Here is a 72089-nt window from a genome sequence, read left to right as displayed (position 1 = left end):
ACCGAGTTGTGAAAAGATCACGAGTCAATGGTTCGAGATATCGTGTGATGGAAGGTGATCCATAGCCCAACCTTCTTTGTGGGCCCATTTTAGTATGTTGGGGCGGTGCTTTGGGAACATAGATTGCACATCCGAATGTTTTTAAATGTGCCAGGCTAGGTTCCTTTCCAACTACTAGTTGCGTTGGAGATAACTTATGAGTTGCGCTCTGTCTTAGTCGTAGCAGAGCAGCGGCATGTATGATTGCATGTCCCCATGCAGAGGATGGGAGTCTTGATTTCATGAGTAATGGGCTAGAGACTGATTGTAATCCCTTTATTAACGATTCTACAAGGCCATTTTGTGTATGAACATGGGCTACTGGGTGTTCCACGTTTATCCCAATTGAGATACAATAGTCATTAAATGTTCAGGATGTAAATTCTCCGGCATTATCAAGCCTATTCCTTTTGACAAAATAATCCGGGAATTGAGCCCTTAGACGTGTGATTTGCGCAAGAAGTTTTGCAAATGCAACATTCCTAGTGGAGAGAAGACTAACATGTGACCAACGTGTTGAGGCATCAATTAACTCGAGGAAATTTCTGAACGGTCCACATGTCGGGTGTATTGACCTGTAAATGTCTCCTTGTATTCTTTCTAGGAATGCAAGATTTTCACCTTCAAGTTTACCTTTTGAAGGTCTAATGATCAGTTTGCCAAGTAAACAAGCTTTACAATGAAGTTTATTTGATTGTGGAATCCGTATATTATTTAATGGATGTCCATTTGAACTTTTAATGATTTTTATCATCAAGATTATTCCAGGATGACCTAAGCGGTCATGCCATATATTAAACATTTCCTGGTTGTCTACCTTGTGGTTAGACACCAAATATGTTTCAATAGGACTGATATAAGTAAAGTATAATCCTGATGAGTATGCTTCTAATTTTTCAAGAGTCTCGTTATTGCCAAATTTTCTTTTGACGAGGTACATATACTCCTTTTTATTTTCATTAACGATTTCCATGTGATAACCATTCAGACATAAATCTTTGAAGCTCAATAGATTACGTCGTGTTTTGCTACAATATATATATAATGCGTTTTTTATTGTTACTTTTGTACCTTTTGGTAATATTGCGCAAGATTTTCCCGAGCCCTTAACCATATTGACGGTGCCGTCAATTGTGTTGAGATTGGTATTTATTAGCTTGATATGAGTAAAGTATGACTTGTTGCTCAAAATGCTATGTGTGGTGCGCTATCAATCAGGCATTTTTCAGCATTTGTGTTATTATTTTCCTTTGTCTTCACTTGAATAGAGAAAGGATTAGTAAAACTATCATCTATAAAAACACGTATGAGAAAGAAAAACACATCCTTATTATAGCATATTTTACAATATTAAATAAAACACACTTGATACTAAGAAAAACATGCTTAAAGAAAACTAACGACTCTGGATGAAAAGGAAAAACAAATACAACAGACAAACAACTCGAAAATATATGACAATGTCAATGAAGCAAACACCACAGGACAAGCACATGATCGATGTAGTCTAGACATTTTCTATGTCATCAACAAGATAATCGGCTACATCGAGTTCTGGGTTAGGGGAACTTTGTGTGAAAAAATTAGTTTCCGCTTGTTTCCCTTGGCCTCCTCTTGAGGCAACATATAGGTCCACAAGGTGTTTTGCCGTACGGCAATTCCTTGGCCCAATGGCCTTGTATTCTGCATTTAAAACACTTTTCTTGTGGCCTTCCTTGGTTTTGAAAATTTCTCCTTCCTTTACCGCTTCCACCTCTCCCTCTACCTCTCAGGGTGGGAGTATTGGAAGCTAAGTATTTTGACGCCAGTTTTGACGTCCTCTCCCCCTTCCTCTACCCTTATTGTGGTACTAACCTATGCACTGAAAACCTCCTCGTTCAATATTGTTATTCCAGCGCCTGCCTATTTTTGTGGCATTTGTTTTTGATATTGCGCTGGTACCTACTGGTCTCTGATTATGATTAGACAGCAGAATTTGACTGTTTTGTTCTGCGATTAACAATATAGAAATTAAGTCACAAAACCTTTCACAACGCCTTTCTCGGTACTATTCTTGTTGTACCATATTATTTGCGCGCATTGTAGGTTGAGTTTTCTTAATCATGGCTCTTTCAGAGATTGGTTCTCCACATAATCTCAATTGTGAAGTTATGAGGAGTACATCAGAGTTATATTCACGTACTGAGCTGAAATCATGAAGTCTCAAGGTAGACCATTCATGCTGGGCCCTTGGCCCATTTATTCTCTGTAAGTGTTCGAATCTGTCTTGGAGGCAAACCCAAAGCTCTCTGGGATCCTCAATGAGAATATACTCAGTGTTTAATTTGTCATGAATGTGGTTTTTGATATACACCAAAGCTTTAGCTCGTTCTAGAGGAGTAGGATTTCCCTCTTCGGTGACAGCGTGTTCTAGGCTTTATGCCCTTAGGTAGACTTTTTTGTAACACCCCCGATTTACTAACTAATAATAAATAAGAATTAAAGGAAAAATAACAACCTTTGAATAAAATTGCAGAAGCATACACCTGAATAAGAGGTATTACCGCCACACTCGACAATCTGTCAAGTGTTAAGGCTTACAAATTCCCAATAATTACAACCCAATAAACTAGGTGAGCTATTTGTACAACTTTATAAATTAAACTTGTTATAACAAACTAATCGAAACACTTGAGCTCCTTTAGCTACGATCACTTGATCAACCTGTTTAGATAAACTTGACTGCTCACCATTAAGGACAAATTCCAAAATAGATCGTCGTAGGGCCACCATAAGAAAAAGACATGGTTGCAAACACAAGTAGCACAACAAAACAACACACACGTCAGCAAAAAGCTGAGTAATAATCACTTATCAAATATATATTGAAGTAATATAATAATTAATAATATAATTAGCTCACTAACTATGTAGTTCGAAACTACATTCACCAAAATATCAAACTAAATACGACACTCCACATAACTAACCTTGATTAAATCCCACCTCAAAAATAATAATATGATACTCTGCTCAATTAACTCATCTAACCAATAAGTGTGCCACGCTCTTTGTTTTATACCTAGCCTTGGACATGATAATTCGAATAACAAACCAATAAGTATAAAAACTTGAATACTCTCAATAACCAGAAAATACCTTGAATCAGACCACATACGGCCAATTCCCACCGTAGGGGACCATAAAAAAATAAATAATATAAAAATTGTATCTCATTCTTAAGCCATGATTGTCATCCTCTTACCAAAATACCAACATGCCAAGCACTGAGGTATATCACGTCGAGCCTCAAACCAAGAACAAAATAATCATTCTCAACCTTTTGACCTCTTACATTGATCAATTTATCATTTACAAACTAATAGACAATATCTCAATAATGGCATTGGTTCCCAATTAACATAACAATTCGATTTACAAATATCTCAACTCTTAGGGAAATAATAGAAGCACCCAAAATTAATAAATTCTCAACCCAATATAATACTCTGCATTAATAATACTAAAACTCTATAAAACAATACTGCCTATAGCAACAACGTTAAAACTCTAGAAATAATCAATTATAAACAATAAAAGTAATACGATACTCAAATCCAATCAAATCATATAATACCAATAATCAATCATATACATATACAAACTTGATCACACGAATTACAATTATAAATTTAACACATAATAATAATAATACAGAGTACAAATAATAAATCATTTCACACATAATAATACAAATTATATTACAAACATCTCCAATTTCATGTGATTATATATAATAATAAGAGTAAGCAAGCAACTCCAAAACGACGAGTGTGATTACCTTTCAAATTGAAACACCAAACTTATTACATACGGGCAAAAGACATTGTTAGATTTGAGGAACAAAAGTCACCGAGTATGCTTGATCCAAATCAGTGGCGGATCTTGAAACTCTTTCTATCAGGGGCCAAATTTTTATAGTATTAATTTAAGTATGTAACTAATAAATTCCATAACAAGAATCAAACAAATGACAAAATTTCACTAATTGATATAGAACATGACTCAACTTAAATTATTGACATAAAATTGTCCGCATTTTTAAATGAATTTGAGAATGGACACTACGGACACCCAATGACATGAATTTAATAAAAAAAAGTTAATTGTCTTTAGTATATTACTGATATTAATTCAATGAGTGTTTTTAACTACTCCCTTCGTTTTTTTATTTGCATTACTTCCCTTTTATGGGTGTTTTTTTTTAAATGCATCACTTCTATATTTGGTAACTTTATACTTCCTCCGTTTCTTTTTATTTGACACATTTCTGTAGTCACGTTTGCCAATGCACAAATCAAAACGTTAATATCTTGAGTTACCGATAAGTAAAAATTATAAAAAGTTTATAGTTTGAAAATATATACCGTGACTAATCTAACAAGACTCCACATGACTATATTTTCCATTACGTATAAATCACAAAACATGGTCAAAGGGGAGTGTGTGAATAGTGCTAAAGTCAAAAAGTGTCAACTAATAAAAAACGGAGGTAGTACTATATTTTATCATTTCTCTTTTACTTCAAATCTCTTTCAAATTATTTTTATCATCTCTCTCTTCATGGTCTCCACTTAAATAATAAAAATTATTTATCCCCTCTCAAATATTTTTTCTTTCATGGTTCCCATATTACTTTCACAATAATAATTTATTTACCAATTCACAATAGTATATTACTCTCATAAAACTCCGTGCAATCCCAAGTGATGCAAATAAAAAATTTATATTTTAAATATTTCTTAACAAGCTTTGTTCGAACAGACTAAAACTCCGTGCAATCCCAAGTGATGCAAATAAAAAATTTATATTTTTAATAGTTCGAACAAAGCTTGTTAAGAAAATTTATATTTTAAATGTGCACATTCAGATTGATTTATAAAATACGAAATGATTTTTTATGTCCTTATTAGAGCTTAGTGTTGTCACATATCTTCTATTCTTCTCCTCTTTGATAGCTTAGTTTAAGTTTAGCAAATATTTATACAAAATATGGTCAACTCAAAAAATTTTCACAAAAATGTTTTAGGGGCCATGCCCCTATGAGCCTCACAAAAGGTCCGCCTCTGATCCGAATAGTACGATAGGAAACAAGGTTACCCAATAATAGAATAACAAAAAAAAGGATAACATGAGGTTAGGTGATTGATAATTGCTTTTAGGGAAACAAAGAAGTGTGAATTAGATGAAAAATCATCTTGCTGCCAACCATGAGGACTCTCGTACGGCAAACCGAACTACATGCGCAAAGAAATAAGGTATATATATGTATATATGTATAGGCAAAGCATAGAATGACTAAAGGAAATTGCAAAGTTGCAGCCGGAAGAATAAATTTTGATGAAGATTATTCCTAAATCAAATGCTTAGGAAGGCACTTCATTAATCAATGATAATTAAGGTACACAAATTAAAGTTTATCAAGCTAGATCAAGTCATGCTTGTGAGCTTTTGGTAATTGGTAATGGCAGAAAATCAGAAACTTGTGAGGTGTTTTATGTTTAAGAAGTAAGTCCCCATAAACCTATGATTACTACTTTTTGTTAAAAACAAAAACCCAATAACTAAGGGCTTGTTTGGCATCGTTTTTTGTTTCAGTTTTCTGTTTTTTTTTAAAACAAAAAACAAAAAATTGGAAACAAGAAAAAGATGTTTCCACTTTTTTGTTGTCAGTTTTCAAATTCATCATGATTTTAATAAGTTTGACTATTTTTTAATTCATTATATGACATATATCATATAATTTTGAAAAACAAAAAACTAAAACACAGAAAACCACAGTGATGCCAAACGAACCCTAAGGGTTTGTTTGGCATCACAATAGTTTTTTATTTTATTTTTAAAAAAAAATCATATGATATATATCATATAATGAATCAAAAATTAGTCAAACTTATTAAAATCATGATTATTTGGAAAACTGACAACTAAAAAGTGAAAATACCTTTTTCTTGTTTTCTGCCTTTTGTTTTTGGTTTTCAAAAAAACTAAAAACTGAAAACAAAAATAAATGCCAAACAAGCTCTAAAGTCATTGGTTTTTGATCAATACCAAAACCCAAAGCAACAAAGATAAATGTTTGCATGCAGCCAACCAAATCCTCCAACATCAAAATCTTGTAAATTCCATTTACATGCATTGCTATATGTCTTTATTAGTGTTTTTTTTTTTTTTTTTTTTTTTTTTTTTTTTTGGTGTCAGATTGCATGTACATGCAAAATTCAAAGGACTTGTAACATGTATCAGCCATTATTTCTTGTCTTCTAATACATTTGCCACATGTAGAGTATGCATGTAATTTCATCTTTATCTCTTTATGAACTGTGAACTCTAAAGGTTGGTATCATGCATTCATGCGTCTTTTCACTATAGTCATCCTATTCCTTTTCTTCCTTCTTACTAATATCCTAATTCACTTTCTTCCTCCTTCTTAAGGAAATATTCATACAAAATAATTAGGAGAAGAAAATTGCTTATAGTAAAAAAATAAATTAGCTTCATGAAATAATAGGCAAATTAAATTTATGTAATAAACGGAAATTTATCTTCGTACTTCCAGCCATAAATTGCCTACCATTTTAGGTGGTCATGTTCTCAAAATAAAACGTAAGCTGACCATCAAGGCGACATTTTGAGAGTTGGCCTGTCCATATAGGTGGCTTAAAAGGCAAATCTCGCCCTCCATAAAGGTGGCTAATTTGCTTAATAGTGGCCAATTAGTCGCCTTGGCGACGTTTACTACGAGTAGTAGCAGTGGTGGCGCTATCTGTTTCATCTCTTTCTCTCTTATTAGTATCTGGGGGAGGGGGTTCGGTTTCGGTTGGTGGTACTGGATTTTCATTGAGGTTAGGGACAACTTGTGGAATTTCGATGGCTTCGACAGCGTTGGTGTTTCGGGCTTGATTTGTACTTCATCGTGGTTGTATTGTACCAAAAGGTATGAAATTACGCTCTATTGCGAAATATAAATGCGAAAGTGATATATTATTCAAAATTGTATTGACGTCATTATATTGGTGTTCCATTTTTTAGTAATGAATAATTTGATAGTTAAATTTAATCTTTGAAAATGCAAAACTAACTTTTGATTAATTTGAGCAAATTGTTGCTGATAACGTGTTTTATAACAAAGGATTTCAAAGAGATCAAAAGAAAGCTTTTAGATACTCCGATAATTGTTGTGTATAATTCCTTCAGATTATGCGGGGATTTATAATACCATTGCTTGCATGAACAGTGTTTACTCGATATATTAAACATGCAGTAAAATGTCTAATCGAGCATGAGGTTCTGAGCGGCAGCATGAGGTTCTGAGCGGCGATATTTACTTTGCATGGGAAGCTAAACGGTGATGTTTGGCGGTATCCTTAATCCGTTCATATTACGCAATACGATGCGTATTCCAACAATACTCATATACTTTGTATTATTTGGAAATTGTTGTAAATTTGATAGGCAGAGTTGAAAATTGAAATAATGTTGTCATTAATTCTTCCTCCTTTCTCCATCCTTAGCTTCGATAGTCCGATACATTTTCCTCCTTCATCCATTAAATCTCCTTATTATTCCTTCCTCAATCTCCACTAGTTTTGTCATAATCTTCAAAAATCAAGATTAATGGAAGACATGAATATCCCTACCCTTTTGGGTTGACTTAACCCTTTGGCAACACAGTCGCCAGAGATCAATGGTGGTGTCGTGGTGATTTCATCACTGGAAGCATGAGATGAGGATGGTGTCAATGGAAGTTGGAAGAAAGAGGAAGCTTCAATGGTGATGTCGGTGGATGGAATACGTAACTCTTGTTATCTTCACTTGTATGTGAATCAGTAGTATATTGTACTTCAATATAATATAACAACAATGTCATTAGAGTTAAAATTTCATCAATAAAAAAGTTTAACATGTGCTTCCTCGTTTTTATACTTGCATGCATTACGTATTACATTTAGTTGTTTCAATATATATGTATCACTTTTATTCTTAATAGTTTTCTACTTTGTTTTTTTAGTGTTTCTGTTCCATCCTAATTTTTCCGTGTAAGAAAAAAAGTTTTATATCATAATTTTAGAGCAGATACTAGATTTCATGTGCAATGGAATATATGAAGATTTATTACGAGAATATTTTTAATAGTTCAATTTTTTCCATTTTACATTTAATGTGAATTTCTTCCAATTTTTCAAGAGCGATTTTCCTCAATTTTGTTGAAACAAAACCAAAGTATTGTCCATATAGAATCGATCTTTGTGAAGGAGTTATGTCTTCGTCGTGTGCAATTACTAGATATATAATTGGATCAAATTATGGAGATAATTAAGTCCGGACATTTGGGTCGTCGTTTTGCCATAGCTAGAGGTACTTACGATCTTTGGACTAGTAAAATAGGCCAAAGCCCAATTGGACGGATCCTATAAGGTCACACAAAGGGGCTAGATCGAGCATTAGACTAGGTGGCCGGCCATATAGGGGCCTTGAGAGGCTATTGGGCTTCGTGCCCTAGTCTAATTATAATGAGATTATAAATAGACTAGGTGCCTAGGTTTGCATAAAGGAATTGACTGATCATTTAGATCAAACCCTAATTAGCAAACACGAAACCAACCCCCTCTCATACTCCCTCTCTCACGTCATTCTCCTCCTCCCGGCGCCGGTGGTGTCTCGTGGTGGTGGTGGTTCGTGCGGTGGTCGGTTGTCCGAAAAGGTGGTGATCGCGGTTTTCCTCAATCACTCGACCAATCTAGTATTGGTGGACGGCTCGTTCGAATCTCGTGGACTAAGTAGAGGAGCAACACTTGGGGCTCTATTCTCTCCCTGATTTGCCTGTCGAATAGCTTCGTGGAATTCACGCTTCAAAGGTATGATTATGTGTCTTGTGTGTTATGCATGTGATTCTTGGGATTAGGTACTTTATTGAATATGATTCATATATGTTATTTCCGCTGCGTAGTACCTATAAACTCCTACAGTGGTATCAGTTAGCCTCTTGCATTAACGCGCTAGATCATAATAATACGATTATTTGATGTCCACGTTAATTTTATAATCAATTAAGAGGGAGAAATTAATTTAATTATGGTTCAATTATTATATTTAATGTGATTAAACTTTTGGAATCGGTTAAATATGATTTAATTATGCTCAAATAGCCATAAAGAGGACCGAATTATGCCTAATATTTTCGAAAATTTCAAAAACCCTAACCCTAAATTTCGAAAATTCCAAGCCCTAAAATATGATTTTTGTGCTTGATTTTGATTTAATTCGAATCGTTTTATGTTTCATAATTTTAATTAGGTTGAATTATGCATAAAAATGTTTTATGTATGATCATAGATTTAATTTTAAATGTTAGAATTAAATTGGGATTAATTTTATGATGAACCCTATTTTAAAATTGAATATGATTTAATTTTAATCTTATGGACTAATTTAATTTAATTAGGATAAATGTTATTTTAATTAAATTAAAACACAAAAAAAAAAAAAAAAAATAATTATTTTGGCCGGCAACCGCGGCTGGGTGGCGCAGCCACGGCGGCTGCCGACCAGGTGGTGTCCAAGAGGGAGGGAAGGGAGGGCGGCGGTCTAGGGTGGCTGTGGGCAGCAGCGTGCAACCGTTGCACGGCTGCTGCCGCGGCTGCCAGCTGGGTGCTGCTGCTGCCTTGCGCGGCAGTGGCTGCTGCAAGGCAGCCAGCCACCGTGGCTAGCCTCGGCTGGCCACACACGGTGGCCTGCAGCCCCAGCAAAGCAGCTCCACGCTGCTGCCCTTGAGGCAGTGGCTGCTGTCACGGCAGCCAGCCACCGTGGCTAGCTTCGGCTAGCCAACCACGGTGGCCGGCGTGGTGGTTGCGGCATTTTCAAAAAAAAAAAAATTCTTTTTAAAAAAAAATTTATTTCAGGATAATTGCGAATTATTTTGGGATAAAATCGGTTTTATTTTGGATAAGTTAAAACATTTTCAAAATATGATCTTTTAGTTTAAAAGATAAAGTTGGTTTTATTTGGATAAAATCTTTTTGTTTAAGGATAAAATCAAATATTCAAAAGTTGTTATGTTTGATATTATCTATATTTAGTTTGTTATTTTGATAATTATCCTAAATTAAAGTGGTTAATTAAGGATAAGATTGATGAGGATATTCTGAGCATATTCCAAAAGGATAATAATTGATTTAAATAATGTGATTATCCCATAATTAGATTAGGATGTAATTGATTTTAAAATTATTTGATTGGCTAGTAATTAGGATAGAATCTCCTAAATTAGGATAATCATGGAAGATTAAATATGATTTTATCTTTCTAGATTAAAATATGATTTGATTCTATCTCATGACTAAATTAAATATATGATATTTTATAAACCGTCATGAATAATATATGATATTATCTAATTATGATTAAAATATAAGATATTTTATGAAATGCGTTGTCTTTATTATGATCATCAGATGTTATAGTTTAGACAAGCATGTTGAGTGATTTATTATATGGCACTTTTATAATATATGATACTATGTTGCTATATATAGACTAGTATGGCCCATAGATTCTTAAATACGATCTGCGTATCGTGATGTATTTTTGTAATCTAAATACGGTCTGCGTACCGTTGAGTATTTTCATAACTTTCATTTAATGTAAATAGAATAGTTATTTAAATGTGGTTAGCCCAAAAGAAGCCCATGAAGTGAAGGCCCAAAGGAGCAAGGTGGATGAAGGTCCATGATGATTCAAGTGGGAGCTTTTTCATTTCCAGTTTTCTTAGGACTAAGGGGCCATACTACGTCACATTTATTTTATTGCATTAGTAGATTATGCATGTTTAGGTTTATTTATGTTGTTTGATGATGCGCTAGGGTTCACTAAATAATCACAACATAATAAATCTAGATCCCAGTAATATTGAGGCAGCTTTTCCAATTAAAAACCCGATGAAACCTTTGACATTTGTGATGGGTCATGCCAAAGCTGGGCATCATAATTTTCATTGGGGAGTGGGGGTAGGACAAATTCTACACTTTTAATTGGTTATACTCAACAAGGTTACCTAAAGATAAAGTTTAGAACCTTGAAGCTAAGGGTAATAATTAAACATGTGATGGTTAATTATTCAACCAAGAGTTACAAGAGTTGTAATCAGTAAAGAGTTTACTCACCTTGAAAGTGTAATGGTTGATGGCAGGGCCAAAGTCCGGTTAATCATTGCATGAATAAAGGGTCTTGGAATCACTTAAAATTCAATTGGGGTCATTTAATTATTGAATAAAGTGTTTTAAAGTTACCAAATAAATGTTTTATGGTACTTTAATTTATTAAACATAATTATTAAACTTTGCCTTATTTTGACATAGATGAGTAGCCGTAATAACAATGACAACAACGTTTACAATTTGCGACCATTCCTTGAAAAGGATAGGTTGACAGGGGAAAACTTTTCCAACTGGGAAAGAATGCTAAGGCTTGTTCTGAAATCTGAGGGCAAGGAGGATATCATTGATACCCCATTACCAGGACCTCTGCCAGAAAATCCAACTGCGGCAGATATCAAGAAGCACAAGGAAGCTCATGATAGAGCTATGCCTATCACTTGCTTAATGATTGCTACCATGGAACCTAGTCTTCAAAAGCGTTTTGAGGACCTGGATGCCTATTCAATCATGGAAGAGCTCAAAGTTTTGTTTAAGAAACAAGCTAGAGTTGAAAGGTATGAGCTTCATCGTGAGATTATGGATTGTAGAATGGAGAAGGGTGCCACAGTTCATGATCATGTTTTCAAAATGATCGGCCTAATTCAAAGTATGGAGAAACTGGGGTACCCAATTAGTGATGATTTGGCAACAGACATCATTCTCCATTCACTTCCAGAAAGTTTCAACCAGTTTATCATGAACTTTAACATGACTGCGAATGCAAAGACTATGAGTCAATTGCATGCAATGCTGGTAAGTGCTGAGAAACAAATCCCTAAGGAACCTAAGAAGGAAGTTCTTATGATCCAAAAGGGAAAGGGGTTCAAGAAGAAGGGGCAAAAGGCTAATGCCAAGAGCAAGGGCAAGCAAGTTGCCAAGGCTCCTGAAAAGCCTAAGGCGAATCCAAAACCCAAAGTTGCAAGTGAGAGTGAATGCTTTTACTGCAAGAAGAAGGGGCATTGGAAACGCAATTGCCAGAAATACCTTGATTTCCTCAAGAAGAAGAATGGAGCATCAACCTCAGGTATTAAGTTATAATCATTTTAACTTTCACTAAGGTATGTGATACCAAGTTGCAGTGCTCAACATTATGATGTTGCACAGGAACTGCAAGCAAGTGAAGCTAGCATGGAGATGGAGCTTGAAGGTGCACTAGGAGTATTTGAGTGGCCAGAGATAGCTTCATAGTTTTAATTTCTGATTAGTTTATCATGACATTTAGAACTATTTCCAGTTTTTGATGAGACAATATTTCGGTTTTCTTGTTTTGAATACTGATTTGTTTTACTTGGCTTGGACAAATGTTGATCCATGACCAAGGTAATAAATTGTTTTCATTTTGCTAGATATGAGTTAATTTATGACATTGATATATGTAGATCACAAAAGTAAATTTAGATGATTCAAAGCAAACATACTTATAACAAAGTAAAGTTAGGTCACATAAACCATTTGCACATCCAAAGTTATGGATGGACTCTTACTCTTATATGATTATGAATCACTTAAGAATTAGAAGTCATGCTTGATAAGGTATAATGACCAAGTTACCTTTTAGTTGAAAGGGTAAAAGAGCTAAAATGACCTTTTGGAACACAAACATATGATGTGTGTGTACCATAAGTTCAAGATATAGCAAAAGGATTTAACTATTTCATTGCTCTTATTAACGATTTAAGTAAATATGTCGATAATTACTTAATGAAATAAAAGTTGGAATCATTGAAATGTTCAAAATTCCAAAAATGAAATGTAAAATCAAGTTTGAGATAAACAATTTAGCACCACAATATGATTGTTGTAATAAATATTTAACTCAAAACAAATGATCATCTAAAGGAATTGTTGAATTAGTTCACAATCCAGGAACATTACAATTAAAATGTATGTATAAAGTAGGAATCAAACTTTGCTTGCCATGGTTCGATCCAAGATTTAATGATTTACAAATATCGTTTTGAGGATATGCATTAGAACAACAACAATTGCGAATATACTAAACAGAAACTTCACCAAAGCAGTAGAAAGACTGGAAATGTTCCAAAGTAATCTTTTCTAAACAGGATTGAGGGAATATGAAATCTATGTAAAATGTTTACAAAGATGACATAATAAACCCTAAATCAGAGGTATTAGTCCTACAATCGCGTAAAAACAAAATGTTTGTTGCTCGCGATAGTGTCTTTATAGAAAGAAATGTCTTCCTACAAAGCCAAGTGGGAGTAAAGTTAGATCTCGATGAGATTCGAGACGAGCAACAAAGGGATGTAGATAACACTACATTAGAGACGAATGCGCATGAAATCAGCTAATTTGATAAAACATGTGTCGAAGCAAGCTAATTCAAGTAGCGAGACTTCTATCGTCCTACTAGAATGAAATACTTCAAAGAGTTGAAGAGAATAATTCTATTGTCGCTCATACCTATCGTAGGTTACTTAGGATTAAAACAAACAGTTTGTTGGAATTCTAGTAAAAGGTGGATTCTAAAAATTTTCCTATTGGAATGGTTGGAATCCATACCTACAAGCAAGCTTTGGACAAGTGCCGACTCAGGAAATGGCTTAAAGCCAAGAAATCCAGAATGGACTCCATGTCTGTAAAGATGTGCTAGTCCATGATAGTCTTACAAATAGGGTCAAACCTATTAGTCATGTAAGCCTATTCGGATTATTTCTAGTTATGGAAATCAAAATCATCTTCATGAAATGTTCTTGATGGATGGGATGTATATGATACAACTTAAGTTTTGAATTCCAGAAATTCCTAGAAAGTTTTGCAAACTTCAGAAATTCATTTATGGATTGAAGTAAGCATTAAGGAGTTGGAATATTCATTAGGAAATCAAACAGTTTGATTACCTTGGAAGAATGAAAAGGAATCTTGTGGAGACAAGAAGTTTAGTGGGAGCAATTGGTCTTCTTAGTCTAGTATGTAGTTGACATACATTTCATATGAAATGATATATCAATACTTGAATAAGTCAAGCAATGGTTAGAAAGATTGTTTCTATATGGGAGACTTAGGAGATGTTGAGTACATATTGGGAATCAAAATCCACAAAGTGAATCTTGAAGGATGACTGGACCTAATCAAGAGACTTATGTTGATAAGGTTCTTGACGAGTTCAAGATGCAAAATTCTAAGAGAGGATCTTTTCCCATGTTTCATGGTTTTACACTCAGTAAAACTCAGTGCCTTGAAAGCTAGTAGAGTTGAGTTGTAAAGGTAGTATACCCAATGCTTTTGCAAAAGGGACCATTACATGTGCCATGAAATGTACGAAGCAAGTTGTTACATATGACTTGTGCATGTGTAGCAAGTTTCAAGCAAATACAGAATAAGCATACGGAAAGTTACCAAGAACAAATCCTTGAGTACTTGAGAAGCGCTAAAGGAATTTTTCTAGTTTATGGTGTTAAAGGTAAACAAGTTTGTCAAAAGTTTTACGAATGCAAGTTCTTTCCAAACAGGCAAGATGACTCTAGATTTTGAACTAGACGCACAGTTTTGTCAGTATGGAGAAGTACAGTGAGCTTGAAGAGTTCAAAGCAAAGCACTATTGCATGCTCAATGTCAGAATATGTATATTAAGCTATAGTCGGATAGTTTTAGAGGAAGTTTGGATTGAAATGTAATATGACTGAAGGGTCACCTTTGCCCAAGAACAAAGGAGCCAGGGTCACATCACAAATCCAAACAAATGGATATAAGATATCGCCTCAGTTATGAGATCATTGACCGGCGGAAGGTCACGTTCTGCAAAGTTTTATTATGAGTGAGAAATCACTAAACCCCTTCCATAGACAAAGGTATGAAAGTCATATTAAAGTCTTGGATTGAAGCAAATTATGTAATTTTAAGTTGTGTATGTTTGTGGAAACATATTACATGAGAAAATACATCAATTTGCAGAATTATGTTTAAAACAAAAATTATTATTTCTCTTATTTAAATATGGTTTTGAAATTAAATAAAATGTCCAAAATAATTATGGATTGATGGGCTCATCAGGTTATCTATCAGATAGAGACCTGGTGTATGAAACCCCACAGGTGAACAAAATCCACATATTATTTAAGTTCCTAGTTCGAAATCATTAAAGTGGACATAAATGATTTCAATAAATGGACTAGCATGTAAGATTGATTGGATAGCTCGGTTTCATGGGCTATAGGGGCATAGTGATGCTCGATCAATCACTTGGATATGCATGAATGATGCATGATTGAACTATTGACCTACTTAGAAGTTCAAGTATAGAGCTTCCGTATATATTAGTGGATTCCTTTGACATGAGTGGAACATTGATTTCATTCAATGGATGTTATAACTGTGGTACATTCAAACGTCTACCCGTAACTGGAGATTATAAAGGATGTTTCCCGGTTATTTCAGAAGTTGAGTGGGAGGCTTGTTGCCACAAGATTGGATAGAGTCTACCTATTAAATTAGGAAATGTGTCATGGCCGCTTGAAGAGGGAGAATTCAGAAAATACGTGGCCGCGTTCAAATGCATTACTCAGTAATCATTTGGTTTTGTAATTCTAACTCAGATTTCAAGAAACGATTTGTAGATTAATATGATCTCGACATGTGATGCAATCATATTATCAAATCGACATATACATTGACTTAAGGAATTTGAACATTGCACCCTTGTCTCAGACAAGTGGGAGATTGAAGGAGTTATGTCTTCGTCGTGTGCAATTACTAGATATATAATTGGATCAAATTATGGAGATAATTAAGTCCGGACATTTGGGTCGTCGTTTTGCCATAGCTAGAGGTACTTACGATCTTTGGACTAGTAAAATAGGCCAAAGCCCAATTGGACGGATCCTATAAGGTCACACAAAGGGGCTAGATCGAGCATTAGAGGACGAGGCCCATCATGGGCCTCATCACTCTAGGTGGCCGGCCATATAGGGGCCTTGAGAGGCTATTGGGCTTCGTGCCCTAGTCTAATTATAATGAGATTATAAATAGACTAGGTGCCTAGGTTTGCATAAAGGAATTGACTGATCATTTAGATCAAACCCTAATTAGCAAACACGAAACCAACCCCCTCTCATACTCCCTCTCTCACGTCATTCTCCTCCTCCCGGCGCCGGTGGTGTCTCGTGGTGGTGGTGGTTCGTGCGGTGGTCGGTTGTCCGAAAAGGTGGTGATCGCGGTTTTCCTCAATCACTCGACCAATCTAGTATTGGTGGACGGCTCGTTCGAATCTCGTGGACTAAGTAGAGGAGCAACACTTGGGGCTCTATTCTCTCCCTGATTTGCCTGTCGAATAGCTTCGTGGAATTCACGCTTCAAAGGTATGATTATGTGTCTTGTGTGTTATGCATGTGATTCTTGGGATTAGGTACTTTATTGAATATGATTCATATATGTTATTTCCGCTGCGTAGTACCTATAAACTCCTACACTTTGGTCTAGCTGAAAATTGCCAATGTCATCAATGGTTTTTATATTTTTTAAAACTACTAACAATAGCTCTTTTTATGTATTTCTAAATAAATAAAGCAAGATACCGGTCGTTAGTGAAATTCAGTCTCTTTGAACTTATCAATGTTAAATGTTGGTGCTCTCTTTCCTACTTTTTGCTAAGGAATCCGTGAATTAACTAAGGCAAAACCATTGTTGTCATCTGCGATTTTTAGCTGAACCAAAGGGAAAAAAAAAAAAAAATTAACGTCCAACACTAATCCTACGTGGACGCGCTATTTGTGGAATTTGTTTTTAATCCAATGCACAAAGTGAATTTATTTATTTTTTGATAGTATTGTGGATAATCACCTTTTTCTATTTTTTTTTTTTTTTTGCCTTTTCTAACATTATTTTAGGCTAGATATGCTTAATAATTTTTTTTGTAAGGGCGTGGTTGTCACGCTTTTGAATAACTTTTAGGTAGTTTAGTGCTTAATAGAAAAATATGAGTGTTTGCTGACGTAGTGGTTGAAGTAGCGTTTGGTAGTGGAGGTAGTTTTTATCTAAAGTTAGAAAAGTTATCTTTTGAAGATTAGAAGTAATTGTTGAAAATTAATTTATAGTTATAAGCAAAGAACATTGATTTTTATATGTAACAGCTAATCAACCGATACTTTACCAAACACTCATACTTAAATAATCTATCCTCACGTCTAACAGCTTGTTGACAGTTAACAGCTACTACCACAACTAATAAATGTTGGAGTTGGTAATGCAACCGGAGATGTTTGTTCTCATTTGGTTGTAGACTCGTTTTGCAGCAATTGATACATGGTCGTGTGTTTAGTACTGCACGATCATGTGATAGCTCTTGCATATGAACTTGACTACACGACCATGTGCTCTCCCCTACACGACAGTGTTATAGCTCTTGCATATAAACCCGACTACATGGCCGTGTGTTCTTTCCTACACGACCGTGTAATTCTGCGGACAAGTTTTTACTACATAGTCGTGTACCCTCACCTACACGACCGTGTACGGCTGCAGCAAAGAGGAATTTTATATTTATTAGGTTACTTTTGGAGATCTTACAAATATACTACTACTACTACTTTTTGTTGGAAATAAGAAAGTAAAATAAAAGAAGAAAACGTTGATAAATGCTACTGCTTTTCTCATTCAAATAAAACAACTAATAGCAGCCTATTTATATAGGCATACAAAGGAAACTAAAAAGCATGCATAGCTAATTTACGTGGGATCAACTTCCTATTTACATGGGTAGTTGCTTATAGTGAGTGCCCTATGATTTTAGCCCACTATGACTCTACTAAACTTCTAATTTGACTTAGTAAAAATATTAGAAACTAAATAATAATAATTACTAACTTTGAAGCACTAACTTTAACACTCCCCTTTGCTTCAAAGTTTACAAAAACAGATTAGTTAAATGAAGCACTTCTCCTCATCCATGATGCACTTCTCATCACCTACACAAATGTTGTTGATGCACATTATCACCAACCATCAATGTTTACTTGTTGATGCACATCTCACCAACACACTCTTCAAATTTTGGAGTACTTCCCTCCATGGTGCACTTCTCACCCACAACTCTAAAATAGGTGACAGGCTAAAGTCGTATCACCTAATCAAAATTATTACCTAAGTCCTCTAACTAAAGTAGATAGGGAAGTAGGGTCGAATCCACAGGGAAACAAGTCTTTCTATTCCTAATTAATTAATATAATCTAAATTATCAAGGTAACCAATATTATTGTTGTAAAAAGGAATCAAACTACGGAGATCAAGTTTAGGGAGAAAATGTAAGGTAATAATCCGGGATAAAACATAACAATCAATAATTAACATTGCACAAATAACATGATTAACAAGCTCTCGCAATTTATTAATCAACATAAATCTAACAGGCTCTCGCAATTTACTAGATCTAAGTTCCTATTGAAAATAGCCTTTAATATCAAATTAACATCTGCTCGATTCATCAATTCAATATTGCTAAACATTTACAATCAAATCACATCTGCTCGATTCATAATCTAATTGTAAAGAATTAAAACAATTCAATAAGAAATTATCATGCAATATCAATAATCAATAATAACAAATTATCCCTTCATATTAATTATGGATCCCCATAAACCCTAGAATTAAACTACTCAGACATAATTAAATCTAAACTAAACAAAGCAATTAAAGGAGACATGATGAAAGAAAGAAAATAAAGAAAGAAAATAAATAATTGAGATTAAACCAAGTGTTGTAGAGAGAGAAACAAGAGAGAAAATAATATGAAGAGTATAATTAAAGGAGAGAGAGAGAAAAGTTAGAGAGAGAAAAGAGAAGAGAAAACTTAACTAAAACTAATCTAAAAACTAATTAAAGAAAAGCTAATAAAAATAAACTAAGACTAAAAACTACTTAACTCCTACCCTACGTACTACCTCCTTTAATAATAAGAAAGGAAAAAGGAGTTTTACTCCTAATAAACCTCTAACCCCTCATCAAAAGCTGCGTACTACATCCACACTAGTGTGCTTTTATAACAAAGTCCCATAATAATAAAAACTCTGACAAACGGCAGCAACAACACGAAACATGGTCACTTGTCCAAATTTGGGCCTCAGTCCGCTAGCAGCGTTTGGGCTTCACTTCTATGCCTGGACTTGTAACATTGGGCCTTTATATGAATTGACCAAAATTCCTTCCTCCTGATATATGAGTATTGGACTTGCAAAAAAGTTAAACAAACTGAGCCCTTAATTATCAAACCAAATATATTTAGCTCGACCTTGGGCTTTAAGTATATGGTCATAAAATACGATTAAACTCCAACATCTTTGTAGTGGCTCAATATGCTCGGAAATTGTCATAAATCTGCAAATTCCTACAAAATAATAATACCAACTCTACAAAAACACTAGAAAACGTATATTAGTAATAAAATAGCTCCGTAGAGCTCAAATAAGAACAAATATGACCATGGGATGGGGAATAAATATATATATATATATATATATATATATATATATATATATATATATATATATATATATATATATATATATATATATATATATATATATATATATATATATATATATATATATATATATATATATAATAGACTTATCAATAGGTTCTCTTCCACGGCCACTTGTGCCATGTTCTCTTGCTCTTCATTTTTGGACTTACAATTTCTTGCCATGTGCCCAAATTTTTGACAATTAAAACACTTAGGTATTCCCTTATGCCAACAATCTTTTTTCTCGTGACCAATTTTGTGACAAATGTTGCATTGGAGGGACTTGCCTTTCCCCTTTTGATAAGGAGACCTTGTTAAAAATGTTTTTTCATTCTTGTTTTCACCATCTTCATTTCTCATGGTCCTCCTTTGATCCACCGCATGGAGTGGATTGATCAATTCTACAAATGTCAATTTGGAAAGATCTTTAGTATCTTCAAGCGAAGAAATTTCGCCTTCATACTTTTCCGAAAGAGTGACAAGAAGTTTGTCGACCACTCTTTGGCTTGTAAATTCTCCACCAAGTAGCTTGATTTGGTTGACCACACACATCAACCGATTCCCACACTCCTTGACACCTTCTCCACCTTTCATTGCCATCATTTTAAACTCCCTTTTAAGTTTAAAATTTGCATGAGTTTGGTTTGATGGTTTCCTTCATACTCCTCCTTAATTTTTTGCCAAGCTTCTTTAGGAGTATCACAACCCATAATAGTTGTGAAGATTTCATCCGACACCACCGAATGTAGACACGAAAGTGCCTTTGCAATTTTTGCCATATCCTCATCATATTTTTTGGTTTGGGCTACGGTTGGATTTTGCGAAAGAGGAATTGGATACACATTACTCTCAATTGCCTCCCATAAACTCATGGCTTTCATATATCATTTCATTTTGATAGCCCATGTACTATAATTATCTCCTTTAAATGTGGGAATAGAAAGTGAAAAGTTGTTTGGGGTAGACATTAGAACTCTCACTATTTTTTTTAACCTCACAAGCCCTAAGGATCAAATGGCTCTGATACCAATTTGTTGGAGATAAGAAAGCAAAATAAAAGAAGAAAACGTTGATAAATGCTACTGTTTTTCTCATTCAAATAAAACAACTAATAGCAACCTATTATATAGGCATACAAAGGAAACTAAAAAGCATGCATAGCTAATTTACGTGGGATCAACTTCCTATTTACATGGGTAGTTGCTTATAGTGAGTGCCCCATGATTTTAGCCCACTATGACTCTACTAAACTTCCTAATTTGACTTAGTAAAAATATTAGAAACTAAATAATAATAATTACTAACTTTGAAGCACTAACTTTAACACTTTTCACATATGTTCTTTTTCAAGAAAAAAGAAAACCTAAACACATGAACACAAGCCTACCCTTTTGAGATCTGAACAATTCTTGAGCAATTCCAACCTTTGATTCGGGTACATGAATTGCAAAGGTTGTTGTGTAAAACTCGGGGGGCGTGCGTCACTGGGAAACCTGTACCGGTGGTGGTGTATTTCGCTTCTAAGTCAGTGGGTTCCAAACCACGGCACAACAATAGGAGAATAGGTCTTTGATACCAGTATGGCGATCGAAAGTTCTTAATTTGTCTATTGTCGTTCATGAAATCAACCAGTATTTTTCCAACAACAACTACATCCATAAACTATATTTTGCCGAACACGCTCCAAATCATAGCCCACATCTCCTATTGTTTTTCATACTAAATATTCATGTCATGTATCTAACCGTGCGTTAACGCGAGTAGACTATAGTAGATCAAAATCACAAAACATATTTAAGTTCTACAAAATCAACCGCGGACGCATTGTATATTCATAAAACTACTCCGGATAACGGAACATTAAAACCGATTCCTCTAATACTGGCTAGTACGAGAAAGCCCAAACTAAAATCAAACATTTGACTTCTGCCTAAAGCCTTGCAACTAAACCCTAAACCACTCATACGCCTGAAAATGGCTGAATCACTGTAATTTCAAAGTTCATCACTCTTATAACCCCCATTTCCATTGATTCCTCTAAGCTACTCTAAAAATGGCGAAGCTTTCTTTCTCAAAAATGCAATCTTTACGACCAACTAGGGTTTATCCTGGGTTTTATGGGATCTCGAGTAAATCCCCTTTGAATCTCATCAAACAATTTTGTTCTACTACTTCTGTTGATGACCCATTACCCGAATCTATCTCCTCTATTGATCCAATCCAAGAAACAAGCCACGAAATTGCAAAATCTGAAGGTGGTACTTTGGTTGAAGGTGGTACTTTGGTTGAAGATGGAACAGAGCAGAAACAGAGGACTCCAAGAGGTAAGAATCGAAACCCAGAAAAAACTGAGGATATTATTGCTAGAATGATGTCAAATAGAGCTTGGACAACTCGTTTACAGAATTCAATTCGTAATTTAGTGCCTCAATTTGATCAATCTCTTGTATTGAATGTGTTGGAAAGTTCCCGGAAGACGGAGCACGCGCTCCAGTTCTTCCGGTGGGTTGAACGGTCGGGTTTATTTAAACATGATAGGGAGACCCATATGAAAATTATTGAGAGATTAGGCCGATCATTGAAGCTCAATCATGCCCGGGAAATCCTAATGGATATGCCCAAAAAGGGTGTTCGATTTGATGAAGATATGTTTGTTGTGTTGATTGAGAGTTATGGTAAGAATGAGATTGTTCAGGAGTCTGTCAAGATATTTCAGCAGATGAAGGAGTTGGGTGTGGAGAGGACTGGGAAATCATATGATTCTTTGTTTAAGGTGATATTGCGGCGAGGGAGGTATATGATGGCGAAACGGTACTATAATAAGATGTTGGAGGAGGGGATTGCACCTACTAAGCATACATTTAACATCTTGTTGTGGGGTTTCTTTTTGTGTCAAAAGGCTGAGACTGCGAATAGGTTTTACGAGGATATGAGGAATAGAGGGATTATGCCTGATGTGGTTACGTATAATACAATGATTAATGGGTTTTATAGGTTGAAGAATATAGAAGAAGCGGAGAAGTTTTTCGTGGAGATGAAGGGAAAGAATATAGCACCTACTGTAATAAGCTATACTACTATGATTAAAGGTTATGTTGCCATGGGAAAGGTAGATGATGCACTTAGAATGTTTCAGGAGATGAAGGATTTTGGTATCAGGCCAAATTCTGTCACCTATTCGACGCTTTTGCCTGGGCTTTGTGATGCTAAGAAAACGTCTGAAGCTCAAATAATCTTGAGGGAGATGGTAGAGAGACATGCTGCTCCCAAGGATAATTCGATCTTTGTAAAGTTGTTGAACTGCCAGTGCGAGTCTGGTAACCTGGATGCTGCTGTGGATGTGCTTAAAGCAATGATTAGATTGAGCATTCCGACTGAGGCTGGACATTATGGGATCTTGATTGAAAGCTCATGTAAGGTTAAGGCCTATGATCAGGCAGTGAAATTACTAGACAAGCTTCTTGAGAAAGATATAGTACTGAGGCCACAAAGTACCTTGGATATGGAGCCAACTTCTTATAATGCAATTATTGAATATCTGTGCAACAATGGTGACACTAAAAGAGCAGAAACCCTTTTCAGACAGCTGATGAAAAAGGGTGTCCAGGATCCTAAAGCTTTCAATAATTTGATCCGTGGGCATTCTAAAGAGAAGAATCCTGAAGCTGCATTTGAATTGCTGAATATCATGATCAGGAGAGGGGTCCCATCAAAAGCAGATGCCTACAAGTTACTTATCCATAGTTTCTTGGAGAAAGGCGAACCAGCTGATGCCAAAACAGTTCTTGATAGTATGATTGAGAATGATCACTTGCCTGACTCAGCTGTGTTCAGAGCAGTCATGGAGGGTCTTTTCAATGATGAAAGGGTGCAAACAGCTAGCCGCGTTATGAAGATGATGTTGGAAAAGGGGGTGACGGATAACATGGACTTATCTGCAAAGATTTTAGAGGCTCTGTTCATGAGAGGTCATGTTGAGGAAGCTCTTGGAAGAATTGAGCTATTGATGCACAGTGGTTGTGCACCAGATATTGATAATCTTTTATCAGTTTTGAGTGATAAGGGAAAGACAATAGCTGCTCTGAAACTTCTAGATTATGCTTTGGAGAGAGATTTTACATTGGACTTTTCGAGTTATGACAAGGTGCTGGATGCCCTTATAGGAGCTGGTAAGACTCTAAACGCATACTCAATATTGTGCAAAATATCACTAAAGGGCGGTGTGACTGATAAGAGCAGCTACGAGAGTCTCATCAAAACCCTGAATGAGGAGGGAAACTCGAAGCAAGCTGATGTTTTATCAAGAATGCTGAATGGTGATATAGGTGATAGTACTAAGAAAGGAAAGAAGCAAAAGTTAGTAGCTTCTTAATTTTCCTGATTTTGAAACTTTCTTTTTTTTTCCGGCAATACTGAGGTAAAAATCGATTACCAACTCTATTTATGTTCTGCTAAAATTAGTTCTACAATATTTTTGGTAGAATTAAAGCTGGATTTTGATCTCCCTCTTCATTATCAGGGTGAAATAATACTTGGAGGAGACCTGTTGTGTATTTTATACTTGTCAGTTTTGTTGTTTTTGTAGACTATTATAGAAATTTGGAAATTGAATTTAGGCTCTAATTTTGCTGTTATTCTTGGCGCTTGATTGTTTGAAAAATGTTTTCCGCTTCTCATTGATTTATGACAGTATTTGTTTAAAAATTCTTTGCTCGAACATGACAATGTGTTGATATTCCATGAGTAGATTATAGTTACTAATAATTAAAGGTAGAGCTGATCAATAGTCCTTGGTGAATTTCATATTTAACTGATCACTGATGTTTTGCCAAGATCTCGTTTGGAGTACCTCACAGCAATATGTTTAGAGTTAAGTTGAGCTCGCTTCTGATACATATTCTTTCATGTTGTGCTTAGTGATTAGGAATGTTAGACTTAGGAGCTATAACATGATTAACAGGATTGTATTATAGCAGTGGAACATATTGAACAAAAAACAGGACATACATCTTTGAAAAATGGGGTTGCATTTGCTTGAACTAAGATCAAGATTATTATTCCGTAGTCATTATATGAAAAAGCCTTACAGAGAGATCTGATAAGTACATCTTGAAGCTAATTGTTTACGGTGCATGGTGTATTTCCCATATTCACCTTTTTGATGCATTGAACTTTCATGTATAAGTTTTTCTATAGAATATTTTGGGCCTTTGGCTCTGCTTGAAAAAAAACAGACAAATGTGTAATTTATGAATGCATTTTGATGCCAATCTTTATTAGAGCATTGAGTTTCATCTCTACACGTTGATAATGGTTTATTGGTTGTGTCTAATTTGAGTCAAATTACTTCTTACGACTTATATGTAGAACATTTGCTAGTACTCCAACTACTCCCCCTCGACCCCCACCCTTTGTATCAGTTCATCGTCTTAATCACAGCCTTTGTGCTCTTGTAAGGAGAGTGCCTTCCTGGCTCTCTCTTTGCATCGCAAGCCTACACAGCAACACGACTTCAGTGGCTTTTTTGTTCAATTTAACTCTTTCATCAAACTTTCCTTCTGAAGTGTTTGATTTCTTTATTGGCTTGTAGAGTTGTGAAGAAATGGTTAGTTTAACATTTTGTTTATTTGCTTAATAGTCTGAATTAACTTTTGTTGGTAATAAGTATGATTAAGTATGGTAATAAGTACTGAGATTTAGCCTTGGAACACTGGCTTTGATCAATATAAAATCAGAAAGGTTATGAGAAAATACACCTCTGTTGGCTTTTGCAGTAAAAAAATAACATGCAGTGTTTGATTATGTTATGTTCACCATAAACAACATAGGCCTGAAATTGGGAGCTAGGATCACTGAGCTTGTAAAATGCATCATTTGACAAACACATATCGGCCAAAGAGTAACACCTGTGAAGATCAAATGGTCTACATTAGAATACTTCATGCAAAAACTTCTAATTCTTATTCATTATGATCAAGCTTATTTCCCTGTGAAGCAACTCATATCGGCCAAAGAATAACACTGATAGCGTAATTGATTCTAGTACTTCAATACTAAAACACTTATGGTAAGACATAGAGATTGACCTTGGTCTTGGTCTCACAGCGTACATCCAGCTGTTGTACACGAAGACTAAACTTGCCTACGATCTGATCACCGATGAACCAAGGGACACAGTGGCACCCTGGGCCCAATATATCATCAAAATTTCCGAAGTTCTCTTTAATAGCAACAGTGGATTGGTCAACTTGAGCGCAGCAGACCAAATTCCCCACAGTTGTGGTGATCTATGTAATTAACCTTAAGGTTTAAACCGGATGAAAATTTACTCAATATACACTGTATTTCTAAATTATATACAGTACTATACAATTAAAAAGTTGCAAATTCATCACAAGTTAAGCTATGAAATATAAATAAATATCTATGCATTTTTTTTTATACTTGTTAATATTGGCTATGTATAACTTGAAAAATCACTTCAATAAAAATCAATAATTTTGAAGAAGAAATATAATAGTAAAATAGTAAAATATATTTCAGTTTGGTAAAGTTAATACTCCTAATGTCCCATAACAAAAAACAGAGGTATTTCAAGAGGGTTTGGAGTAATTTTTGACCGACCGAATAACTCCTAAATAAGTAATCTCATAATAAGTAACTCCGACCACACGGTGTAGTAGCCACAGTGATAACGAACCGGCCCTAAACGAAAATGATCAAACCTTAAAAGCACAACGAAATTCCGTAAACAAATTTTTCATAGCTATATCTATGTTGTTTCACTCCTGTAAAACGAAGTACAAAAACCGATGATTAAGAAAGAAAATATGCGCACTGCAACACACTGAAAGTGAAAGAGAGAATTTTTGATGAAATACTGTAGTTGTACCTACCAACCTGGTACAACACGACACACCATTTTCTCTCTCTAATCCAAATTTTCTGACACTTTCGACAAATACATACTAGAATCCTCCATTTCCTTTCTAGAGAAAGCCAAATTCAACTCCAACACAACACCCCAAAATAAAGGGAAAAATAAAAATAAAAATAAAAGAAGCGTATAATAACAGTGAAGTGAGCAAAGTATTGCACCCACCATTTTTTTCACTAACTTTGCTTTTTGCTAATTCACATTATTCTTCATCTTATTCTCTCCAGAATGTTCAACTTTTTTGCTATTTAATTTTGCTTGATTCTTCATTTTTTTTGGGAATTCAAAATTTAAAGAGAAGTTAGTTGATGATGGGTGACTCTAAGGAAACTATGGAAGCTCTTTTGAAGGAAGCTGTTGATTTGGTATAATCATTTTTCATGGTTTTTGCTGTTAATTTTTACTGTTCTTGCATGGTTTGGTTTCTGTGTTTTTCATGGTTTTTGCTGTAATTTTTACTGTTTTTGCATGGTTTGGTTTCTGGGTTTTTCATAATTTCTGCATTTTTGTAACTTAAATGGTTTTTGGTTTCTGGGTTTTTCATGATTTCTGCATTTTTGTAATTTCCATGGTTTTTGGTTTCTGGGTTTTCATGGATTAATTTTAAGTTTATGGGTTATTGTTATTAGTTGCTACGGTGTTTTGGGTTTCTCTACTTTTGTTATTCTGGGATTTTTTCATGGTGTTTTTAGGTTTATTTAAGGCCTACTCTGTTTTCATGATCAGTTTTTGAATTATTGCTATTTTCATCGTTTCAGTTTCTGGGTATGATAATGTGTTTCACGGTTATTTTTCGATTTTTGTTGTTGATTTCTCTGTTGCTAGCTTGCTGCAGTTTCTTCCTTAGTTTCATTTCTAGGATATAGTGATATTTTGGGGTTTAAGCATTATTTTAATTCTGGATTTTGTTTTTAATTTGTTTAAAAAAGTATTCAATATTCGAAAAACGAGTAGTCATAATCTCACTAATTTTAATGTATTCAATATTCGAAAAATTTACAAACGTGTATTTATTTAGTCTTGGAACTTAGGAGGAAAAAAAAAAAAAGATGATGACAATAATAGTTTAGGCGGGAGAATCTCATATGAAGTTTGACAAGTTAGATTTTTAATTTTTCCAAGTCTAGGAAATTTTTGTGATTGCTGTGAGAAAATATTACTGTATAGATTTTAGGCTAAATTACATGAACTTGTTTTATTATCAGATTGACCTCAACTTGATCATTAAAGATCACTACTGATATGAACAGTAAAAAGACACAGATTAAGTACTTAAACTTGGTCATTAAAGCCCATTTTGGTGACGTTTACTAGCTTTATGTATTCAGTTTATGGTGATATCTTTAGTTCATGTCCATTTAATTATGTGGACACGTACACAAGTTCATGTCCCTGGTTGTAGTAGAACCATAGTTCATGTCAATTAGTGTAATTTTGCCTAAATTTTAGATAACTGTGCGTGTTGAATTATGAGTCATAAGCCTCAACTTGTTGGATTCCCTGGACTGTATCCTGATGTGAATAATGTAATTGCAGGAGCATGTTTCTCTGGAAGAGGTCTTTGAGCAATTAAGGTGTAATCGAGATGGCCTTACGTCTGAAGCTGCTGAAGAACGACTTCACATTTTTGGACCCAACAAGCTTGAAGAGAAGGAGGTTAATTTGTCTTACCATTCCTTCCTAGTATTTCTTGTTGCTAAGAGTTGGACCTTTGTGATTGTCCTTAAATTAACATATTTCACCCCTGGAACTTCAATAATGCAGGAGAGTAAGTTTCTGAAGTTCCTCGGATTCATGTGGAATCCTCTTTCTTGGGTGATGGAAGCTGCCGCGATAATGGCTATAGCTCTTGCTAATGGAGGAGTAAGCCCTCTAGTATATTCATTTAGTAGCTTTTAATTACTCCCTTGGTCCCTTTTAAAAATATCTTCCACACATATGTGGTTCATTTCTGAGGAATCGTATATAAAACTATAATAATTGTCCTTTACTATTCAAGTTTTTTACTTGTCCACCATGTCAATGAGCTCAAAATTTAGGCCAATGGTATCACTAAGTTAATACTTTACTTAATATAGGATAAGTTAAATCAAACTGTATACATATTTAAAAAATGTAGCCTATTATTTTTAAGATGGCCTAAAACAAAAATGTTGCTATTACTTAGGGCAGAGAGAGTATTAGAAAATGCTCTCTTTCCTCCATCAAATGTCTTGTCAGTTTTAAGAGTGTGCAACTGTTCGTGAATATTGGAAGATGTTCTCATCTTGTATTGGGTTTGTAGTAACGCAGAATGAATGGGTGGTGCTTGTTGTGTAAGCCAATACTGGATTTGATCACATTATTGGATTATTAGACCATAGAAAGGCCTTCTAATCCTATGCAATCTTCTCCTCTACTTAATTTCATACTATATAGAAAAAATAGTAGGCACTAGTGGGTAAATGCCTCTGTATGTGTTTTGAATTACATACCGTATATTAATTCATGAAAGGTGTTGTCAAAAAAGATTCTAGACAAGCTGGTCATCCTTAATTTTTTGACATGTTGGAACTTGGGGCAATAAGCTATCTTGATTTTGCAGGGAAAGCCTCCTGATTGGCAGGACTTTGTTGGAATTGTGACTCTTTTGTTTATCAACTCAACAATTAGCTATATAGAAGAGACTAATGCAGGTAACGCTGCAGCTGCTCTTATGGCACGCCTGGCTCCTAAAGCTAAGGTATGTTTTAATGTACTATATTACTAGTGGTATGTTATTACCCTGTGATGGCCTTTTAACATGTGAAGTTGTACACTTGTAGGTGCTTCGTGATGGAAAGTGGAGTGAGCAGGATGCAGCTATACTCGTTCCTGGTGATATTATCTCTATTAAGCTTGGTGATATCATCCCTGCTGATGCTCGTCTCCTGGAAGGTGATCCTTTAAAGATTGATCAGGTGTTTGAGATGTAACCTTTATGCCATGTTTGTTTAGGAATTTCTTTCTCTTAAGATCTCTCATGACCATTCTTTTGTCTGAGGTGCAGTCTTCACTCACTGGTGAGTCACTGCCGGTGACCAAACAGACTGGTGATGGTGTCTATTCAGGCTCTACATGCAAACAGGGTGAGATAGAAGCTGTGGTCATTGCAACGGGTGTGCATACATTCTTTGGCAAGGCTGCTCACCTTGTAGACTCCACAAACCAAGTTGGCCACTTCCAAGCGGTGAGTGACGAGATTGTACATGACTACATGATATACATTATGTTTTACTTTTTTTTTCGTTGATTTGTTGTATGCCTTTCTACAAATTGAGGGTTGAAGCCCCCCTAGATAATGTAATAGGATGGGGTATCTTAGTTGTATTTGCATTTCTAATATTATTGGATTTTGTTGTAGGTCTTGACTGCTATAGGAAATTTCTGTATTTGTTCTATTGCTGTGGGAATGCTGGTGGAAATCATAGTTATGTACCCAATTCAACACCGTCAATATCGTGTTGGAATTGATAACTTATTGGTGCTTCTCATTGGTGGAATTCCTATTGCTATGCCAACAGTTTTATCTGTTACCATGGCTATAGGTTCCCATCGTTTAGCTGAGCAGGTTGGTAACAAGTAGCAGTAACATTTTAGTTTGATGGTTATGGTTGTAAATTAATTTTGTATAAATTCTAGACTCTGAGGAATATTTCTGTATCCTTTAGGGTGCAATAACGAAGAGAATGACAGCTATAGAGGAAATGGCAGGCATGGATGTACTTTGCAGTGACAAAACTGGAACTCTGACATTAAATAAGTTGTCTGTTGACAAGAACCTTGTTGAGGTTTGGTTTCCTTTTTAATTGCTTTTTTTTAGTTTCTTTCCCTCAATAAAAAAAATATTAGCACCATTTAAACTTGAAAATTTTCTGCAGGTTTTCGTCAAAGGAATTGATGCAGATACAATGGTATTGATGGCTGCTCGAGCCTCTCGAATGGAAAACCAAGATGCAATTGATGCTGCTATAGTTGGGACATTAGCTGATCCAAAGGAGGTAATCTAAGTAATATTAGGAAACATGGTTTTTCACCTTATTTGGTCCTGCTCTCATTATACTTTTTCCCCAATGAAAAGGCTCGCCTAGGCATTCAAGAAGTTCACTTCCTTCCTTTTAATCCAACTGATAAGCGTACAGCTCTGACGTACATTGACAGTGATGGGAAAATGCATAGGGTTAGCAAAGGTGCACCAGAACAGGTATTATCAAAATTTACCCTTTTTCTCAATTTTCGATTAGTTTGATGCATTTATATTCACAATTTGGCTTATTGCTAGATCTTAAATCTTGCTTGTAATAAATCGGAGATAGAGCGCAGAGTTCATGCAGTGATTGATAAGTACGCAGAGCGAGGATTAAGATCGCTTGCTGTGGCATACCAGGTATGTCTTCTTTTATGTATTTCCTTTATGTCTTCTTTCTCTTTCCTCTTTTTTTTTTGTCCTGAATTCTTTCTAATTGGAACATGTATTGAGGTGTATGTCTGAGATGTTTATGCAGGAGGTTCCTGATGGTAAAAAGGACAGCTCTGGAGGTCCATGGCAGTTTATTGGCCTCCTTCCTCTTTTTGACCCACCACGACATGATAGTGCAGAAACAATAGGGAGGGCACTAGACCTTGGGGTTAATGTAAAAATGATTACAGGTGCATACCTTCCTTTCACAATCCTTTAGACATATCACACTTGCTATTTATCACAGATGTGAGCAAATTAGTTAACTTTAGCGGTCGCCTTCTTGTTACTTCATAAAATCACAATAAGAGGTCACAATTTACCTAGCGTGGCTTTTGGTACTATATTCAACTCTCTTGATAGTAAATGTGGAGAACTACTTCATATACAAGTATTACTTAAAAAGAGATGTGTCCTGTGTAATCTGAAGTTGTAGACTTGTAGTTAGGTCTGTAATGATTATATGTGATATGTTAGAGTAGTGTCAATTAAATTTTTTCTCTTATTAATGAGTACACCTGGTATGTCTTAGCAAGAAGAAGTTCTCTCATGGATGAGAAATTTTCTTATTATGCTGGGATCTAGACTATATTACCATATATTGATCTTTCCATATGATCATGCTAGGTGACCAATTGGCAATTGCTAAGGAAACAGGGCGTCGACTGGGAATGGGTACCAATATGTATCCTTCTGCAGCACTGCTAGGACAGGAGAAGGATGAGTCTCTTGTAGCTTTACCTGTTGATGAGCTGATTGAGAAAGCAGATGGTTTTGCTGGTGTTTTTCCTGGTATGTTCATCTTTGCTGCACCCTCATGCAGGATTGAGTTTCCATCCAGACTAGACACAGTAATGTATATGAAATGTACTTCTACAAGTACTTGGAGCTAGATCTTTTATCGGTACTTTTTTTTTTTTTTTTATTAAAATGGTTTCCTGAGTGAATTGATATCAGAAGTGATTAAAACTTGTGCTTATTAATGTTCTCATGTATGATAGCAGCCTGTAACCTAAATGAAGACTTGAATTTTTGTACTTGGGCTGATTGTTTTAGGCAAGAAATAAAGTGCTTAAAGCCTTGAACATCATTATAGAAGATAAACAAGATGAAGTCATTGTACTATGTAGGATAATTTATTACCTACACAGATCTTGCTCTGCTTCTGTATTGCTGTTACCACATTTATTTTTTCTCCTTATAGATGATACACTGATGACTGGTACCTATCTCTTCCTGCAGAGCATAAATATGAGATTGTCAAACGCTTGCAAGCAAGAAAACATATATGTGGAATGACAGGTGATGGAGTAAATGATGCTCCCGCTCTTAAAAAAGCTGACATAGGCATAGCTGTTGCAGATGCAACTGATGCAGCTCGCAGTGCTTCTGACATTGTCTTGACAGAACCTGGGCTTAGTGTCATCATAAGTGCAGTCTTAACAAGTAGGGCAATTTTCCAGAGGATGAAGAACTACACGGTAAGCCTCCTTTTGGAAAATGTAATATGAAGTAGTAACAAATCGATATTGTATTTGTCAACCAATACATTGGATCCTAGCAACATGCAGCTGGGCTCCAAACTTAAGAGTGAATTCTTTTTTGTACTTGCTTGCATATAAAAATTGTGGTTCCTCATTTATTCCGTAAGGTACGGTAAGATTGCCGAATTGGCTGTCAAACCTCTAGGATCCATAAATGTGTGACCTTTGTCATTTTATGATGTCAACATTAACTAAGTGCATGCCATTCTTTATTGCAGATCTATGCAGTTTCTATTACCATCCGTATAGTGGTAAGCTTTTTATCTTTTAGCTTTGGATATACTTTTTTTCCCCTTAATTTTTCCTTTTACTTTTCTTTGATGCTAGTACTAAATCAGCTTTTTATGGTCTGCATGTTCTCTATTTTCCTTATGTAATCTCTTTGGATCCTTTCCCAGTTAGGGTTCATGCTACTGGCTCTCATATGGAAGTTTGACTTCCCACCCTTCATGGTGCTGATCATTGCCATCCTCAATGATGGTTAGTAGTTCTCCCTTGACATGCGTTGGTAATAGTACGCTGTTAATTGCTGATCTTCATGATTTTCATGTTTAGCATTAGCTGTCTGACATCCCTGTATAATACTGAGCATGATAATTAGTACAAGTATGATGTTGAATCTTTGGATATCTGTTAAAAGCAAATGTTGTTTGACGGTTGCTTATAGTACTTTCATGGTTTATTGCCCGAAGGTTTGAAAAACTCAGTATTTAGTTGTTCATTATTATGCTGCTAATTTTCCAACTCAGGTACTTTCATCTTTTTCCTTTTTTTTTTTTAAATTTTTTTTTTAATATATATATATATATATATATATATATATATATATATATATATATATATATATATATATATATATATATATATATATATATATATATATATATTCGTATACTTAGCCACTCTTGCACACTATTGTTCTTCGTCTATTTCAGAGTTTTCTGGTGACAGATAATTAACCAAATATTGAACTTTCAACATAATGTCATTTCAAAGACAATCAGTTTCAGTTGTTGATTGAGTACTTTGCAATGCTGGAGAGTGATTTTTTAGATCAGCTGAACAGTGCCTAGCTGAAAGTTAATAGGCCGGAGTGTAAAAACAGCTTTATTTTATTTTTTTTCTCCCCTTTCTTGAGCCTCAATGCTAAAGAGATTATCTTATTATATTAAAATATATGCTACCGTTAGCATAGTTGAAGGAAATTATATGGTTCTTGCCTTTTGGAATCTTCAGGTACAATCATGACGATATCAAAAGATCGGGTGAAACCTTCCCCCCAGCCAGATAGTTGGAAGTTGTCAGAAATATTTACCACTGGAATAGTTCTTGGGAGCTACTTAGCAATGATGACTGTCATATTCTTCTGGGCTGCATATAAAACCGACTTTTTCCCTGTAAGCCTATCAAATCATATAAATCTATCTTCACTTTCATTCCTTCTGAATCTTCTAAAAATTTTCTATGCTGTACATTCTTTTCAAATTTGATTCAGCTTTTGAGACATACAAATTTTTTTTGCTCTCTGTGCCTTGTCCTATGTACATGCAAGAGAGATTCAAAGGTTGTTCCACTTGTAAACCATTGGTGCTTTCTTGGTTTGTTCAATTAACAATTTTTTGGTCAAGAGTTACGAAATCCCTAAGCTTCTTTTATTATTTTTTTGAGGAAATATCCCTAGTCTTCTTGCAAGGTATATGTTGTGTAGAACTGTAGTTTATTCCAATATATGTTCATTATGATTTTTTTCAAGCATCACCTTCCCAAAAAGCCTACTCTCTCCTCTTATATTAATCTTTTTATCACTCCTGATGAGAACTTCAGTTATGAATGAATAAAGGGATATAATGCGATTGCTGGAAATAAACACTCGGTTACTGATACCAAATCGTCTAATTTCTTTACATTTGCACGACTTTGTTATATAATCTTAGTAATTTTATCTTTGTTGGGGGAGCATTCTTGTGTTTCTAAAGCTCAAATCAGCATTCTTGCTCTCTTTATCTCAAACTTGGAGCATATCTCTCTCAATAAAGATCCTTTTATCTCACAAAGTCCCCACATCTCTTATTTTTCCATTTACATGACTTACACTTTAAATTTAGAACTCCCCCTCCTCCTCTCCCTTCTTAGATATTTTTGAAGCTAACACGATTATTTTGTCCGTTTGCTTATGCAGCGCACATTTGGAGTGTCAACACTTGAAAAAGCAGCTCATGATGATTACAGAAAGCTTGCCTCAGCCATATACCTACAAGTCAGCATCATTAGTCAGGCCCTAATATTTGTCACTCGGTCTAGAAGCTGGTCTTTTGTTGAGCGCCCTGGCCTGCTGCTAGTTTCTGCTTTTATTATTGCTCAGCTGGTAATTGAGCCACTTTATTTTTTTAGTAACAAGCTTGGAGTCTCGTTTCTCTCCTTTTCTTGTTTATTCATTCATTCATTTATTTTATTTTCTGGTGCACAGATCGCAACTCTTATTGCTGTGTATGCCAATTGGGGTTTTGCTGCAATAGAGGGAATTGGATGGGGTTGGGCTGGTGTAATATGGCTTTACAACCTTGTCTTCTACTTTCCCCTTGATATTATTAAATTCGCTACCCGGTATGCTCTCAGCGGGAAGGCATGGGATCTTCTACTTGAGCAAAGAGTAAGACTGCAGCCCATCTCAAAGTTGCTACAAAATAGAATGAAAAAGTAAAGGGGTGATTAAAAACCTTAATCTGGATTTTGCAGATTGCCTTCACAAGACAAAAGGACTTTGGTAAAGAAGCAAGGGAACTCAAATGGGCTCATGCTCAAAGGACACTCCATGGGCTCCATCCACCTGAAACCAAGATGTTTACTGACAGAAGCCGTGTTTCAGAGCTTAACCAAATGGCTGAAGAGGCAAAGAGACGAGCTGAAATTGCAAGGTACATCTTTATTCTTTTCTCAGAGATCTCCCAAGATGTCTGGGGTTGGCTACACTACTTTGTGATTGCTTCATTGCTCTACAATTGTTTAAGGGGCCGTATCTGAATATAAAGAGACCGGGGGGGGGGGGGGGGGGTGTTGTTGAAGAAAAGGAGAAAATTCTGCTTTTTTTTTTTTTTTACTTATGCTTCTTAAATTTGAGCTACTACAGAAATCCTATCACCACCCAGTTAGAACTGCTGTGTGAATATATGTGCAGTTGTGCATGCCTTTCTTGTCTGTCTGAAGTTCTAAGCTAGTATCTGTCCTTCATTCATGTATACCAATCATCGTAAACTAGATAGCCTAAAAAATCTGTAGGCCATTCATTTCTAATCAAAGTGAGTTTAAATTTTGAATTTCTCAATATAAAGAGATTGATGGTGATGTATGTTGAAGGATAACTAGTTAGAGGTGTACGGGTCCGGGTATGATATTTTCAGACCCAGACCCTACCCACGGACCCTTAAGACCCAGACCCGTACAAAGACCCGCATAATATATTAACTTAGACCCAAAATCAAATCAATTGTGGCATATTTTTAGGGTCGAAGCTAGAACCATTCTTAAGTCACTTAGGTCCAAACAAGCCTCAATATTATCACCTCAAATCCTTTCTAGCATGAGAAATTATATTCTTGTGATCAAAGTATCACTCTTTCTCTGAACCCTTCTGTTCTCCCACAAATAGTTGCTATGCCTTGGTACAAAATCGTGAATGGTTTTCCCCTCATTTATGTCAGGCTTCGGGAGCTGCATACTCTGAAAGGACATGTGGAGTCAGTGATTAAGCTAAAGGGCCTTGATATTGATACAATTCAGCAGGCATACACAGTATAAGTAGGTGGATGATTCAGTCGCCCTTTGTACATAATCTGATGTGGCTTTATGGTATTGACAAGAAGCATAATACAAGTGCGTAACAATCAAAGCCAAATTGCAAAGCCTTTGTGGACGGATCAATTGGCATCTGTTGGTGGCAATGGACCAGTGGACAGTGGTTATATTACTATTTTCTGCCTCATTCTAGTAATTACTATGTATAACAAATGCTTGTTTACTACTAATGTAAATAGTTTATGTGCCATAAAATCAGCTGAAGTGGTGATATTTTGTGATGTATATTAGTCTGAATAATTTGAAAAGGATTTTGTGAATGGCTTTCAGGAATCATATCATTATTATCACACTTAGCTTTCTTTTTCTTATTTCTTAGGTGTTCTAGCTTCTAGTATTTTTTGGAACCATGCCCTGGGCTGTCGCTAATCGCTATTAATGTGAATTTTGTTTGAGGGGGGTTACAAATGCTAATATGCAATACAATTGGAACGACACCCTTTGTCTATCTGCCTCTCAATTTGGAAGTCCTTTACAGAAGAAATGTAGAATAGCCATCGTATGTTAGCAGTCCCAAAATCAAATGAACAATACTGATTACATGTACCAAATTTAAGTTAAATAGAATTTTTTCCTCCTGAGAAAGTAAATAAGCAAGACACAAAAACAAAAGCATGCAATCATCAACCCAAAACAACCGTGTCTTGCTGGCTTCATGAATACAAGCATATAATCCAATACAACACACAAAGAAAAGATGCAATACCTAGAATTGAATCAACCAGCTGAATGGCGCAAGAACGTTATAAATGAACAATCATATGGACAGAATTTCAAGAGAAAGAGCACAATCAATAACATTTCAAACGTATGGACAACAGTTGCATAATCAATAACAAGCTGATGTATCAAAGGATGTAAACATATTGACAAAATGCGCATAACAGTAAGAACATCATCATACTGAAGAAAACAACTTTAGCAATCTCCCAAGTACATATGCCTCAGGGGCAGCACCTAATGCCAGTTACTAGAACATTGATCACGAGGCCACACACTTTGCAATCTTATGCTCAAGTTCATCCTTTTTGGCACCAACCACCTTGTCCACCACCTTTCCCTTTTTAAGAAAGATGAATGTTGGCATTGCTTGCACCTCGAATTCCTTGGCCACATCCTATAGAGGAAAATTTTGGTTTCAGTACCATTTTAAACAATTTCAATATAAAACATATAAATAAATCATTATACGAAGTACATTGATGGTTGCCAATCTTTAGTCCAAATAAATCTTCACAATTAGAATGGCCATGAATCCCTCCAGGATACAGTTCCAAATTTAGCAATATGTAAAAGGTCTACAATTGTGCTAAATCAAGACTAGTACACTCTGCCATTACCAAGCCAAGAGTTGATGGTGATACCGCTGAATTTATAAGATATTGCTTCATTTCTTTTTTGTATTAAGGTGAAAATTTCTTTCCTTAGTTCTTAATATCTGTTTAGTTCATTTCTCAAAACAGTATATTAATTTATTTTTCCCCAAGTTCTCTTTCACAGGTGATAATATAAAATAAACTCCTTGTCCAAAATTAGAAAGTTTATGAATTAACAGGTTATAAAATTAGATTTTCAAATATGCACTACTTTGACCAAGTGAAAATGAATAGAAATAGACCAACTGTATAAAATAAAAAAAAAAATAAAAAAAATAAAAAAATGATATAAAGATAATGTAAAACAATGCTACATCCAAATTTTGAGGGGTTGAGATGATTTTACAACTAATTCTGAATGCAAGGGGTACTTAGTGCTTGGTGATAAACCAGATTTCAGAACAGGTACTCAAAAGAATATAAGTTGCCATCACCCCAATAGAGAATGAATACCATGAATATACAATGCAAAAAAGAATAGAATTCAGGTCTGACCAAATATCTTAATCAGGTAACGAAGTCCAATATGAAGGGGATAGGAAAAGGGTGAGAGTGAAATAGGGAAGAAAGTTCAAGAAAGATCCAAAATAAATTTAAAAGATTTATGTAAAAGGGCATTATTTAGAAAAGCATGATTGTCGATTAACGTTTCAAAAAAAAAAATGGCTACTTTTCTACCAAGTGAGAAAGATATACAAGCTGAGCACATAAAACCTATATGCTACAAAGAATTCCAAGGAATATAAGTACAAGGAAAGGGATACTGACTAATAAATTTCGACAGAAATCACATACAGATTTTATAACAGGTAGTAAACAGGGTCAAATTTTTATTTATTTATTCCTATTTTCAAGCAGCAAATGCCAGTTGTTCTTTGTCTGAGGGCTAGGAAAAAGGCAGCTGCAACATGTATTTACAATATCGCTAGTTTTGGTGCTAAATGTTCGAACAACCTATAATGGATTTTTAATCATGAATTTAAATTATAGAACCATAACCGGTCATTATGGACTCTTTTAAATGGGTATATAAATAAATGTGATTGGTAAACTGTGTATACAAGCACCAGCGCACCACAACACATAGAAATTCACGTTTTCTAATGCCTAGACCGTTCCTTGCACTTGCCTGGCTGTTAAATTAGCCTACATTTTTTATACATGAAAGAACAATGGCTCCTTTGGTACCTCAAGATTGTAGAAATAACAAAAATACGGAGTATAGAAAAGAACAGCATTCTTTCTATATCAAAAGCAGCAAAATTATAGAGAAAGATATGCCTGAAGTCAATTCAGATCAGCCTGCAATGGCTGCAAGCAACAAAATTCTAACAAAAAATTTCCACATATCCTGTGAATACAAACCCCTGGGAAACCGATATAATTTAAAAGACATGATGACTTTTTGTGTTGGTGCATTCTTAGTTCAAATAATTAATTATACACTTCAGTTAATGTACTAGACAGTCGAGTTTCCAGTATGCTTACTCTCCCAGAATTACAGCCAATGAACCTATGTTGGCTTCACAATTAAAGCATCCCTTACACCCACGTTATTGCAGAAAGGACTTGTGGTACAAATGCCTATATTAGGTGCATTCCAAAATTGAAGTACTTGGTTGATTCAGCACTTCATTTAATGTATTATATGGTCGCTTCTAATATGGTCTTGGCCGTGACATAAATTTCATTACTTAAGGTTTCTATCTTTTGTAAATGGGATGCATGCCTACTCTCCCAATTTTACAGTCGTTGAACCTTAGTCCGTGTAGTTAAGGCCTCCCATATACTCACATTCATGCTACAAAGAAGGTTCCAAGCAATACAAATTCAATAACTTGCTTCAGATTAAACCTTGGGGAAAGACCAGAATCAAATAAACTATATACTAACTTTTGCAAGGGACAATAGGCCAACCATATATCTTTGTAATTATTCGTGGACAAGTTTTTTCATGACCTTGAAGTTCAATCTCAATATATTTCAGCCACCATATGTTACTCTAAGGTTACCAATAAACTATCATAATAGCAAAACCTTCTCAAACTTTCAAAAACAACTTCTCCAATATGGAGACCTCTTTAAACTCAACACTCAACAGTTTAGTGCCAATATTTCAGTAAACCCCTAGATTCAAAGGCTTTTTGACGAGAAAAACTATCCTCAAGTCTCACCCAATCTCAGCTTCATAATAGACAACAAATTTCCCTTTAAAATTATAAATCACGCAGTAGTTTCTTTTTAGAACTTATTAGGCAAACCTGGGTAGCCCTAGATATCACTTGAATTGACTTGCAATGCAAACTTTAAACTATTTAACCAAATCCTTTCTTTATGCTCCAACATATCTCAATCAGTGCCATCCTATATCCTTTAATGGTGGTTCTATAGAAATGACATGTATAGGAATATGCTCTACTAAGTATTAGTTTGTGTTTTTCAAAAAAAAAAAAAAAAAAAAAAAAGAGAAAAGGTACTTCCTCCGTTTTCTTTTAGATCAACACACCCTTTAGCGCGGTAATTAAGAAAAGTGGGGTTTACATGATATAATAAACTTTAAAATAGGATGAGTGGTTGTTAGAAATGTAATTTAGTGGGTCATGTGCTTTAAATAAGGAAAATAGTATAGTTTTTCCTTAAAGTAACTTTTTTTTTATAGTGTGTTGCAAGTATTGTGACATTTCCTTTTTGGGAAAGTGTTGCAAGTAAAAGAAAACGGAGGAAGTATTAGTTTGTGTTTGTGGAGTCATAATAGTAGTGGGTTAGTTTAATGGGTTAATGTTAGCATAATCAATGATCATGGGATCATTGTTCCTTACTTATAGCTTAGTTATTTTGCACTATATATATATATATATGTTGCTATTTACTACTTTTTTCAATGGATTGAATACAACTTTTATTATTCTTTCACTTCTCTCATCTCTATTTATTATTTCAACACAATAATTCTTTGAACCTTTTTAATTCCAATCTTCTAGTCAATTCAATTACAGAGGTAAACACAGCAAGGGATTATTACTTACTGGAAATACAGTATATAACTTTAGTTCCTACTCTCTAATAGGGCATATATATAGACTATCAACTCTGCTTTAAAATGACAGATGAATACATCAATACCCATTCACGTTTAATTTTGGTATACTTCAATCTACATAAACATCAATACCCATTAAAATTTATCCAAGGTATATTCTAATCATTATATCTGATGCCGTGAGCTATATATAATATAGTTCATGTAAAAATTTCTATTAATATCCCTATCCATATCCATAAGCAGACCATAATACAATTCAGCCAGTCAAAAGATATCATCTTTTCGGTGCTGATCATAAGTTCATTACTGACCGCATTCCATTGGATATATTTAATTAGACCCCATCAAATAGAAAACTACTTAAACACATAAGCATACATGAAAAAGGAAAACAGCCACCCTAACACCAGTTTCAATACTTTACAGCATGATCAAAAACAAAAATGTGCATGATGCACAAATAGTCAAACTAAGCAGACACTGACACCTTGACACCTTGAGAATTACAAACAACATTATTATACACGCGGAGCTGCGCCTTGGAGGCCAGACCTCCACCAGCCCCCTCTATCTTCACCTCTGATTTAATCCATTACAACTCACTTGTTTCATTACCATAACACTGAACGAGGCTCACAATTCTCTTATTTTGTTACCATAACACCGAACCAGACTCACAAATTCACAACTCTCTTGTCCCATTACCATAACACCGAACCAGGCTCACAAATTCACAGTTCTCTTGTTCCATTACCAAGTCACCATAACACCGAACTAGGCTCACAAATTCACTATTATCTTGTTTCATTACCAATTTACCATAACACCGAACTAGGCTCACAAATTCACAAATCTCTTGTTCCGTAACCAATTTACCATAACACCGAAATAGGCTCACAAATTCACTATTCTCTTGTTTCATTACCATAACACCGAACCAGCTCGCAATTCTCTCGTTTCATTACCTCTAACACCAAACGACTACAGACTACTAAACGCTGATACAATACAACACTATTCTAAATTTCTAAACATAACACAAAAATTTCTCATCAGTCAGCAATTAACTCTTAATCACAACACTAATACACTTGACAATCAAATAAAAATCACACAAAATCATAATTAATAAAGCAAATTGGAGAAAATTACCGGCAATTCATCAACATCAATTTTAGCAAATTCAACATCAGGATACTTATTAGCAATAGCCTTCACCGCCGGCTCAATAAACTTGCAAGGCCCACACCAAGACGCCGCAAAATCCACCACCAACTGAATTTCCATTTTCCAAATCACCGATCAAAAATTTTCCATCATCAAAAATTAAAAACAAAATCAAAATCAAACAGAGTTAGAAATTATCGAACCAATTTATCGGAATCTTTAAGGGAATTGTAGTGGAGCTGCCATCGATTGGTAGAGTGGAAAGATACAACTCGAGATTCCGACGAATCCTCCGGCGTAGACTCCGACGCAACCGCCTCACCGGCGCCGAATATCGATGAGAGTATACCGCCCATTCTGATTTAGTAGCTTTGAGCGTGTGTTTCGCGTCACTTTCACTCTTTCTCTGATTCTCTCTCTTGTATAGTATGGAAAGGTTAGTTGATGCTCTGAAAGATGTAGAGGGTGGTTTATAAACAGTTTTAGCATTTGCTTTTTAGTATTTGGAATTTGGAATTTGGAATTTATTCAAAGTCGTACCATCTATGTTATTTTAATCGATTCTTTATTTCTTTTATACAAGTATCACTTTATTTAAGTGTAAGATTACTTTTTTAATCTAAACACCAGAGTATTCAATGATATCCTCGTTTACGAAGTATATAATCACCTACTTTGAGTTATATTCCTTGCTTTCAAGAAAGTACAAGTTTCTCAATGTATATCATACTCCTTTTGTCCTTATTTGTTTACCCCATATTCTAATACGAGAGATCCCTTAAAAATTGTCCATTTTTCTAATATAATAACATGCTTTCACCATTAAACCCACTTGCATACACTCATAAAAGTGAAAAAGACAAATACATCCTCGTCCCTTGTCCTACTTGCAATCTTTGGCTCAATCCTTAATAAAGCATATTTTGTCTATAAGCAAACAAATAGTGACAAATAGAGTAATACAAAGTGTTTCCTTCGTTCCTTTTTACTTGACATGTTTCTTTTATCACGCTTGCTAATGAAAAAGTTTAGCGATTAATAACTTTAATTCTCCATAAGTAAAAATTATAAAAGTTGTATATTACGATAGTACTTATTGAGACGAATTCAAAAAGACCTCACATGATAGAGAAGGTTTTGTGTGAGACCGTTTAACGTGAGTCTGGATTATAATGCACACACCCATCCCCTCCCATTTCATAGTCGTCTCCGCTGATCTCCGGCGTCTCGACCGCCACCTTCACCCCCATCGTTTCATGCCCTTTTTGTCATCAAGAAAACCCAGCAACCCGAATTCAAACCCGAACAACCCATCAATGAAAGACCCAAATTCCTACCTCTAAGGCTCAGTTCTTTGAGGGAAATAACCAACGATATTCTCAGTGTTGTTGCGTCGCTTCTCAGTGTTAATTTTCGTCAGGAATTAGATATTTTTCTGTTTAATAATTGGACTCACGTGAGTCCGTTCTACACAATACTTTTACCACATTTCCTTACATATCATTCACAAGAGACTATCAAAGGAGAGGTGATGAATCACATAGAAAGCAAAGCGAGTGAAGTAAAAAAGAACAGAGAAAGTATATCTTAAAGAGGTAAATTTGTCATTTTAGCTAACACATAATTGTATTCAAGTTAAATCAAAATAACTTCAATGGAAAAACGAAGAGATTCAATTGGCTTAAATGGGGGAAGATAACACTCGTACCCTTTATGGTTAACCATGTCTTTTATTTCAACATTATTCTTGGGGTTTTTGTTTAAAAAATATAATGGTATAGTGGTAGACTGGTAGTTAATGAGAAGAAGCACGATAATTGGAAAGAGGGGGAAGGAGATGAAAATGGAGGAGGATGAAAGAGACCCAAAATAGAAAAAGTAGTAAATACAAAATATAATATTCATAAAATTCTTTTTATTTGCATTTTTGCCATTATGAGAAACTACCTTGTTTCTCATCTTGAGAACTAGGGTTCCCTCCTACAACCCCACAAACAATATGAAAACATACCTATGTACCTATCCTTGATGAAGTTTATTATTTAGACAATTGTTGATTAAACCTAAGATGTAATTAGTTTTAAAGTGTTATACACTTATGTTGGAATTTTAGATTTCTTAGGATTTGTTTGTAAATGAAATTATTTTCTTGTTAAACTAAAAAAATAGAAATTACCCCCCCCCCCCCCCCAAGGGTTTGTTGCCCCTTATTTGCACCAATAAAAAATTAAAAAATTTAAACTACATAAAAGATGAGTATTTACTACGCAATATAAGAAGAGTTATTAATTAAAAAAACAACGTAAAAAGTTAGGTGAATGTAAAATAAAGTTGAATACTCTATGGATATTTGTATTGAGTATAAAATAAACATTACTGTCATTCAAAAAAAAAAAAAAAAAAACATTACTGGCCTACTGGGTGGAAAGGTACAGTATAGTGAGGCAACATGGTATGATGAAAATTGTATGCCAGAAATGGATAATGTAAACTGAATTAACAAAAATAAAAATGAACGAAGGTAGAATACGTAGTACATGATTTTCATAACTAATATCAAATTCAATACTTCATAACATTCTTTTGATATTTGAAGTTCCACAGAACCTCATCCACAATTGTAGGAGTAACATGTAACAATGTACTCAGCGTTGTTCTGATAACGAACAATTAGAAGATTTTCTTAACCTTTATTTTTCACAATTTCAATCCCACTTTTGCACAAATAAAATTGTACAATTAGGAAAGGCAGCTCAAAAACAATAAAGTTATAAATGCTGGTTGAATCACACTCGTTATCTGAAACTGCATCACGGAGAAAAAAAACAAATAGAATGCAGCCTACTTGAAAGATAAACCAATCACCTCACATCTCTATACTTTTTCACTAAGTGTCATTTCCGCTTCATTGAAACGGAATAGGAATGCTTTGATTCTTGTTGACAATAACCATAGCTAAGTATCGTGTACCCATACCAATAGGCACCTTGTCTTCAGGACCCTCCCAGAAAGGGGCTTCGCCTTCACCCACCAGACGCCAATATCCTGCCTGTAACAACTCTGCCTGCTCGTCTGTTTCACAGTTCTGTATCAAAGTTTCAACTCTGAAATTTATACCAAGAGAACCCAAAAACTGTGACTGGGTAATGGGACCGTAAACAGAAACGCCATCTGAAAAAAAAAATGAAAAACAAGTTATTGTGCAGAGCTTTTAGCTTAATTTTGTCATTTATCTTAACCTGACATCTGGTATTTTATAAGAAAGAAAAAGAAAATATCTGACAGGTACACCCAAACCATTTATCGACACAAATAAAAGGCAGCAAGGGAGAAGTATATAATACGGAAGAATTTTTTCAACCTGAGGCCTCCCCAGCAGAGTGGCGAATTGCTTCAAAATCAACATAAGCACTGAGATCTGCAGTTCCGGGTTCATCAAGGATAGGTACAAATTTATGTTTTCGAATTGCCTGCAGAAGGGAGCCATAGGTTATTTAGTAGTGATTGAAGTCCAAATTTTTGTAGCTTCATGCATCTATGTAAAACAGACATGATCTTAGCGGACTGCTAATTCAACTTGCAACATTGCTAGGCAAATGTTGCTGCTCCACCTCAGAACTTCATGGGATTTATAATACGTAGTATTTCAAGTTGAAAGTGTTATAAATTCCAGAAAAGAATCACGTTTTTACGACACACCATAAATTCATGCAGACTGCATAATTCCCAAGTTTGAAACCATGAAATGTTCAATCTAAGTCAACCATGAAACCATAAGACCATAACATGGGCCAAGCCAACCTTGGATATTCACAAAAAACTAGAAGCTATCCTAATAATGGTATGCGGTCCAAAATAAAGGTTTATACGAAGTAGATCTTAATGTACCAGTCATCAAACAAAAATAAGTAAAGAAGAACAAAGAATGAAATCTGGTCAACAAACATGGCTTAGAACCGATAAGAAATCACTTAGATAATATCATAATATGGCTACAGAGATAAGCACCTGAAGGCTATCAGAAACTATTCCATTCAGACCATAGTCTATGATAAGTGCTCCACCGCCATCAGAGCTTATTCTTTTAGAAATGGATTCAGTCAGCTCCATTGCCTGTGGGCAAATCTCAATTTGATTAAGCTTGTCTACTTCCTCTTTGACAGCCCACTTGCAGCGCTTTGCAAGAAAAACAGTTGCAGGTGTAGGCGCAGGCGAGAGAACAAAGCGAAACCTAAAGAACAACAATGCACAGAGCAACATCTAACTAAAATTTCAAAAAATGCTAAAGCTTTGGTAGTATCATAAAATCTGGAAGTCTTACGCTGAATCTTCTTCTACGTCAACCATTTTCTCACACCAGCCACGAGAAGCCCTCTGCAGATGAACTCAAGATTAATCGAGTAATGTGAACAGTATTTGCCCAAAATTAAAAAAAAATTGTTTATAGCAATATCTAACAGCAGACGGTTCAGAATAGTAAAAAGAGAGTGAGATAATAAGAACAGCTTGAAGAATGTCAAACATACTGCACAAGTGACAGAAAGGTAATAAAAACCGGTGATAGACAAATTCCCTAACAGCTGCAGCGTGCATACTTTTTCAAAAACAAAAGAGATGAGTCTTTTCAACCATGTTTCCTCATACCAGCTAAATGTTGATGGGTTACTAACTTACCATAATACCATATTACACCAGATTTGAAAGCTTAATTTTGCACTTCTCGACAAATTTAATCTGTTTCCTTGTTCTTGACAGTTATTCCATTCTGGGAAATAAAGAATTTAATCTTCTTAGCTCTTGGGTTCAGGAATTCCTATACAACTTAAGCAACACGATAAAAGCCTTTTCTATCCTTTTTGGTAATCATTTTATGTATCGGATTTCATCCGCCACAAGGTTGGGAACTGCTGATTAGCTCTATCTACAAAGATTTTGGATTTGCTCATAATAATAAAATTATATCGAGTCTTCAAATGAATCATATATTATTATATCAGAAGTGCACTTAACACCTCTAGCCTCTTGAGAGATGTATTTGATTTTTAATCCTACATCCACAACCATATCACACTCTTCCAGCTAGTTTCTGTCATTTCTACCAGACAGTACATATAATGGCACCCCCCACCCCTACCCCAACTCCCTGTACAAAATATGTGAAAACTAAGTGCTTTGGTCACCTTGGTCTTTTTCGTAAAGCAGAAGTTAAATTCTATTCTGCAATGGAAATTAGACATGGTGCTTGATCTTTTTTTTTTTTTCCTTTTTGCCCTCTGTTCATGGGCAATGCTCTTTATCTCTTCCCAATGACTCTTTCTCTACTAATTCAAAATTGAGAAAATATATTGAAAAATCCTGTGATTAATTAAAACTGATTCTTTTCAGCTTTACATTAAAGTCATTACATTTTTTTTATCAAGTATAATAAATTCAAACTGAACTTATAATAAACTCCTCAAAAAACATTTACATATAGAATAGCTGAATTGTAAGATTGAAGACTTGAATTGGTGCTAATGTATGTGAGAGAGAGACGGAGAGAAGTAAAGAGCACTAAAATAGGGGGTTCCAAAACCATCATTCATACGTTAGACTTGACGCAAGAGCACATGATAGCTTTAAGCATACCTAATGTTACATCCTCAAAAGACACATGGACTTTCAGCCATCCACCACAACAGAACCACAACAAACCGGGAGATAATGAACACAACAGGAAGTAACAAAACCAACCTGAAACTGATGAATAGGTAAAGCGTCATAAAACTCGTGGGCAATGATGATTGTTGGCACTGAAGAAAAAGTAAAAGATAAGGTCACACAAAGCACATTGTCACTAACAATCAGAAAGAACGTCAGTGAATTTCAAAGTAATCATAAATTTTGACAAGTTGGTATGTTACGCTCAGCTCCTTGTAGCTTTATTTAAACCATCTAGCTTACACTCAGATTATAAATTGATAGAAACTGGTCATTCTTCTTCAATTATATTCTAATATCTAATCCATGTACACAGTTTATTTTTACATCTGTATAACATCAAATACTTTGGTAAGAAAACTAAACCTACATCTTCTTGTTTAGATGTATTTCCCAAACATCTTTGAAAGCATCAGTAAATAATCTCTACATATACAGAAGTCATTAGAGTTTTAGTAATACAAAGAAAATATTGCATTTAATCCAAAGTCACATGAACTATTATTGCATGTAATGATTGTAATCCACGGTTGTATAAACTATATATGAAATATAACACAACCTAATGGCTACACAATCTTTCAAATCATAAAGCTTATATATAATTGAAGTTAAGGAAGAGAAATAGAGTTCACGGACCTGAAGTCCACCAAATATCTAGGAAAAGGAAAACAGAAATTTAGGTCTCCAACTTCCTGATAAGTGGAAACCTAAGAGAAGGTATTACACTGCTTAAAACCATAAAGAAAATTTTCGACTATAGAAAATTCTACCATTCCTCTTCAACTAACCACTGACATAATGGCAAATCAGCATCTTGCCACAAATATATATATATATATATATATATATATATATATATATATGACCAATTTGCCTTCTAAACTTCATAATTGACTTTGAAGAGTAAATGGAGCAACCGAGCAACCCAATGGATCCCTTCAAAACCAAATAAACTCTACTGAAATACAAAAACAAAATTCCATGTCTCCTCATTAGCAAGGCATAAAAGCACACACGAGGGGATGAAACCTTGTTTATTTTTCACATGTGCTGATGTGCAAATCATCACAAGTACTGAGTATCCCAAAAAAAAACCAAACAAAAGCTTAGACCTGGAACCTTTTCCTAACACTTCACTAGTTCAAATGAGGGTTATTTTCCTAACACTTCACTGAGCCCATATAAGCTTATCAAGCTTCCATAATTCGAAAGTTAATCGAAATATTGATAGGTGGATTGCCCATCAACCTAATTTGTTAGTCATTCACCCTTTGTTTCTTCAATTTGGGCAATTAATCCCAACTCACATGTGTTTATCATCCTAACAATTACCAAATTGCTCTTTATAAATTTGACCTCAAACTAACTATCTTGCATTCAAACGCCTCAGAGCAAATCAAATTTCATCTCAAATATAATAACTTAGCCAAGTTCGTGTACATGCTTTCTAGAGCAACATAAGTAACGCATCCAAAAGATCCATCTATTAAACTATTGCAATGTTCACCTTAATGGTTTTACATCCCAGAACAAAGAAAAAATACGTAAGCTCATGAAACCAAACAAGCTGCAAATAATTCCGATACAGTATCAATAGGTCAAAATTTGAGAGGCCAGATCTACGGGTAGATATATCATAAATATATAAATAATAGCATAAGACTTGTACCTCCTGATGGAACCTGTTCAAAAGCAGCATGCCATGCTACAGGGGTTCCAGCTATTTGGCTAACTGTCTTCTTCTCTCCGCTTGATGGCGTATCATCTTCATCCAAACACTTCAAATTGCGGTGCTGTAATTCCTTCAGAGTTGGACTGCACTCAACTAAATGTATGTGTAGAGATTCTGTGAAATTCTTGAACTTAGATGCACCCTACATGCATAAATTACAGTGCTTCATTACTAAATTCTGCTGAAATTTCTAAATTAATCTTCTCCAGGATGCTTGACCACAGATTAGAATTTAAAGAGGGCAATGCTAACATGGACTTACTCGAAGAAGATCAACCATAAGAGTTCCCCTTCCTGGACCAAGCTCCACTAAATTAACCTTACTAGGTCGGCCCATTTGCTCCCAAAGACACATGGCCCATACACCAACCATCTATAAGCAGTGATACAAGATGATCAAAATACTCATCAATCAAACTTGCATGAATATAGTCAACGAGGCAGTGTATGCATGATGCATCAGGATATCTAGCGTTTGCAAAAATGAGTATGATTATTGAGTTACCTCCCCAAACATCTGGCTCACTTCAGGAGAAGTAACAAAATCACCTTCTGCTCCAAATACATCACGATTTATGTAGAATCCAGCCTTTGGATTCGTAAGAACTTCCTCCATGTACTCAGCCACGGAAATAGGACCTCCACGAAACTACAAAGCGAAGAGTAAAATGAATATGCATTGAACATCAAAAAAGCCGCAGTTGATTGAACATGTAAGTGTAACTGACTCACAGGACAAATTTTTTCAGTTCAACCCATTCTCAGTAAAAGTTTATCTGTGGCAGGCATTTAATTATCAGCGGTGCAAGTCCTGTAACGAATTGTTGGTTTTTATCACACACTTTAGAGGATGCCAACTAACATAGCTAATTATACTATAAGGAGGCCATGAGGTGATAAGGTATTACACAAAAAACTCGAGATCAAATCCCGTCTACATCACTATCCGCTGTGCATCCTTATACATCAAAAACAACAAGGAAGCACACATTTGCCAACACAAATTACATTCTGGAAAATACTACAGTAAGTAGCAGGACTAATTCAATAAAAAAAACAAAGAAAAGAGAAAATGGGTAACCTTGATTATGCTTTTTAGATGTTTAACAAGCTCAGAATCCGAGGTTGGTTCATGAGAATGCTCTGCCACACACAAAACCATTGCAAATCAACACAAACCCAACTTCAGAAATCAAATTCAAAACAAAATACAAACAAAAAGTAAACATAATAGTTAAAAACAATGGAGAAATTAATACCAGGAGGGTTGCAAAGACCAGAACGATCAATGGAAATGGTGGGGTTTGAAGTTGAAAGGGTTTCATTAGGATTGCCCGCAACATGTTCGACGAAATTCCCAGATGAATTTTGAGAAGGTGAAGATGATGATGAAGATGATGAGAAGAAGTGAGAGAAAGATGATGAAGGGTGAGGAGAGAGAAAAGGGCGGAGTTTCAGTGCTCTTCTCAGCATTTTTATTCGACAAAGAAGAAGAAGAAGATTTACGAGCTTTTTGAAGAGTTAAAAATGGTGGAAACGTCGAGTTTTTTCTTTATTAAAAACTTAATAAATACAATTAAAAGAGAATATGTTTATAACTAGGGGATGTAGCTCAGATGGTAGAGCGCTCGCTTAGCATGCGAGAGGTACGGGGATCGATACCCCGCATCTCCACTAAACATTTTTCATTTTTTGGCAAGCACTACTCTACACTTTAACCCTAATATTTTTTGGCAAACACTCTTAACACTAACCCTATTTATTTGAGAATTTGTTAATACAATGACTAGATATTTGTGATTTCATAAATGGAAAAAAAAAAAAAAAATTGAATTCTTGAGTTATGAGTTTTGTACCTAATTGGTGTTTGTTTACGGAACACATTAATGGAGAAATTCAAGTTCATCTTCAATGGGAGAGGAAAGAACTCAATTTAAATGAAGATTGAAGATGAAGGTCTTAGTGTTGGTGGAGGCGAAGATCGAAGATGAAGGTGTTGGTGTTCTAATGTATTAATTTGACTAAATTATGACCACATTTTAAGGAAAAAAATATCTTATTACAGTATCTAATTGGATCTTATAAAGCTCGTCTCATCGTGTATTTTTCAAATACTTTTCAAAATTTTTTTTACGCAATGAAAGATATCTAATAATAAGTAAACGAGAATTACATATTTTTTTCTTTTGAATCAAGGAATTACAAATTTCTATTTAGTCTAAGAAGAATAAGTTAGGGATGTCAATGAGACAAGTCAAAGGTGAATGATACCTCCACGATCATCCCCACCTAAATTTTATACCCATCCACCCATGGTAGGTACATTGCCTACATCCATCTCGACCCTTCCACCCCACTTGGATGTCAATACGAGCCACACACTCGCTAATTTGAGAAAATACAAGTTTATCTTCATGATAAACAAATTAAATTGTGTTTATCATGAGAATATAATTGTCAATCTATATACTTAAGTCTGGGCAGCCTTGTAATTTCAACGATAATGGAAGTTCACAACGTTAATTTTATAAAAAAAACTCCGTTAATAGTGGAAAAGCTTCAATAGAAATTTTAGAAGATCCAATAATGGAAAAAGTGAAAGTCAAAATTAGCTTCAATGGAGGAGGATAACACCCTTACCGGTAAGGGTTCACCATGCCCTTAATTTTACCCTTTTTCCATGATGTTTTCATTTTATTTGACGGCGAAGCCGCCGAAGATGGTGGTGTTGGTGGAAGGGATGTAGATTGCGGAAGGAAGAAGAAGATGGATGAAGAAGGATAGAAGTTTCATTGGAGGAAGCAAGAGGATGAAGGAAGAAGGAGAATGAAGGAAGAAATTGGGTAACGTCGTTACTTTTACAACTTGAAGAAATGGACAGCTAGAAGCAACTCAGTCAAAGAAAATATTTTTTTTTCGACTAAATAAACATCCTATGTTTATCATGAAGATAAACTAGGACTCCCCCCGCTAATTACTGCATTTTTTTTAACCAAAAAAATTAATATAATACCACATACTACCCACGTACCTAACAAGTAACAACCAATGGGACACAACTGGTTCCTAAAGCTTTGGTATTGGAATCACCGGGTAACGGTTTCGATTTCGGGTACCCAATTATATATAAAATTGTTGAACTTGAAAGTATATTACAAATAAATAAGACACCATCCGTTCCTTTTTGTTTTTTATATTTCCATTAAGGTGTTCCTTTTGATTCATTCTTTACATTTAGTATCTTTTCTATTTTAGTCATAAATAATGGACAAAATTACTTCCATTACAATTAAAATACTCAAGAAAAAATTGTAAAACATAAAACAAATTTCACGCGGTTAGCTCAAAATAAGCCAACCTTTTATAATTAAATAAAAATAAGTCACCCTTCATAAGATATATATCCAAAATGAGTCATGACCTGATGTTTATGGAGGTAACCGGTTATTTAGATTCAGTATGCCATGTGTCACAAACTCATAATAAGAGTGGTGCATTTAAAATTTTTAATTAAACTAAATTATTATCTTTAGAGAAATCCATCAGCTCCCACCTAACGAAGAACAACCCCTACGCTATGCTGACTAGATTTCACCTTTAGCAACCACAGATCATCCCTCACCCGACCACCACCGATTCCTTTCTCTTTCTCCCCTCACTCGGCCACCACCGATTCCTTTCTCTTTCTCCCCTCACCCGGCCACCACCGATTCCTCACTCTTTGTTTTAATTTTACAAATTTTATGGTGGTTTTTTTTTGTGGGTGTTTGGTTTTAAGGTGACAAGACTGGGTTTTGGTGGTTAGGGTTGGGTTTTGGGGTAGATACGATGTTTTTGGTGGTTAGGGTTGGGTTTTGGGGTAGATACGATGTTTTTCGTGGTTAGGGTAGTGATTCAAGGTGGGTATGGTGGTTTTGAGGTGGATTTCATAGCAAATTTGCAGGTTTGGGTTGGTTTTAGTCGATGAAGGAGGGCGTTCAGGGAGTGGGAAGAGGTAAGGGTCAGGTACTCAGGTGGGGGAAAAAGAAGGTGATGTTCATGGAGGGGAAGGAGAAAAGGGTTAAGGGTGAGAGGGTTGGGAGGGTTGGCGCGGCGGTGGGAATTGGTGGGGGAGGTGGTCCGTGCAATTATCGGCGCGTGGGGGTATGGTGGTCAACAATGGATTTGGTTTTTTTAATAATTAATTCAAATGTATACTTTTAAATAAAAAAAAGACTTGTTTAGTACTTCCTCTGTTCTTTTTTACTTGACCTATTTCTTTTATCACGCTTGTCAATGCAAAATTTTAGCGATCAATAACTTTAATTCTCTATAAGTAAAAATTATAAAAGTTACATATTATGATAGTACTTATTGAGACGAATTCAAAAAGATCTCACATGAATATGTTTTTCCTCACATATTATTCACAAAAGACGGTCAAAGGAGGGGTGGTGAATAGTGTAAAAGTCAAAGCAGGTCAAATAAAAAAGAATGGAGGAAGTAGGTTTTAAGTCATTTGACCTATTCAAAGTAAAGAGCTCGTAAAAGTTAACTTATTTTTTTTATCTATCATAATATTAGCTTATTTTGAGCTAATCATGCAAAGATTGACTTATTTTTGACAAATTTTCCAATACTCAATTGTTCTTACTTTTTCATGTGCAAGTGTACTTTTTGTATTTTGTTAATAGTTTTCCAATACTCATAAATAATAATAATAATAATAATAATAATAATAATAATAATAATAATAATAATAATAATAATAATAATAATAATAATAATAATAATAATAATAATAATAATAATGAGTATAGTTCCAAACCTCATTATTTCTTTCTCTCTTCTACTTTCTCCATCCCACATGGACAATATTTTTTTTTAGATAGCATTGTACTTTCAATCATTGACTATTCCTGAAGGAGTTATGTCTTCGATAAGTGCAATTACTAGATATATCAAGGATCACTATTATGGAGATAATAAGTTCATTCTATAGGGTCGTCAATATCTGGTGCTAGATATGATAATTGATCTTTGGGTTAGTTAAATAGCCCAAAGCCTTATAGAATGGATCCTATGAGGTCACACAACAAGGGTATTGGGTTAAGCAAGTAAGAGGCCCATTAATGGGCCTCATGAGCAATTAACTAATCATGAATTGGATTGGGCTAGCATAGTTGGATTGGAATTAGGTTTTGGGCTTTTGACATGGGCTCTTATTTAGAGATGAGATCTATAAATAAGATCCATGCCTAGGGTTTGTAGCAAGCAGTCATAATTCACACACAGTGAATTTTGACATCAAGGCAACCAATCCCAAAACCCTAATCCTCTCTCTAACTCACGGCTATCTCTCTCCTCCCCTCGTCCGTACGGCCGGCCACCCTAGGTGGCGCGTGTGGTGTTCGTGGTGGTTCATGGTGGTTCGTTGCTCGCTCTTCTCCATAGAAGGTCAATTGAAGGTTTCAATTGCAACTAACTAGCATTAGTGGAGGTCTTAACTTGTGCCCGTGGACCAAGTAGAGGAATCACGCTTGGGGTTCTTTATCTCCCTTTGTTCTTGCTCGATCGCACGCGGAATCACGCTTCAAAGGTACAATTATTTGTTCTTTATGTGTTATACATTAGATCCTTGGATTAGGTACTGTATGAATATGATTCATGTTATTTCCGCTGCGTAGTACCTATAAAACCCTACAGTGGTATCAGTTAGCCTATTGCATTTACGCATATTGCCAATAATTCTTTGATAATCCACAATTTTAATTCAATTATGAGGGAGAATATTTAATTATGGTTCAATTGTTAAATTTAATGTGATTAAACTCTTGGAATTGATTAAATGTGATTTAATAATGCTCAAAATAGCCATGAAGAGATCCGAATTTTGCCCTAGTTTATTCGAATTTTTTCGAACCCTAACCCTAATTTTTCGAAAATTTCGAAACCCTAACCCTAAAATTATGAATTTTGTGTTTTGGTTTTGATTTAATTCGTTTACTATGTGATTAATGATTTTAATCTATTTGATTTCATGATAAATTATGAATTTTCATTGATCAATGATTTGATTTAAAAGTTAAATTAAATTGGGGATTATTTTCATGAAGAACCCTAGTTTTTAAAATTAGATTGTGAATTTAATTTTAATTGGATAAATTAGCATAAAAGTTATGTTTTAATTTATCATGGACCACATGAATTTTATTTAGCAAAAGTTGTTAATTAAAATTGATACACAAAAAAAAAAGGAATTTTAGCAGCGGCAACCGCGGCTGGGTGGCGCAGCCACGGCGGCTGCTGCTGCAGGTGGTCCGGAGGGAGGGGTGGGGTGGGCAGCAGGTCGGGTCAGCAAAAGCAGCAACAGCAGCACCGTGCAAGGGTTGCGCGGCACTGCTGCTGCTGCTGTGCACCGCTGCAGTGCAGCGTACACCTCACGGTGTACGGCCACCGTGGCCGGCTTCGGCTGGCCACCCCACGGTGGCTGGTGCATATTTTCAAAAAAAAAAAAATGTGTTTTGAAAAATTATTTTAAGATAATTACAAATTATTTTGGGATAAAATCAGTTTTATTTTGGATAAGTATTTTGAAAATATGATCTTTTATTTTAAAAGATAAAATTGGTTTTATTTGGATAAAATCTTTTATTTAAGGATAAAATCAAATATTCAAAAGTTGTTATATTTGATATTATCCATATTTAAGTTGTTAAATTGGTAATTATCCTAAATTAAAGTGGTTAATTTTGGATAAGATTTGTTAGGATATTCTGAGCATATTCCAAAAGGATAATAATTGATTTAAATAATGTGATTATCCCATAATTATTTTTGGATATAATTGATTTAAAATATTGTGATTGGCTAGTAATTAGGATAGAATTTCCTAACTTTGTTAGGATAATCTTTGAGGATAAATATGATTTATCTTTTAGGATTAAAATAAGATTTGATTTTATCTCATGACTAATTTAGAATATATGATATTTTATTGATGATCATGAATAATATATGATATTATCTAATTACATTAATTAAGATATGAGATATGTAGGTGCCATGTTTCCTTAATTGTGAACATTCGATGTTGTAGTTTAGGAAAGCATGATGAGTGATTTATTATGTGGCAATTTTATAATATATGATGTTGTTTATTGCTATATAATGACTAGTATGGCCCAGTAAATTGCTAAATACGATCTGCGCATCGTGATGTATTTTTGTAATCTTAGTACGGTCTACGAACCGATAAAGTATTTTGTAATTTTATTTTATTTTATTTAAGTAGTAGATAGAATAGAGTAGAATTACAGGTTGCAGTTAATCCAAGAAGCCCATGAAGTGAAGGCCCAAAGGAGCAAGGTGGATGCGATCCATGATGATTCAAGTGGGAGCATTTACTTTATTAGTTTTCTTAGGATTAGGGGCCATGCTATGTCTTATTTATGCATTCAGTATTTTATGCATGTTAGATTTTATTGATGTTTTGTGATGATGCGCTAGAGTTCACTATTTAATCACAACATAATAAATCTAGATCCCAGTAATATTGATGCAGCTTTTCCAATTAAAAACCCGACGAAAACCTTGATCGTTTGTGATGGGTCAGCCCTCAGCAGAGCATCATAATATATCTTGGGGAAGTGGGGGTAGGACCGCATAACTACACTTTTAATTGGTTATATTCAACAAGGTTACCTAAACCGTTTAGAACCTTGAAGCTAAGAGTAATAATTAAACATGCGATGGTTAATTATTCAACCAAGAATTACAAGAGTTGTAATCAGTAAAGAGTTTTCTCACCTTGAAAATGTAATGGTTGATTGCAGAGCCTCACTCTGGTTAATTATTGCACAAATAAAGGATCTTGGAATCACTTAATTCAAGTAGGGATCACTTAAATTGAATAGAGTGTTTTAAAGTTACCAATTTAATTCGCTTTTGGCACTTTAAATTTAATAAACATAATTGAATTTTGCGTTTACTTATAAGTAACATGTCGTTCTAATTTTATTATTATATATAATCTCCTCGATTGAAAATAAAGTTGAGAAACGCTCTCAAAAATTTTAAAAGATAATCCATAAACCTATATTCTAATTTTGCTAAGATTGTTCTAAAAGGCAAGTTTTAGAAATCCATGTTACATGTCTAAGGTTGGTTTTATTCAAAATGTTTGAGTAAAATGCCAGCACATCTTCATTTTGAAAAGTATTTCAAGGGATATAATTAGATGAGAGGTACAAACCCTCCAAAAGACAAGTATAAAAGTCCAATAAAATCTCTTATCTTCAATATGATTGAATATAAGAAAGTGATTGGAAATCTCAATGATCAAAAGTTGATCAAATGACAGTATTCTTCATCTACTTTATATAGAGTTTAATGCTTGATTAAACTCAAATATAAATAATGATAGAATAGACTTAGCAGAATCATGAAAAGTGCTTAAAGTAGTTGAGCAAGGTATCATTTTGAACCTAAGAGAAATGTTCTAGGTGGCTCAAACGGGAAAGGTTTAGGAATATATGAGGATTGCATTAAGAAGTTATAGGCCAAGAAATGCAAACAAGTTGCTACTTCTCAAACCTAGAACTACTTACATGCTAAAAGTTGTTATGAACAACAAATGTTTCAAATTAAATGGATGAATTCCAATTGATTAGAAACTACCTCATATAGTTGGAAGGTAAAAGAATGGAAATGTTCCAATTTAAGAATTATATTATAGAAATTGATTTAGCATATTGCTACTTCTTGGACATATGATGTCTTGTTTAGATCACTCATTGCACAATTTGGTCGAACTTAAGGAAGAAATTAGCTAAAGGAGGAATAAATCTACAAGTTTAGAAGCAAATGTTGCAACTTCACAAGTAGAATCTACAAGTCTGGAAGCAAAAGTTGCAACTTTACAAGTAGAACCTATATTTCACCTTACCTTGGTATTTGCTAGAATTAATTTTATTCATTCTTGCCATTATCAAAACACCATTCAATGTTAGTAATGACTAAGCATCGAAGATTCAAAAACATGGAATAAATGTTATTCTATGCTTCATTGAGTCATAATGTGTTTTGAATTGCTAAATAGGTTTAAAGTTCTATATGATAGAAATAGTTAAACCATTTCTATATATATAACTTGTCTCTAAAAATGTCAATTAATTCGAATGAAAATGAAAATTGCATGCGAAAGATCCAAAGGGATGGACTTTCAATATCATTAGATTATGAATCTATTGATATATGTAATTTTCATTCTAATTTGAAATTATGACTAAGTCACCATTTAGAGAAATGATGATGTGAACTCGAGGTCAAATACATATTGATGTAAGAAAACCAAAGGTTCAAAGGCTAGAGACGGACAACGAAACTTCATTTGTGATACGATCACTACTTATGCTTAGTTGAAGCATGGAAGTGAAGATTTTGAAAAGTTCAAAATGTTCAGTATGAAGTTCAGTATCAACTTGACAAGAAAATGATTACATTACAATATGATTGTAATTGTGAAAATTTAAGTCGAGACATGTATTGGCAACACATTCAAAGTATTGCGATATGATCGTAATAATGAGAATTTAAGCCAAGACATTGATAAACATCCAAGAGTTGTGAAATCGTTTTACAACAAAGTCCAAAAGAAAACCTTGTGAAGTGTTTATAAAGGAAGCTATCAATCTATATGAGATATATTTTGATAATGGATGTAAATTACCTATCTTCCAACCATTGTTCAAGGGATATACTTTTAAGATAAGCTCAAAACTAAACAAAAACTACATACGTCAAATCAAAAGTAGCAAAGACTTCATATGTGATATGGATGAGAAAAGTTCTTATAAAGTCTTTCTACAAAATAAGGAATAAAAGTTGTATTAAAACGTTTAATGCACGTTCTATTCCTATATAGAGCACGGGGTACTACTACACAACCATACTTAGCACAAAATGTTTGTTGCTCAAGTAGGTGCCCTTATGGAAATTGTTCCAAAAGGTCAAGTGGGAGTAGTGTAAATCTCGAAAGAGTTCGAGAAAAGCAACAAACAAACATGGTTCAAAACCATGGTTGGTTCACCCTATGCTAAATATGCCTCCTCAAAAGGCAAGTGGGATTATAAGAATCTCGAAAAGTTCGAGAGCCTTGAAAGAGTTTAAGAAAAGTGATTTCGAAAATCTCGAAGAAATTTGAGAAGTTATCGAATAACAGCAACAATATGAGCATGATTCACCTCATGTTACAAATGACAACGCGTGGTCTCATTAAGTGTAATGGGATTAATAACCATGTGTCGAAGGTAGTACATTCCAAGTGCACATCCTCTATTGTCGTTTCTCATTGAAAACTAAACAAAGTTGTTGTATGAGTTTCAATTGTTGCATCAAACCCACAATGATGACTAGCATATGTAAAACTTAGCCAAAGGAATATGATTTCATATTGACTAAGAGTTCTAAAATATTCATTTTGGAACATGATGATTATGCAAATAATAAGGATGATTTGACGAGTTATAACTCCAAGTGGTTTTAAAACCATGAAATCTGAAATAGATTCTAAGTCTGTAAGCAAGCGTATGACACTTGATTAATTTGCCTAATTGGGTGAAACCTATTGTAAGCAAAGCAGACAAGAAAGAAAAATGTTTTCTAACTAAAGCAAAGACTTGGTATAGGATTCAACTAATTCATAGTATGACTATGATTACGATGAAACCTTTACATGTTGCAAAGATCTATTAAAGATATTTAGTGATTTCCACCTTATAAGATTTGGTAGATGGATTTTAAAACACTTTCTTGAAATTGTTCATGAAATAAGATTCGTATATGATACAATCAAAAGTTTGGAGATCCAATAATCCTAGGGATGCATAGAAGATCCATAATGGATTGTAGTTAGCATCAGGGAGTTAATGTTCTTAATTTTGCGAGTTAATCAAATCGTTTGATGTTCTCGTAAAATGAAGAAAAGGTCTTGTGTGTACAAGATGTTTAGTGGGAGCTATGAAGTCTTCTTGGTCTAGTACAAAGAGTGATTAATTGTTGCTTGAATAGTCAAGTAATGGTTAATGGATTTTGTATGAAAACCTTGGAGAAGAAGATGGGCACATTTGGGATTCAAGATCTATATAGATAGGTCTCGAAGGATGTTTGAGTTTTGGTTAAGAAGCTTATATTGATAAGATTCTTATAAGGTTCAACATTATATTGAAAAGAGTTTCAATCCCTTGTGACATGGCACGTTGCTTAATGATTCAATACCTTGAGAAAGGATTGATGAAATTAAGACTTTGAGTGATGATCCTTATGCAATTCGCAAAGGATGCATCATGCACATGCCATGGACTATACTCGTCTATTTGATTCGCGTGTTTTAAAGAACAAGTGATGATAGATTTCAATCGAAATCCAATGTAACGTTGGAATACAAATTAGAAATTCCTAAGTTCATTCCTTGCGAAAGGGCGAAGGAAAATTATTAGTGTATGGAGATGAAAATGATTATAAGATTTAGAAATTGCAAAATTCATGTTTATGAGAATGTCTCATGAACTCTACTTACTGAACCCCTTCCATGACCAAGGTATGAGAGTCATACTAAGGTTCTTGGATTGAAGCAAGTTATGTAATTTTAGTTGTGTATGTTTTGAGAAAGCATATTACAAAAGTAAATACATTAGCTTGCAGAATTATGTTTATCAATTGAAACAAAGTTTCAATCTTATTTAATCGTGGTTTCAAGATTAAATAAAATGTCCAAAATAATTATGAATTGATGGGCTCACTAGGTTGATGACCTTTTGAATGAAACCCCACAGGTGAACTAAATTCATATATTATTTAAGTTCCTAGTTCGGAATCATTAAAGTGGACATAAATGATTTCTATTTGGACTAGCATGTTAAAGATTGATTGGATAGCGCAGTTTCATGGGCTATGGGAGCGTAGTGATGCTCGGTCAATCACATGGATATGCATGAATGATGCATGATCGAACTATAGACCTACTTTGAAGTTCAAGTATAGAGCTTCCGGATATATTAGTGGATTCCTTTGACATGAGTGGAACATTGATCTCATTCAATGGATGTTATAACTGTGGTACATTCAAACGTCTGCCCGTAACTGGAGATTATAAAGGGTGTTTCCCGGTTATTTCAGAAGTTGAGTGGGAGCTTTGGTTGCCATAAGATTGGATTGAGTCTACCTATTTAATTAGGAATGTGTCTTGGCCCCTTGAAGAGGGAGAATTCAGAAAATGCATGGCCGTGCTCAAATGAATTACATTGTAACCATTTGTTTTGTAATTCTAACTCAGATTTCAAGAAAAGATTTGTAGATTAATATGATCACGACATAAGATGCAATCATATTATCAAATTGACACACATTGACTTAAGGAATTTGAATATTGCGCACTTGTCTCAGACAAGTGGGAGATTGAAGGAGTTATGTCTTCGATAAGTGCAATTACTAGATATATCAAGGATCACTATTATGGAGATAATAAGTTCATTCTATAGGGTCGTCAATATCTGGTGCTAGATATGATAATTGATCTTTGAGTTAGTTAAATAGCCCAAAGCCTTATAGAATGGATCCTATGAGGTCACACAACAAGGGTATTGGGTTAAGCAAGTAAGAGGCCCATTAATGGGCCTCATGAGCAATTAACTAATCATGAATTGGATTGGGCTAGCATAGTTGGATTGGAATTAGGTTTTGGGCTTTTGACATGGGCTCTTATTTAGAGATGAGATCTATAAATAAGATCCATGCCTAGGGTTTGTAGCAAGCAGTCATAATTCACACACAGTGAATTTTGACATCAAGGCAACCAATCCCAAAACCCTAATCCTCTCTCTAACTCACGGCTATCTCTCTCCTCCCCTCGTCCGTACGGCCGGCCACCCTAGGTGGCGCGTGTGGTGTTCGTGGTGGTTCATGGTGGTTCGTTGCTCGCTCTTCTCCATAGAAGGTCAATTGAAGGTTTCAATTGCAACTAACTAGCATTAGTGGAGGTCTTAACTTGTGCCCGTGGACCAAGTAGAGGAATCACGCTTGGGGTTCTTTATCTCCCTTTGTTCTTGCTCGATCGCACGCGGAATCACGCTTCAAAGGTACAATTATTTGTTCTTTATGTGTTATGCATTAGATCCTTGGATTAGGTACTGTATGAATATGATTCATGTTATTTCCGCTGCGTAGTACCTATAAAACCCTACAATTCCAATATACCTTTACTTTACCCAATTTTTTAATAGCCGTGTAGCTTTTGAAAAAACGAAAAGAGTATATTTATTTTTATATGCATTATAAGCTATGTTAAGTTATTTAGGCTTTAATAACATTTTTTTTTGTAAAATTTTAATAACTATGGAGGCAGTGGAGGACCCAAAAATCTGACAATAGAGGGACAATTTTGATAATTCAATTAACATCAACCTATTTTAAAAAAAAAAAAAACGAGTACAAAAATCAATTCACTAACAATTCATTTCACAAATAAATTAACTAAATAACTATCTAATTCACAACCATTGAACATTGATAATCATGAATTCACAAAAACATTATTCAAACTTTGTAAAATAGAGTTTTAAAAATATGAAAAAATTAAAAATTAAAATAAAGAGGGAAAACCTACTTGGCGGGGCGGTGGTCGCCTGCAATGGTGGCGGTGGTCACTGCAATTCGGGACTCGTGGCCGAGTGGGTGGTGGTTCATGCCTTCGTGGTTGGGAAATAGGAATAAGGGAGTAGTCGAGTGGTTTGGTTGAAAAACTTGAAACACTACCTCCGTTATCTATTTTTTTTTTTGACAAGAAGAGAAATGATTTCATTAATGAAAGATAGCCAAACGACATTACAAACAATTCCGAGGAAATCTAAAATTCCAATACAAATACAATTCAACTTAGAACTAGTTACATCGTAGATTTGATCAACGATCGCCTTTATAAAAATCTTCATCTGAAGCAATACAATCTGTGAGTTAGCACTAATTCGGCTTGAGATCCACATATGAATAGTTGTTTGTGTTTCAGGGTTTTTTGTGATCTCCTTGGATACTGGTCACGCTCTACTGACAATGAGACTCGGACACCTGCAAAACAACGAATATTCCGGTGATCGGAATATTCGCCTCCGACGATCAAGTTAGTGATCGGAAATCGGAAGAGCTAGAGAGAGAAAGTATAGAGAAGTTGGAGCTTTTTAATGCTCTATATTTATGTTATGTCGTAATCCCCCCTCCCATCATAAATGATTGGGGTATTTATAGGGGTGGGAACATGTGCCCCTCTAGGGTTTGTACCCTAGAATGTCGTGACGTGATTGGCTGCGCAATCAAGGGTCGCCACGTGTCATGGGGGCGCCGTTTTACGGCTTTCAAGGGTTTCTCGGGATTTGGGCCTTATGTAATCAGGGCCTTTTTCTCTTTCTGATGTTATATTGTGTATTTAAAGATGGCTGACATGTGTCACCCTGTCAGGTGGACATGTGTCATACTCTCATAGGGCCACGTGTCGCCTTCTTATTGGGCCACGTGTCACTATGAGATTGGGCCACATACTTGGGGTATTTTTACCCTAAACATTTGCCCCTCAGAGGGGGTGGCTTGTACACTTACTGGCCGCCTCCTCTGATCTTACATTCTGGACGTCCTGGTACTCTGGGTTGGGTTTACCTCCCATCTGCCCTGGACGTCCATATACTTTGGACTCAAAGCTCTCTTTGCTACCTGGACGTCCGTATATTTTGTTCTGGACGTCCTCGTAGTCTGGAGTGAGCTTGTCTTCTTGCTCATTTGGTCGTCCATACATTGTACTGGACGTTCTCGTACTCTGAAAGAGGCTTAACCCCTGGTTCATTTGGACGTCCACATACTTTGGACTGGACGTCCTCATACTCTGGGAGGAGCTTATCTCCTAGCTCATCGGGACGTCCGCATTTTTTTGGACTGGACGTCCTCATACTCTGGGAGGAGCTTATCTCCTAACTACCCAGGGCGTCCACAGCATTTAAAATGAACATCCTTGCTTTTTAGTCTGGACGCTCTCGTACTCTGGGAGGAGCTTATCTCCTAGCCACCCAGAGCGGCCTCAGCAGTGGGACTAGACGTCCTCCTATTTTGGTCTGGACGTTCTGATACTCTGGGAGGAGTTTATCTCCTAACTACCCAGAGCGTCCACATATTTTTGAAATGGATTGGGCTTCCTTGATTTCAGGCGTACTCTATGGTTCTTTCATCATGCTGCGTACGTCTGAACTTTCCCCTTTGGACTAAACGTCTGGGAACTGGGCGGACGCATTTTCCTCTTAGATATTTTTAAGTCCTGGAGACTAAGTGTTGAAGGTGTACATCTCTTGAATTTGTGACTTAACTCACTTCAACTCACTTTGACGCGCCGTCAATTGTCCGTCTGATTTTTTCACGAGTTAACAGAACCCTAACGTCATTCTGTCTCTTTCTTCGAGTAATTTCTTCAAAAAATTACCGTTTGAATGTTTAGGCGGGAAAGGTGGTTTTACCATTTTGCCCCCATGAGTTCATTCTATAAATATGGGAAGTGAATCCTCATTTTCACACTTTACCCAATTGTGAATTCTAGAGAGAAGTCAGAGCATTCTAGTGAGAGAAAGTGATTTTTCCTTTAATCTTCAAGAGCGCCGCCGTGAGTTTGAGTTGTCCGGGCATTTTTTGAGTTTTCCGGTCAATCTTCAACAACACCAAGAACACTTACGAAGTTTTCAGAACGTACAGAGGTAGGCCGTCTACACTTCTTTCTTTTCTTGTATTTTTTCTTTTATTTCAATTCTGGATCCATACTCGGCTTCGTCCGACTCTCCTCATGAGGCCGGCCGTTCGCCTGGGACTGAGGAGTCTAGAGTGGACGGAGAAGAGTTGTCTCCTCCTTGGAGTGAGTCTATGTCTGGTGCGTACATACTCACCCCCACTTATTCTTCTCTGCCCCCTCAGGCAATGGCAAGAACAATGCGTACGCGCGATCTTCATGCGGCTAGGAATCCAGACGGTAGTCTGGTTCACCCTAGGGTCCCTTATGACCCTAACAACCCAAGTACCATGGAGGTGGAGACTACCTCCACCACCCAAACAACGACCGCCTCCACTGGCTCTCATCACTTGGCCGTGGAGGTCACTTCTTCCTTCGAGGAACGCCTACAAGCTGAAGGCGCATCGTCCACTCCTGCTCCGGAACTTAGGTTCCCTCAATTTGCCAGTTCAGTCATGGATGGGGCCGAACTGGTAGCCTGCAAAGACCATCCTACCGATCTTGGGGCGGACGCTGCTGGTTCGTCCGTCCCCTCTTCCTCTCAACCTCTACTTCAACTAGGCGGGGCGAACAGACCCATGACGGGAATCTCAATTAGGGAACCGTCCGACCTGCCTATTCGCAACGCCCCTCCTTCGGGAAATCAGGCGGACGCTGCCAAAGACAAAGGCAAGCGTCCATTAGTTGAGGAGGGCGTTCCTTCTTCCATGGGCGCACATAGCTCAAGAGGCCGAAGCTCGGCCGAGGCAGCAGACTTGGACAGGGTGCTGTCTTCAGAGTTTGGGAGTGCCCCTTCTCACCAAGTGGAAGAAGAAGAGGTTGAGAAAGAGGCCATGGGCGAGACGGCCGAAGGTGAGGCGGCGGCCGAAGAAAACGTCGCCAACATTGACAACTTCAGGGACCCGTACGCCTGTACGGTTGGAGAGACGACCCTGAAGTTCTTGAAGAAGGGCTTTGAGGAGTACAAGGAGTCCCTCCATTTTGGGGAGGGATTCGAAATACAAGTCCCCAGGAAAGCCATTGCTGTGGCTACCTGGGATGAGGAGAAGCCGCGCAAACGGGCGTTTTGCGTTTACAGGGCCGCTTTGGATGTAGGTCTTCGCTTCCCTCTTCATCCATTCGTCCGGACAGTTCTGGACGAATATGACATTGGCCTTTTCCAACTGACGCCAAACAGTTGGTTAAATATTTTTGGGTATTTGGTGACGTGCATCTGCAAGGGTTTCACGCCAGACTTTGCGGTCTTCTGTGAGATGCACTCACTTACTCGGCTGGAGAAGGATACGAATGGTTGGCTCGTCTTGAGCGCGACCAGGGATTACATGGTTGTGGTCGACCGTGTCAGCAAATGGAGGGACTGGAAGCACCGATTCTACCGCATCAAAACTCAAGATGCGGAGTTCAACCTCCGCATGAACAAGTGCCGTCCGGATCCCATTCAGCTCGGACGCGGGGACCATAAACCTGACAAGCCGCCCATCCATCCAAGCCACGAGCACCAACTTAAATATTTCATGGTCAACCGAGTCAAGCGGGGTAACAAAACCGAACGTGTCCCTCGCCATTGGGTTCCTCTTGCCAATTGGCTTAGGGACACTACCTTCATGTCTGCGTACGGCCTGTACCAGAACATGCCCCAAGGTGGACACTTAGATATATAAACTTTTTTGTACGCACGTAGAGTTTTTTAGAAAAATACTAACACTTTTTTTTTTTTTTTTTTGCAGCGGAGGCGTACGCTATGCTTGACCCGGCTCAGAAGGGAGAGGTGGAGATGTCCGAGGTGGACCTTGCTCGATACAAGGCTCGTTTCAAGATGTACGAGCAACTCAAGGAGGTAAACACTTTGTCTATTTTTTTTTGAGTTTTTCTTTCCTCATTGTCCGTTCTTCTATACTGGGAGGAGCCTGCTTCCCGAGTTTGCACGGACGCATTTCGTCCGTTCATACCTGTTGGAAGGGAGCTCCTTCCCCAATTCACACGGACACTGACATGCTTTCTGCCTTGTGTAATTTTTCTAACTTTGCTTGTGTTTTTACAGTCTTCTTCTACTCCGAGGGCAAGGAGGAAGCAGCCGGCTTCGTCCACTCCTGATGCGAACGCATCTAAAAGGAGTAAGACGGTTGCAACCAGGACGTCTACAACCGCGGCCAAGGCAAAGTCGCAGACTGCTACAACGCAGTCTCAAGGAGAACAGCCCCGGCTGACACAAAGCGGGGTCTCCAAGCCCGTGGAACCTATTGCTAATCAGGTCCACGATTCGTCCGTCCCATTGGACGATGGGGGTAAGTCATCCCCGGAAAAAATGACCGGCTCCTTCTCGACTCCGCCTGTCGAGTTAGTTAAAAAATCTGATTGGCTAAACGCCAATCAGTCGGCCAGTGACACTGCTGGCCGTTTAGACAACGAGGGGGACGCCTCTTTGCCGCCCCCTCCCATCAATCTCTCTCCTCCAAGCTTCTCCACTGGTTAGCCTTTCTTCCTTTTTCTTGTACCATTTGATTTACTTGTAAATTTTAGCTAACTCTTCTTATTCGGTCGTCCGCAGACATCTCAGAGGAGTTGCAAATGAGGCTGCCCGGCCAGTCACTGACTGGCGCGAATAGGAAGGCAATGCGCGAGGCCATGGTTCGCGCGGTTCCCCAAGCGCAGCGTGATAAGCTGCGGGGAACCAATGAGGGCTTCCTCGGCCCTATGCTCAACTGTTCTGCTGAGGTACGTCTCTTTTTCTTTATACTTTTTCTTTCTAACACTTAGCAAATTTTTTTATATTTGACTAAGTTTCCTTCTTCTGTCCGCAGCTCTTCCTCCGCCTGAACGCCTTCCTTGAATGGAAGGATAAAGAGAACGAGCGGCTGAAGCAGGCTTGGCTCGAGATCAGGAAGGCCGAGGATGCTGTGACGGGGACGGCCGCCGTCCAAAGGGTGCATTTTGAGACCCAAATAACCGCGCTGGCCGACAAGGCGGCGCGGCAAATTGAAGACCTGGTCAAATTGGGCAAGGCACTCGAAGAGGAGTCCTTGGCCAGGGAGGCCATGCGGGTTGAGAGGGACGAGGCCGTCCTGGAGAAAGAGAAATGGAGGCTGGGCTTCGAGGCATCTGAGGCCTTGAAGAGTGAGCTGAAGTTGGCCCAAGCCAACCTTAAGACTGCTTTGGACGAAGCGGACGCGCTGAGGGCCGAGGTTGAGGCCTTGAAGAAGTCCGTTTCGGACTATGCTGAGCAGCTAAAAGCTCCTCGGCCGCCCAGCGCGGAGGTAATCGTCCGCATTGAGCAGAATGCCGAAGACAGGCTTAGGGCATAGTTCTTCGATGCCTTCGAGCTGATGGTGGATGATGGTGAGGCCGCATACTATGAAGAACGCTTTAAGAAGCGGCTGAACTATGTCTGCCTCAGGGAAGAGGCGAAGAAGGCCGGCCAGCCTCCTCCAGAGCTGGTAGTTACTTCTCCTGAGTCTGGAGAGGACGAGGGGGAGGGAGATGATGAGGAGGAGGGGGCGGACGGTGATGCCGCTCCGGCCGAAGACGCCAAAGTTGCGGAGGAGCCTGCCAAGGATGATACGGCTAAGTAGAGCTCAGGTCCTCCAGCAACCGTCTGCTCAGCTACCCAGCTTTTTCTTCTTTTTCAGCTTTACTTAGCTTATTCTGTACTCCCTTTTTATTTTGAGGCCGCCTATTTGAGCGGTTTTGTAAACATTTCGGCCGCCTTTTGCGCGGTCAGTTTAATGGAAATTTTATCCGCCCGTTGAGCGGTTCTTTTAATTCTGTTTCATACTTAGCAATTTTTTGCAATGTTGTGCCTTTTGAATGTTCTTCGTACGTACGCTCCTAGGGGTATGCCCCTTTATTCAGTGTTCGCCTGGTCCATACTCTAAGATGTTTGATTAACTTGGTAGTTTTTATGCCTTAAAGGGTATGACGACTAGCAAGTTAATCAAATCATAGTAATGATTGCCCTTGGACTAGGTGAAGCACCGAATCAATTTAATTGGCCGTTCAGCTATCTTTGTACGAGTAGTCCGTTGAATCTATCGCTCGGACGTACCCTAGATATCCCAAGTATTATCTCAACTTAGAGATTCCTGACTCGGCCGGGCTAAACGCCTAGGTATACCCTTGCCCTATTTGTAAAGAACACTTGCTTTTTAAACAAGTTCAGTATACCTTGCCTCAACCGTCCGCCTTGAATTTGTGCGGACGCATTGTTCTCTGAACTGAATCAGTTTTTTTTTTTTTTTTTTTTTTTTTTTTTTTTTTTTTTTTTGTGGCCGAATTGCTATATTGGGAGCAATCTTGCTCCCTTTTTACTTTGGCCACTCAGTAAGACCGATAAGCCGTGTTGCTATATCGGAAGCAACTTAGTAAATCATTTCATTCGGCCTTTAATCACAAATCATAATATGCAAATAAATATAAGTAAAACAGCAAATAGTTCAACAATGCCTGACTTTTCATTAATTTTGTCAAAAGTACATTGTTGTGGCCGTATGGCTTTAATTGTAAGGCTCGGTCAGTAGACCTAGCTGTATACACAGCTTAGCTGTATACACAGCTTTTTGGCTAAGTACTTAGAGAAATAAAAACTTAAACATGATATTTCTTCAGATTGTCAGTGTTCCATGTCCGTGGGATCTGACGGCCATCAATTGCCTCAAGGCGATATGTGCCGTCTCGGACTTCTTCCCTGATTCGGTACGGCCCCTCCCAGTTAGGGGTCAACTTGCCGTCCTCATTGGCACGGCCAACAGCTTCCATTTTTCTCAACACTAGATCCCCCATTTTGAGCGGCCGCTTAGACACTCGGCGGTTATATGCCCTTGTCATCCTTAAGCGATAAATTTCATGTCTAAGCGCCGCATTGCCTCTAGCTTCTGGAAGAAAGTCTAGAGCGGTCTTCATGGCCTCCCAATTGGCCGATTCATCATAGAGCATTACCCGCAAAGTGGGCTCGTACATTTCAATTGGGAGTACAGCCTCAGCTCCATAGACCAAAAAGAATGGAGTCTCCCCTGTAGAACTCTTTGCTGTTGTCCGTGTGGACCATAGCACATTAACCAACTCATCTGCCCATAGGCCGCCCGCCTTTTCAAGCTTGCGCTTGATCCCATTTGAAATCAACTTGTTATAGGCCTCAACTTGGCCATTGGCTTGTGGTCGGTCGACTGAGGCAAAACAATGAGTTATGCCCTGGTCCCCCAACCATTCCTTGAGTTGGCGCGTCTCAAACTGAGGTCCATTGTCGAACACCATTGACTGAGGTACCCCATACCGAGTGATTATGCTCTTCCAAATGAAGGCTGACACATCCGTCCATTTGATGCCCCGGACGGCCTCAGCTTCAACCCATTTAGTAAAGTAGTCTACTGCCACTAGTACATATCGTCTCTGGCCGGATGCAGGAGTATACGGCCCCAAAATGTCCATGCCCCATTTAGCAAAAGGAAGCGGACTACTGATGGCTGATAGACTATTTGCTGGAAGATGAATAAGGGTTGAAAACCTCTGGCACTTGTCACATTTTTTCACCATTTGCATGGCGTCCGCATTCAAGCTCGGCCAGTAATAACCCAAATGTGTCGCTTTTTCAGCTAAGGCTCGTCCTCCTATATGTGAGCCACAATGCCCCTGATGGAGGTCGTCCAACACATCATGCCCTCTTTCAGGAGTTATACATTTAAGATAAGGCTTCACAAAAGCTCTTTTGAATAGCTCCCCATCCTTCATCTCGAACCATGCCGCTCTCCTCTTCATTAGCCAACTCTCTTTTGGGTCATCCAGAAGTATCCCATCCCTTAGGTAGGAAATAATTCCGTCCATCAAAGTTGAACTTCTATCTATCATCTGAACGGGCTCGGCATCAATACTCCTTTTCTCCTTTACTTCCCAAAACACTGATCTTGGAGTATCACATGATGCCGAGGAAGCCAATTTGGAGAGCGCGTCCGCTTGATGATTTTCTGATCGAGGAACTTGTCTGAGAGAGAAATGTTCTAGGCACTCGGCCTCATCCTTCACTAGCTGCATGTACTTCATCATGGCCGGCTCCCTAGCTTCGAAGCCACCATTGACTTGGTGAACTATTAGCCGGGAGTCCGAGCATACTTCAACTTTGGTTGCCCCGGCCGCTTTACACATCCTTAGGCCGGCCAACAATGCTTCGTACTCAGCTTCATTGTTTGACGCTTGGAACTGAAATCTCAATGCGTACTCATACTTGTCTCCTTCAGGAGATTCACATATAACACCAGCACCACACCCGGTCGCTGTTGCACTACCATCCACAAACACCTTCCAGACTTGGTCTCCGGCCGGCTGAAGATTAGGCCGTGTCATTTCAGCCAAAAAGTCCGCAAAAGCTTGCCCCTTGATTGCCTTCCTTGGATCAAACACAAGGTCAAAGCCCCTGAGTTCCAAGGCCCACTTGAGCATGCGGCCACTTGCTTCTAACGTTGAGAACGGCTTCTTCAAGGGTTGGTGTGTATAGACCACAATTGAATGTGCCAAAAAGTATGGCCGCAGCTTCTTTGATGCCATGTACAAGGCCAGGCCAAATTTTTCAATTGGGGGGTACTTAAGCTCAGCATTGTGAAGTACATGGCTGATAAAATACACCGGGACCTGATGGCCGTCCCTCTCAGCAAGAAGGACGGCACTTAGAGAATGTTCAGAGATGGCCAGATAGATATATAGCTTCTCATTCTTGAGCGGGTTGACGAGGC

The 72089-nt window shown here is 36.5% G+C and overlaps 3 protein-coding genes, 1 non-coding gene and 1 pseudogene across 4 annotated transcripts; 3 read left to right on the top strand and 2 right to left on the bottom strand.

Annotated features, from left to right (window-relative positions):
• Positions 1-21663: 21663 nt before the first annotated feature.
• Positions 21664-24359, top strand: LOC145595433 (large ribosomal subunit protein mL102 (rPPR5) pseudogene; annotated as a pseudogene).
• A 3879-nt stretch (positions 24360-28238) lies between these two features.
• LOC145595432 (ATPase 4, plasma membrane-type) lies at positions 28239-36812 on the top strand. The gene is made up of 20 exons (XM_081651843.1): positions 28239-28345; positions 28454-28552; positions 29274-29411; positions 29494-29628; positions 29718-29897; positions 30072-30278; positions 30379-30498; positions 30589-30708; positions 30789-30911; positions 30990-31094; positions 31213-31357; positions 31794-31958; positions 32409-32647; positions 32929-32961; positions 33109-33190; positions 33947-34107; positions 34890-35075; positions 35178-35360; positions 35447-35625; positions 36409-36812. Exons 2-20 carry the CDS (start codon positions 28484-28486, stop codon positions 36503-36505), a joined length of 2667 nt encoding a protein of 888 aa, XP_081507969.1. The 5' UTR covers positions 28239-28345; positions 28454-28483; the 3' UTR covers positions 36506-36812.
• Positions 36813-37292: 480 nt separating this feature from the next.
• Positions 37293-42624, bottom strand: LOC145595431 (thioredoxin H2-like). The gene is made up of 3 exons (XM_081651842.1): positions 42352-42624; positions 42134-42256; positions 37293-37679 (listed from the first exon to the last, which is right to left on the bottom strand). Exons 1-3 carry the CDS (start codon positions 42502-42504, stop codon positions 37545-37547), a joined length of 411 nt encoding a protein of 136 aa, XP_081507968.1. The 5' UTR covers positions 42505-42624; the 3' UTR covers positions 37293-37544.
• Positions 42625-44711: 2087 nt separating this feature from the next.
• LOC145595430 (uncharacterized) lies at positions 44712-51056 on the bottom strand. The gene is made up of 10 exons (XM_081651841.1): positions 50843-51056; positions 50665-50726; positions 50089-50232; positions 49846-49956; positions 49521-49725; positions 47882-47940; positions 46470-46522; positions 46157-46379; positions 45510-45618; positions 44712-45319 (listed from the first exon to the last, which is right to left on the bottom strand). Exons 1-10 carry the CDS (start codon positions 51054-51056, stop codon positions 45054-45056), a joined length of 1446 nt encoding a protein of 481 aa, XP_081507967.1. The 3' UTR covers positions 44712-45053.
• A 128-nt stretch (positions 51057-51184) lies between these two features.
• On the top strand, positions 51185-51257 carry TRNAA-AGC (transfer RNA alanine (anticodon AGC)). Its single transcript has one exon. It is a non-coding gene; the product is annotated as a tRNA-Ala (tRNA).
• Positions 51258-72089: the final 20832 nt, after the last annotated feature.

The sequence above is a fragment of the Chenopodium album genome, chromosome 19, assembly GCF_948465745.1.
Source record: "Chenopodium album chromosome 19, dcCheAlbu1.1, whole genome shotgun sequence".
Lineage (NCBI taxonomy): Eukaryota > Viridiplantae > Streptophyta > Magnoliopsida > Caryophyllales > Amaranthaceae > Chenopodium > Chenopodium album.
This window is presented reverse-complemented; position numbering and strand designations above follow the sequence as displayed.

Coding starts and splice junctions, on each gene's coding strand:
- LOC145595430 (XM_081651841.1), bottom strand. CDS start 51,056: ATGCTGAGAAGAGCACTGAAACTCCGCCCTTTTCTCTCTCCTCACCCT. Junction 49,726..49,845: donor TTATGGTTGATCTTCTTCGA/GTAAGTCCATGT, acceptor TTATGCATGTAG/GGTGCATCTAAGTTCAAGAA. Junction 46,523..47,881: donor TACCTATTCATCAGTTTCAG/GTTGGTTTTGTT, acceptor GTTCATCTGCAG/AGGGCTTCTCGTGGCTGGTG.
- LOC145595432 (XM_081651843.1), top strand. CDS start 28,484: ATGTGGAATCCTCTTTCTTGGGTGATGGAAGCTGCCGCGATAATGGCT. Junction 31,959..32,408: donor TTTTGCTGGTGTTTTTCCTG/GTATGTTCATCT, acceptor CTCTTCCTGCAG/AGCATAAATATGAGATTGTC. Junction 34,108..34,889: donor ATAAAACCGACTTTTTCCCT/GTAAGCCTATCA, acceptor TTGCTTATGCAG/CGCACATTTGGAGTGTCAAC.
- LOC145595431 (XM_081651842.1), bottom strand. CDS start 42,504: ATGGGCGGTATACTCTCATCGATATTCGGCGCCGGTGAGGCGGTTGCG. Junction 42,257..42,351: donor TTAAAGATTCCGATAAATTG/GTTCGATAATTT, acceptor ATGGAAATTCAG/TTGGTGGTGGATTTTGCGGC. Junction 37,680..42,133: donor TTGATGTTGATGAATTGCCG/GTAATTTTCTCC, acceptor TTTCCTCTATAG/GATGTGGCCAAGGAATTCGA.